Source organism: Cupressus sempervirens, chromosome 8 (genome assembly GCF_028749045.1).
Source record: "Cupressus sempervirens isolate cs-2001-9-10 chromosome 8, ASM2874904v1, whole genome shotgun sequence".
In the NCBI taxonomy this organism is placed as follows: Eukaryota; Viridiplantae; Streptophyta; class Pinopsida; order Cupressales; family Cupressaceae; genus Cupressus; species Cupressus sempervirens.
The window spans coordinates 649,281,525-649,353,613 of NC_143125.1; positions in this window are offsets into that span (position 1 = coordinate 649,281,525).

Genomic DNA, 72,089 nt, shown 5'->3' on the forward strand with positions numbered 1-72,089 from the left:
TATAGGATTTGCAACTTGGAAACCACTTGTGGCTTTACAATACCATGTGAAAAACCTCCTTGACATGTGTTGAACATGCATGAATTGTGTTTCCCAAGATGGGCATAAAGAAGGTTAGAAATAGTCATTTACATCCAAAATATTATCACCTATTTTTTATCCTTACATTTGTCATAAAATATGTCTTATATACTCTAAAAATATCCCTCTAATATTATACTATGGAGAGGGAATCTTCTCACAACTCATTTTATCTTTTCCAAGGCATTGACACATAGAAAACATCCCAGCTACTTTTATAACTATCTAGAAAATTATAAGGTTGGGACACATGTTTTCTCATTAGGTTCGTATATATTAATATAGCATGTTAGGTTTTTTCTTAAAAAAAATTTATGTCCTTTAATATTTGATCTCTATGAATGTTGAAAAATAAAAAGAGAATGTACCATGAGTATATTTATCTTGAAAATTTAAATAAAATACAAAATAAGAACATGCTAAATTTCTACATGATCAAAACAATAGAAAATGACCAAAGCTATAAATGTTTTACTTTTTGAAAAAGAAGAAAAAATTCTCTACTACTTTGTAGCCATGCAAGCTCATTTTAATGCACAAAATTTGATATACTTGATTGTTATAATGTGATAATTTTTTTTCCTAATTATGTGGAAGGACTCTATAACACTATTATGATTTGAAATTCAATCATAGGAAAGTTTTGATAATGTATGGCCCCTTCAATTGGTTGCATCAATAAGATGAAAGAAATTTAAGGAAAGAGATTTAGCTATGCATTGATTGAACAAAAAAAATTCATTCAAAATTGATTATGGGATTCAATTATGTATTTAATAACCAAGAGAAACTCCTATAACTCCAAGGTATGTATCATTGAATCATTTTGAAGATCAAATCATTGTTGATGCAAAAAAAAGAGTGTAATGACATGAACTAAGATGAGAAGTAAATAATGCTTGATTTCAAAAGTAGAGCATAAGACTACTGACGAAGCTTGTAAAGATGAATCTTGGATTAAGCAAATGTAAGAAAAATCATATCAAATTGAGAAGAATAACACTTGGGAATTGGTTCCTATTGACACGAAAGTTTGCACCCCTGCCTTAAGTTTTTACCTAAAGGAAACCTCGTGTAACATGGAAACAATCTTGAAAGTGTGAGACTTTGCAATTAGCGATTGAGACTCTAAGAAGGCCAACTTCCTTACCATCAAGATGTACCTAACTATTTCTTGAGAGGAAAAGGAAGAAGAAATGCATAAAAGAAAACTACCTATTCTAATCTAAAGGGGGGTGATACACCAAATAGTATTGTTCATTCTTATCCTTGTCCAGGGAAGAACAATTCATTAATATAACCCTTAAATATATAGATTCTATCTTAGCTTTGACTCAACAATAAAGCACATATCAGAAATCAATAAAATCATATAAGGAAACAACTTCACTCTATATCATTTAGAGATAAATGGACACAACATATAACTAAAGAATGAAAGCAATACATCAATATAAGGCAAGAAGATGTTGCATGATATATTAATGAAAGAAGGAGATACAATTGAGAATCATATTCATTCATAAGCAAAGGGGGATTATAGTAGCATAGTATAGAAGGAAATTGCAATAGAATCAAAGAAAACATCGACCCTTGAAAGGATTACAAAATTTTCTTTTATAGTTCTAGCATAATTGAGAAACTTTTGCCTTAAGCCAAAGTTCAACTATAGTCCTTAAATTCTTAGAAAACAATCAGTACTGATCCAAGGAAGATTTGATCAAGTGTGTGCCCCTATGCATAAAATTATATCTTTCATACCAATTCTAACCTTGATGAGACAAAAATGATGGTCATAACTACATAGATAAATAAAATAGCTAACTCAGAGTGGCAATGGAATGTCCTTTGTATCAATAGGCATGAAGATCATCAAAAAAAGTAGTTATAGATGATTAAGGAATTGGTCTACCATTAAGGAGCTACCTCTAATAGTGTTTTGATGTTCCAAATTAGATATATCATCAATTCAACCATCAAACTCACTATGTGGCCCAATATTGTTGAAGCATTCTGCCACCTTGCTAAAAATTCAATTGTTATGTTGACCCGTGCTCATCTTTGTGATTTATAGCTTCATGACCTATTTTATTTATTAATTTTCTAACCCTATGATGGAGTGGCCTTCCTTATTTAATTCTTATCAATGCTTCATAGCTTGTTTTCACCTTGACTCCCTAATAGTTGCAACCTTGCGCCTAACAAGAAATTGTCTTCTCGTACCCTTACAATAGTCTAGGACTCAACATCTTCATTACCTGCGATGTTGTGAAAGCCTGTATCTTTAACTAAATCACTCCTTTATAACCTCTAGCCATGAAGACTATTTGAAACATGGGATGTTGCATTCACTATTTGATGACTACTAACTCTAACTTTGCAACATCATGACTTGAAGTTTGAAGCCTTTCGATTGAGAGCATTGATTGAATCGATCTATCCTCATTTGATGAGATATTATTGGCTCTTGAAACAATGAGATGAAGAGATCATATGCACCTAGCCCACCATGACACATGTCAGTTCATCACATGCTCACAACCCTAACTCTAATGTTAGCTTTTAATCTTATGAACATGCACTAAGAAGCTTTTCATGACCTCTCTACTCTAACCCTAGGTTGCCCTTGGTTGCACACGAAGATGCAAACAAGACTTTTTAACAGCATCACCACCTTGATTCATGGTTAAGCCTAACTCCTTGCAAGGATGCAAAACACATAGATTTGACTGCTATGGTTAACTTCACATGGTTGCAACTTGGTTCTATTTAAGCTTGTCATTTCTAGTGATCATATGATTTAAGGTCAACCTCTCCTTCACAACATGAAATTGAGTGCTAGCCTTCTAACCTATGAAATTGTGCTGACTGTTTCTGATGAGTGCTTTGTGCCTTCATGACCCCTTTGGTAGTTAAGCCTCAACAATGTGTGATTGTGTGAACAAGGATGAAATCACATCATCACAACTTGAATTTTCTCAAGGATATAATGTGCAACTATAAGTGCTTCATAAGACTTAGGGATAACAAAGAAAAGTCCAAGTTTTTGTATCCCTACTAGTTTTCATGGCAAATTCAATTGAAGAGTCAAATTTAAACATGGCCATGACTGTCACCCTGAAATTTCAATTTTTTTGGAAGGAGGGGCAAAAGTGGTGAATAGTTCCCATAACTAAGAATAAAAATGTTAAATGAATTAAATGGGTAATTAGGAATAAGATGAATGAACAAAGTGAAGTTGTAACAAATAAAGCAAGATTAGTTTGTAAAGTGTATTCACAATAAGAAGGTATTGTTTTTGACGAAACTTTTTCTACCATGACTACTCTTGAAGTAGTTAATTTTTTTTGGCTTATGTAGCTCATATGGATATCAATGCTTATCAAATGGATGTTAAATTTATATTCTAAATAAAAAAATTGAAGAGGAATTTTAGATAGAACAACCTTATGGATTTCCATTGAATGAACAAGACATGGTATGAAAATGTAAGAAATCTTTGAATGACATGAAGCAAGCACTATGGTCTTGATATACTAGATTTCATATGTATCTTTTACAAATTAGTTTCAAGAAAGGAAGTTGAGACAATAATTTGTACTTGGGGACTAAATTTAATGGTATCATGATAATTGAAGTATTTTTGGATGATATTAAATTTTCTGGAAATGATGCAATGATTTACAAGTTTGTTGATGAGATAAAAAATGAATTTGAAATGTCAATGAAATATTTCCTAGGATTGTAAATCACTTAGAGTAAAGATGGACCTTTCATATCTTAAACTAAGTATCTTAAGGATTTTTTGATTGTTTTTGGAATGGAGAGTTGTAAACCAATATGAACACCTATGATTTCAATTTGTAAGATATCTTCTATTGATGATTCACTAGATACATTCTAGACAAGGTATATATTAATAATTGGTGGATTGTAAAATTTAACCCACTCAAGACTAGATATATCTATTGCAATTAGAATTATTTCAAGATTTGAAGCATAACCTAAGGAGATTCATTTGGGATATTTGAAGAGAATATTTAGACATTTGAAAAGAACATTGTATAATGGTTTGTTGTATGATAGATGTAATGATTTCACTTTACATCCTTTTACTGATGCAAATTTAGTATGTAGTATGGATGAGAGTAGAAGTACAAGTGGAGGAGCCTTCTTTATTTGGAGGAGACTTGTTTCTTAGTTAAGCAAGAAACAAGATTGCATATCTTAGTGTACAAATGAATCAGAGATGTTGGTAGTACAAATAATTGTACTCAATTAGTTTGGATGAAAAAAATGTTGAAGGATATTGGGATTATTATTAATGATCCTATTGTTAATCACCATGATAACACAAGTAGAGTTTACATGTTAAAGAATATAGTATTTCAATTAAAAACAAAAAATATATCAATCAAGTATCACTTTTGAAGAGAGAAAGTTGTAGAGAAATAAGTAAAATTGGAATATTTAGGTACAAAGAAATAAACAACATATATTTTCACAAATCCATTTTCCTAAAGAAACCTTTGAGTATCTCAAAGGTATGGTTGGGGTGATGGTCCCACATTTCAAGAAATAAATGATGCACGAATGTGTCAATCTATTAATTATCAAAGAATTATCATACATGTGGTCTTGATGCTTAGTGCTACTCTTAATGGGGAGTAGTTTATGTAGAGAAAGCTAAGATTAAGAGATATTTTGATTAGTTCAAGGTAAGAATATTTGGTGAATAGAGCACCATGAATTTTATGTAGTACTTGATTTGCCTTTGGATAGTAGATGTAGCTTAGATTAGAGGAATTAATAATCTACGTAAAGAGGAGAAAAAGCCATTCAAGAGATTGACATTTTTTGCATGCTTTTCCATTGATGTCAAAGGGGGAGAGAATATGCATAAAAATTAATCTGAGGTTATTATTTCCTAATGGAGGATATCTATGTCTAATGGGTAAAATTATTGAGGATATTCATAAATTTTTTAAAGATGCTGCTTTTAAATTGACTATTTTTCACACATATGTTTGTACTTCAATTCCAACAGGGGAAATCATTGAATATTGTGGACATTATAAGATTATAGGTTGGAATTTTTATTGTATGAGATCTTGACATTCATATTTAGTCACTAATTTAAACATATGTTCATATGTTTTAGTGACATGTTCAAAAAATATAATTATTTAAATTTTAAATGTAGTTAAATAGAGTAGTACAAATAATGTACGATGTTCCTCAATATGCGAGATTAGATATATGTTTTAGAGTGAGTTTAAATATTTTGTGTATGATAATATAACTTTACGTGTTAATCTTTGATAGTTGCATGTTTTAGTGAAGAATCATTATAGGCCAATGATAGGGAATTATTTTTGAAAATATTTGGTTAATTGTATATTATCTTTGATGTTACACAAAATATCATATCTTTACTAGTCAGTGTATCTCAAGCTCACTCGAGTGATGAAGATAGTTTCCTGTGTCTGTCGAGCATTCCAATATTTTCCAAGTTTAGAAGATAGTGTATGTCGAGTTCACTCAGGCATCGAAGAGAAGTTAGCAGAAGTTGAGTGTTAACTGAGCTCACTTAGTTAACAAAGGAAAGTTGGATGGAACTAGTGCTAATCGAGCTCACTCAGTTACCAAAGGAAGTTTGTGAAGATGTAACATTAATCGAGTTCACTTGGTTAACATAGGAAAATTATGTCTAAGTTAATTTCTACCAATTAGGGTTGGCCAATGAAGGATTTTTTTATTTTGTGACACAAGGAAGGATAGGGAAAACTAGGGCCAATAGCACACCTAGCTCTCCAAAGCACTCTGCAAGAGTTAACACAATGGAAGAAAACACAAAGAACATCAACCAAAGGAGGAAGAAGAGCAAAATACTTTTATTGACTCATCAAAATATATTCATACATGCCTAGATGTAAATCCTTTCAGATTACAACCAAATACAAATACATTCACATTCAAAGATCCAACAAAAAATTCACACTTTCTAGTTCTGCTCTACAATCCTCTTCAAAACTGCCTAAAAACTCTTCCCTCTTCACTGCCCTAGCTCCTATAGAAGTTGATGAAAGACAACTTCACAACTCACCAAGATCACCTGCATGAAAATAACCCATCGAAGAGAAACCAAAGAATGAAGAGGTGGATCTTGGAAAAGCACTAAACAAACTGAGAGAGAAGATTGCAAACAATGAAAATGTATTGCCATACAATATGCCTTGAAAATGAGTTATGAGTTCTAAAATACAATGAGAGGGCCTGAATATAAAGGCCTTAAGGAAGCTTGTAGAATAAGCTAGAAATTACTAGAAGTTAAGGTTGACAACTAAGCATACATACATAAAAGGTGGGATATCCTCGAACAAGGTGAGAGGATAAGTATGATTTATCTAGGAACAAACTCCCATGTTGTCAACAACTCATCAACTACAACTAATAAATAAATGAATTAACCTAATTAAACTTAAGTAAAAGAATAAATAATTAATAAATAATTATTTACTCTAACACCCCCCCTTAGGTGCAACTTAGGGGAATGCCTTAAGCTCACAAAAACTAAGAGGAAATGCAGAATGGGTCTCAACAACAAGGCCATATTAGATACCCATGTACAATGCAAAGAAATAAAACCTCTAAAAATGGGGAAAGAGGGAAAACCTCATGGGAAAAACCCTCCCACAAAAAGAGGTAAGAAAACCTAGTGAAGGACTGAAGAAGCCTCCAACTAGAGGAATGTCTCATAAAATAGGAACAAAATGTGATCATGAAGAGCACCATTGAAGCATAAAGAAGCCAAAAACTTTGTCAAAAAGAAACTATTGATCTGAAGAACCTCCATGGAAGAAGAAGGCATGAATTGAGCATGTCTATATAGTAGATGATCCATCTCATTGAGATGCATAGGTACCCAGCCACTGCAATCACCTAGTATATACCGTCAAATATTGAATACATAGCTCACACTATCGAACCAAGGAAGAATTAGACCAATAGAAGAAGCCCCCTCTTAATGGAGATAGGGTGAGGCGACATACAACTAAGAAAGTGGGCCAAAATCCTCTACATAAAGAACCAATAATGACGAGAGAGTTGAAGAGGTAAAAACACCTATAAAGACATGGTCACTGACTCTGCATGGGGCTAATGTCATGGAAGGGACAATAATTTGACAAAGCAAGAGGGCACAAAAATGGAAACAACTATCCCCCCATGTTGCTTTATAAAAATAGTGCAAGTACAACTATCTCAAAACAAGGTTCATGAACCCAACATGCAAGAGTGGCACATTATCTCAGTGCATTTGCATAAAGATGATTGCAAATGATAGATACAATAATTAGAAAGAGAAAAAATCTATTACAAAGATAGTACAACCCAAAACAAAAGTTTCCATGTCATGAAAATGATCCTCAGACTTGGAACACCCAAGATATCCACCATAGAGCAAAAATGCCAAAAATATGATAGAAAGAGCATGGGTGAAAATCTAAAGGAAAGGATAGCATTTTTGAAAAGATGACAACACCAGCTTTCCAAAAATATAACATTTTCAGAAAATGGAGATGGGATGCAAAAGAAAAGCTTTCCAGAGTGAAAAATAGAACTTTGGACTTTGACTACAAAAATAGGCAACAAAATTGCATCAAAACCTAAAAATACCTACACAAATATCTCCATCTCAGAACTTGCTTTCTAGCACTTCTTTCAGATTGGAAAAATACCTCCTTATGCTCAAGATATGGCCAAAAAATTGTAAGTAGGTCAAAAAGGACCCTGGAGAGGTACTGATGCAATGTTGACGTCATGCTGATGTCAAAAAATCATGACCTTAAAATTGATGGCCTTGGGGCCATCGCAAAAAAAAAGAGAGGCCATGTGGCATGCTATGTAGCAGTGCCATGTGGATGCCACATGGCAAGATGTTGAGTTGGTGGGTGATGTGGCCCTAATGTGGCAGGGGCCACATTATAGATGCCAAAATGGCACCTATGAAACTTGCCAACTATGCAGAAAATGGGACACATGTTAGCAGAAAGAGTCTCCACATGGGCAAGAACCTTTGGTGGCTATAAGGGTGACAAAAATCAGTGGAGGCAGTGGCAGAGCCACAAAATTGGGCAGAGGGCCAACAGAAGTGGCATCGAGGAGTGGAGAAGATTGGGGGCACCACTGGGAGGGTGGCGGGCCAACCAAGCAGCAGTGGTCACAAAGTGGCGGTTACACAGTGGCTGCCCTATGACTGCACTATTGGTGGGGGCAGTGCACTAGTGGTGTGGTGGTGGCCCCATGGTGGTGTGGCGATGACCCTATATTTTTTTTTAAAAATCACAATAAATGTAGGAAAAATGTGTCTGTATAGCCTCCCAGGTAATTTTTTTTGCCTCCCAGAGTAAATTTCTCGAAAATCAATTTTTTTTATATGGATCCTAACTATAACAGGCCTTCTAAACTCAATGGCAGTGTGTGTTTAGGCCCAAAGTGTTTCAAAAAATGCTCTTACCCTAGGTCAAATAAAAATGCACAAAAAAACTAGGGTTTGTGTCTTCGAATCGTGGCTTCAAAAATCCTTCAGCTTGGAAGCAGTAGGGAGGCTCTAATACCATGTAGAAGTTGATGAAAGCCAACTTCATAGCTTGCCAAGATCACCTGCATGCAAATAAATTTTTGAAGGGAAACTAAAGAAGGAAGAGGTGGAGCTTGGATAAACACTAAACATACTAAGAGAGAATATTGCAAACAATGAAAATGTATTGCTATACAATATGCCTTGAAAATGAGTTATGAGTTTTGAAATACAATGAAAGAGCCTAAATATAAAGGCCTTAAGGAAGCTTGTAGAACAAGCTTGAAAGTGCTAGAAGATAAGGTTGAAAACTAAGCATACATCCACACAAGGTGGGATATCCTCGAACAAGGTGAGAGGATAGGTATGACTTAGATAGGAACAAACTCCCATGTTGTCAAGAACTCATCAACTATAACTAATGAATAAATGCATTAATCTACGTAAACTTAAGTAAAAGAATAAATAATTAATACATAATTATTTACTCTAATAGCTCCTAGCCTAAACACTCTATTTATACTAGCCAAAATGGTTTATAGATCATTCTAGAACATGGAGAAGCCACAAGTTGGATCTCAACAAATATTAAATGAAAATAAACCTAACATTTAATGCACAAGTTGGTCTGCATTAGTAATTAACTATTCTAAAATTGATGTTTGACAAAAATTATGATATCTCTTAGCTCTGATTGAGTTAGAACTCACACTTCAAAATTTTGGTAGATATCTACGTCCTCTACAACCCCTTAAGTGTGCAATGACTGATTCATCAAGGAAACATGCACATCTATTCCAAAAGTTGAGCATAAAAATTGTCGCTCAGAACTGCCAAAAAATTGATGTTCTAGGAGAATTTCCATATTACCCAACTCATAAGGAGTTAGAACTTGTGCCTTGGATCATAGATATTAATATAGACCTTCTTCAATCCCTAAAGTGTGTATCCCTTCATTCATTATGGAATTTTTTTTACATGGTTTGCAATAGGCACCCAAAAACCATAAAATGCAGTTTCAGTAGAACCCAATTTCAACAGTAAGGTAAAAACTGAAAACATGCAAGATAGTAGTGCAACCTAGGATGCTCTTACATCAGACAACCAAGGTTTTAAGAAATGATTCTCTTGAATCATTAAGATGTTGCAAACTGAGTTGAATCCAACTCAGATTGAGAGATCCATGAAGCATCTTCTATAGGTCTATTCTTCCACTTCACCAGATATTCATAAAAATCTTTTCCCCTTTTTCTCTTACCAATTCTCTGATCCAATACCTATTCAACTTCTTCAATTTTCTTCTTAGGATAGTCCTCTGATATAGTAACTTCATCATCTTATTCATGATACTTCTATAAATCAGCAACTTAAAATATAGGAGATATATCCATGTCATCATGTAACTCAACTTCATAACATTTCCACTATCAAATTTCTTCAAGATCTTGCAAGGTCTAAACTTCTTCATCTTATACTTACTATATGTTCTAATAGGAAATCTTCCTTTCTTCAAATGAACCATTACCTTATCACCAACTTGAAAATCATGATGTCTCCTAGACTGATCAACATTCTCCTTATACTTCTGATTACTTTGTTCTATTCTCAACTTCACTTCCTTATGCAAAGACTCTATATAATCAGCAAATTCTTCTTTTGTATCACTTGTCTTGTCTTCACCAACAATATCCCTCAAATTTGATACTCCTCTAGGCTTCATTCTAGTAACAACCTCAAAAGGTGTCTTCCCTGTATACCTATTCACAAAATTATTGTATGCAAATTTAGCTTGTGCCAATACAATCTCCCAATTACATGGCTTATTCCCAACTAAATAGCTTAGAAAATTACCCAAGCTTCTATTTAAAACCTTTATTTGTGGGTGAAATGGAGAACTAGACTTCAACTTAGTACCCATCTTCTTCCACAAAGTCTTACAAAAATAACCAACAAACTTACTATCTCTATTAGAAATAATACTTCTTGGTAATCCATGCAATCTCACAATCTCTTTAAAGAAAATTTTAGCAACATGCTCAACATCTGATGTCTTCTTACATGGTATGAAATGAGCCATCTTAGAAAATCTACCCACAAAAAATATATGGAATCATACCCTTTCACTCTTAGGTAATTGAAGAACAAAATCCATACTGATATCACTCCAAGGTTTCTCAAGAACAGTAATAGGTGTATACAATCCAATATTTTGACTGACTCCTTTTGCAATTTGACAAACTCCACAACTCTTTACAAAATTTCTATACATCATTATACATTTATGGCCAATAATACTTCTCTTTTAGCAAACTCAATGTCTTATCAATTCCAAAATGTTCAACTAATCCACCACTATGCTTTTCCTCAATCTAATTTAGCCTCGTAGAACTTCTATGAATATACAACTAAATAGTTTTGAACAATGTACATTCTTGAATCAAATACTCATCATACTTATGTGATCTGTTAGATTTGGTGGTGCTCTGCACTCTCTCCATGCCTTAGAAAAATCAAGATCAACATCATACAACTCTTTCATTTCATCAAAACCAAGAACTTCAACCTTCATTTTTGTCGACAAAGAATGTCTTCTACTCAATGCATCAACAAATTTGTTAGTAACTCCACTCTTGTTCTTAGTGACAAATGTAAAATTCTACAAGTACTTAACCAACTTTATATGTCTCTGATTCAATTTATGTTGACTTCCCAAGTATTGCAAAGCTTTATGATTAGTATACAACACAAAATCTTTAAGAATCAAATAATGTCTCCACTTCTTCAATACTTGAACAATAGCATAAAACTCTTGATCATACAAAGAATACTTCCTTTTAGCATCATTCAACTTTTCACTAAAGAAAGAAATAGGCTTACCTTCTTGACTTAATATAGCTCCAATTGCATTACCACTTGCATCACATTCAACTTGAAATACTTTATTGAAATCAGGCAAAGCCAATATAGGTACTTCAACCACCTTTTGTTTCAAAGTCTCAAAACTCTTATCAGCTCCATGTGTCCACTTGAATTCCTTTTTATCTCCCCTAATTGTCTCAATCATATCATTACAAACAAAACTGAAATTCATTATAAACTTTTGATTAAAACTAGCCAAACCATGAAATGATCTTACCTCACCCACATTCTCAGGTGTACGCCACTCCAAAATTTCTTTAACCTTTCCAGGATCCATCTTCAATCCATCAGTTGAAAACAAAAATCCCAAGTACACAATCTCCTCTTGCATAAAGAACACTTTTGAGATTAATCAACAACTTTTCCTCTTTCAAGCTTTGCAATACTTGTCTAATGTGCTCAAGATGTTCTTCCTTAGTCTTACTAAATATCAAAATATTATCCAAATAAACAATCACAAACTTACCCAAAAATATTTTTAGAACTTCATTCATCAACCTCATGAAAGTACTAGGTGCATTAGTCAAACCAAAAGTCATAACCAACCATTCATAAAAACCATCTTTTGTCTTGAAATTGGTCTTCCATTCATCACCTTCTCTAATTTTGATCTGATGATAGCCACTCTTCAAATCAATCTTGGTAAAATACTTTGCTCCACTCAAACAATGCATTATGTCATCTATTCTTGGCATAAGAAACCTATATTTCACTGTGATCTTGTTAATAGCTCTGGAATTAGTACACATTCTCCATTCTCCATTCTTTTTAGGTGCTAATACAACAAGTACAACACATGGACTTAAGCTTTCTCTAATAAAAAATTTCTACAACAACTCATGCACTTTTCTATTAAGTTCTTCATTCTCTATAGGTGTTAATCTATATGGTGTTTTGTCTAGCAAACTAGCTCTAGGAATTAGATCCATATAATGACTTATACTTCTCATTGGAGGCAAACCATCAAGTATATCCTCTACAACAATCTCTTTATACTCATTCAACAATTTTTCAATTTCTGTTGTCATATCAATTTTTGTTGCTTGGTCATTACTACCAACACTTAGTCCTCTAGGAACTATAGCAAAACAAACTTGATTCTTCTTTACTTCCTTTTCAAATTACTTTTCATTAACTATGCAAATTTTTATAGTAGTACAATTAACCTCGTTTTGACTTTCAATTAAAGGCAACAATATTTATTTCTTCCCATTCACCAAAGAGTATATTGATTCAATCTTCCATCATGCATAACATATCTATCATATTGCCAAGGTCTACCCAACAGAATATGACAACAATCCATAGGCATAATATCACACAAAACTTCATCAAAGTAATGTCCCATCTTGAGCTTCACAAGGCATTGCTCACTTACCAATATCTTATGCTCATCTTTGATCCATAAAACATGATAGGGTTTAAGATGCTTCAACCTTTGCAATTGCAACTTTGAAACTATCTCTTCTAATGCCAAATTTTTAGAACTTCCACTATCAATGATCACTTTGTAGTATTTTCTAGCCATCTTACATCTTGTCTTGAAAAGAATTCTCCTTAAAATAGGTTCCTCATCACTTCCCTTATTACTAAGGTTCTTCTCACCATTAGATTTTCTCTAGCCTTAGGTCCACTTGGTGAACCCTCATCATCTCTTTGTATCACAATATTTTTGTTACCTTGCCCACTTTCAGAGAATCTACATTCAAAAGATCTATGTCCCTCTTTACCAAATCTGAAACAATTATGATGAAATCCACCTCTAGAATAAGAATTACCTCTATCTCATTAAGAATTAGTACCTCCTCTGTAGGAATTACCACTTTTCCATTCGATCTTGCCTTTTTCATCATTCTTCCATTCAATTTTTTCTTTATCCTACACAAAACTTTTAGATCTATCACCTTCACCATAAGATCTACCTCTGCCTCTTTGGAATCTATCACCTCTACCTCTTTTTCTTTGTTCATGCTTCTTTGCTAAGATCTCCTCAGCTTTCAAGGCATATTGATATGCTTGTTCAACACTTTCCAACTTCACAAAACTTATTTCATCTTGAATTCCAGATCTTAATCCATTTATGTACCTTGCAATTTTCTCAACATCATCATCCACATGTTTAGATCTGGTGTCTAACCTATATAATTCCTCAGTATAGTCTTTCACAATCATGTCCTTTTGTTTCAAAATTTGCATCTTTCTCAAAAAGCTAACTTGGTAATTAGTAGGAAAGGATTTGTTCTTTACCTTGTTCACCATCTTTGGCTAGGTTTTGATCTTCTCTTTTCCTCTCCTTTGTCTATCAGTTTGCAAGTGCTCCCACCATAGTGATGCATGACCTTTCAACCTAGTGACTACAATCTTCACCTTTCTGTCATCAAGAGTGTTTTCATACTCAAAGAAATTTTTCATATCGGAGATCCAATCTAACATAGCATTGGTATCCAATTTTCCATAATAAGAAATAACTTCTACAATAGGCTTTGAATTTTCCCTAGACAACACTCTCAATAGTCTTTGCTCATTTTGATCTTCTTCAAGTTCTAGATTATGGTTTGGTGCTACTGCTTCATCATCACTTACATCATCAAGATACACTCCTCTACTCTAGGCTATCTCCACAACATCTAATATGGCTACAATTTGTCTTAATTGATCTAATATAGCATTATCAAGATTATCACTTACATCATCAAGATACACTCCTCTACTCTAGGCTATCTCCACAGCATCTAATATGGCTACAATTTGTCTTAATTGATCTAATATAGCATTATCAACATTATTTCCTCTACCACAAAACATCTTTACAAATCAGGTTCCTCCAAGATTATAACCCTTTGCAAGTTATAGGTCAAATCCATAGATCTACAACCCTATAACCAAATCTAAAATAGGATTCTACATGATCCAATCTCCACATGGAAAAACCTCAAGCTCTGATACCACTTGACACAAGGAAGGATAGGGAAAACTAGGGCCAATGGCACACCCAGCTCTCCAAACCACCTTGCAAGAGTTAACACAATGGAAGCAAACACAAAGAACAATAACCAAAGGAGGAAGAAGAGTGAAATACTTTTATTAATTCATCAAAATATCTTCATACATGCCCAGCTATAAGACCTTCTAGGTTACAACCAAATAAAAATACATTCAAATTCAAAGACCCGACCGCAAATTCACACTTTCTAGTTCTACTCTACAATCCTCTTCAAAATTGCCTAAAAAGTCTTCCCTCTTCACTACCCTAGCTCCTTGCCTAAACACTCTATTTATAGTAGCCAAAATGGCTTACATATCATTCTAGAACATGGGGAAGCCACAAGTTTTCTCTCAACAAATATTAAATGAAAATAAACCTAACATTAAATGCACAAGTTGGCCTCCATTAGCAATTAACTATCCTGAAATTGATGTTCGAGAAAAATTGTGATATCTCCTAGCTCTGATTGAGTTAGAACTCATGTTTCAAATTGTGGGTATATATCTAGGTCCTCTAAAACCCCTTAAGTGTGATAAGATTGATTCATCAAGGAAAAGTGCACATCCATTTTTAAAGTTGAGCACAAAAATTGTCATGGAGAACTACCAAAAAATTGATGTTCTGGGAGAATCACCATATCTCCAAATTCATAAGGAGTTAGAACTTGTGCCTTAGATCATAGATAGCACATTAGGACCTCTCCAATATTTGAAGTGTGTAGCCCTTCATTCATTATGAAAAATTAGTGACATCTATAACAGGCACCTAGAAAGCAAAAAATGCAGTTTCAGCAGTAAGGTACAAATTGAAAACATGCATGATAGCAGTGCAACCCAGGATGCTCCTGCATCATTCTGGCATATAGAGTGTAATAATTTTTTTTTTGGTTATAGCCAACTCAGGAGATGAATATTAAGTATTCTAAGATGTATTTAAGCCAACTTGATAATGTTTATGAAATAAGTATAAGGCCAATTTAAAGATTGAAAGTGTGTAAGTGGATGAAAGAATAGAAGATGTTAAGAGGAAGTGAATTAGAAGGATAAGTAGAATATACTTGAGGAGCTGAAAAGATAAATTTGATTAGGAAGGATCAAGGATTCAAGCCAGAATTGAGATCTAAAATCAGCAATACAATTGCATAAGAAATAGGTCATATCATTGTTTCTCTCTAACCATTGTAGTAGTGAACTAAATTTCTTAACAAAGTTTGCTTAAAAACTACTTATAAATCCTCTAACAAGGTGGCATTTATAGATTGAAGTGTTTAAATACCTCTAACAAGGCCACCCCTAATAGGGTGATTAAATCCTCTAATAGGGTCACACCTAACAATGTGTTTTATAACTTTTAATAGGGTTAGATCCTAATAGGGATCACTTCAAAAGAGTGGAAATTAGTAACTAGTTGCAATTGGTGGTTTTTCCCAAATTGAGTTTCCAAGTTAAATCTTGGTGTCACTTGTGTTATTGCTATTTATTTCATGTCTATACAACCAATTTAATTAAGATTAATCATCAATAATATCTTATGTTCTTCATGTTCAATATTTTCTAGGTAACGGTTGATATTATAGTTCTTAAAGAGAACAAATTTCTTCATCTTGATGATGGATCACGTAGTGTGATTCAAAATGTTGATGGTAAAAATCTTAACACAATTGAATCCAAAAACATATTACAATATTATAGTTCTTGTCGAGTCATAACATATTGTTGTGTTAACTGAGTGCCTATGTGTTAACCAAGTAACAACAATTTCATCAGAGTTTATGCTTTGTAGTGATATCTAAGGGATATGGGATTTATTTTTGTTTTAATTTATTCACCCCTCCCCTCTCAGTTACTCCTTTTATGTTTCCAACAATTGGTATTAGAGCTTTTAGTCCTTGTAGAGAAGGTTTCAAGGACCTAAGCTAAAGATCAAGATGTCTTATAGAAAGGAGATTCCCAAGTTGAATACAGATAAATTCAATGCATGGGAGGAACTTATGAAGTTACATTTGGAAATAATTAGTAATTTAGTTCTAAAATATTTAAATGCTAAGTATGTGACACCTATGGGAACTATGACTATTGAAGAAGAATCATAACATTATGATAATTGATATTGCTTCAACTCTCAACTATCTTGAATCTAATGAAGTTAAAGATTGTGATACTTCTTATGAGATGTGCATCAAGCTAAAAGCCATCTATGGAGGATATGACAATGTGAGGACAATTTGATCAAATAAAGATGAGAGAAGATGAGAACATTGCAAATTATAGTGACAAAATCAAAGTTAGTGTTTGTGCAATCAAAGCCTCAAGAGGAAAGATAGAAGATAAAACAATGGTAAGTAAGTTTCTTAGAACACTTCTTCCTATATATGTAATCCAAGCATCAACAATTCGAGAAATGGGATGCAATCCAAAGAATGATATAACATTGAATGCAATAGTTGAAAGATTGACAATATTTGAGCTAGATAACTATGATAATTATGTTCCTAGTTCTAGCAATCTTGAGTCTGCATTTGAAGCCAAGTTGTCACTCAAGAAGAAAGCTAAAAATTCTAAAGAAAAAAAATCCAAAAGTGAAGAGGAATATAGTACTAGCAGCGATCTTGAGGCCATTGAAGTATTACTTGCAAGAAGGTATCCCAAAGGCAAAGGAAAGTACAAAGGGAAAATTCCTTTAATCTACTTTTCTTATGAAGAAGTTGATCACATTGCTACAGGTTGTCTAAATAGAGAAGACAAAGATGAAAAAAAGAACAAAAAGTACATAGGAAAGATGGATTTAAAAAGCTACAAGGATAAAGGTAAGAAGTCTTGTTTTATGGCTAAGGATTTAGATAGTAGCAAAGATGATGAAATGGTCTATATTATTGTAAAAGATGAATCTAATGACAAAGAAGATAAAATGGTACTTATGTCTCATGTTAGAAAAAAATGGTACATGGATTATTGATAGTGGTTATTCACATCATATGATTGATGACAAAAAAAAGTTTGAACATATGGAACACTACGATGGTGGAAGTGTAAGATTTGGAAACAATGAACCATGTTGTATAAAGGGAGAAGGTTGTATCTCACTAACCAATGAACTTAGATGTGATAATGCTTATTGGGTTGAAGGATTGAAGAATAATCTACCAAGTGTGTCATAGTTGAATAACATTGGATTCATAGTAGAATTCATGAATGGGAAGACCAAGATGCTAGATGGAAAAGGAAACCTAGTTGGATCTAGTAACCAAACAAAAGGTAACTTATTCTACCTAGATCTTAGTGAAAGTTTATGTTTCATTGCTTAAGTAGAAGAAAGATAGTTATGACATAAGAGGTTGTGTCATATGAACTTTGATAACTTGATCAAAATAAGAAAAAAAAAGAGTGAGAGGTATTCCTAGTTTGAGGAAACCTGATTTGAGCCTATGCAAAAATTATCAAATTGGTAAGATGGGTAAGACAGGTTTCAAGAGCAAGAACTATCATTCTGAAGAAGTCTTGGAGCTAGTTCATATAGACCTTTGTGGAGCTATTGGTATTGAGAGATACAGTGGAGATAAGTAATTTATTCTTTTTGTTGATGATTATTCTAGAATGATGATTGTAATGTATCTGAAAGATGAGTCTAAAGCTTTTCAAAAGTTTAAGTGGCATCTGGCAAGAGTAGAAAAGGATTTATGAAAGAAGTTGAAATGTTTGAGATTAGATAGAGGTGGTGAATTAATTTCTAATGAATTCAATGAATCATGTAGTGAAAGAGGAATCAAAAGGCAATTATCAACCCCTAGTACACCTTAGCAAAATAGTATAGCTGAAAGAAGGAACATATCAATCATGGACCATGCAAGAAACTTGAGATAGAAAAGAATGTTACAATCAAATACTAGAAGGAAGCAATTAGTACAATAGTGCATACCTTGAACATAGTACAACTAAAGAAAGACTCAAATCAAAATCCTTATGAACTATATTGCTACAAACCTAAAGTAAGTTAATTGAAAGTATTTGGCAACAAATGTTATATTCTGAAAGAGACTAGGAAAGGTAAATCTAATGTAAAAGGTGATGAAGGCATATTCCTAGGATACTCCAAAAGAAGTAAAGAACATAGAAATGTTTGAATTTGACAACTCATAAGATCATAGAAAGTATGTACACATGTGAGGATTAATGAGTTTGTATAAATGAGTGAAGAAGAGAGCAACAAAGAACCTAAAGATTACAAAAAGTTTATTTACTTTGAACCTGATACATTGCCAAATCCAATTGGAAGTCAGCAGACTTCACCTCTAGAGTCCCCAAAATCTCTAGAAGTTATCAAGTTGCAACAAGTGCAACCTGAGTCATATTTTGAAGAACCTGAGTCATAGTTAGAGGCTTTCGAGTTGCAACCAGTGCAATCTAAATCTAAAGGGCCTAAGTCCTAGATAGTAGGACCTAAGCATGATACAAAAGAACATGGTGAGGCAAGTGAAAAAAAATTCTAAATCCAAAGTACCTATGTTAGCAAGATATGTCAAAAGGCACCATGCACCTAATTAGATCATTGGAATCAAGTTAGATTCTATAATGACAAGAAACAAATTGAAAGGTACATGTTTTCTTACTACATTTGAACCTAGATCAATTAAAGATGCTTTGGATAATGAAAGTTGAATTGAAGCAATGAATGAAGAGACATAATAGATAGAAAGGAAAATGACCCAAACTCTTGTTCCTAGACCCAAGGATAATAATGTAATTGGCACAAAGTGGGTTTTTGAAAATAAACTAAATGAAGGTGGAGAAGTTTCAAGAAAAAAAGTAAGGCTAGTATGTAAAGGCCATTCTCAAGAGGAAGGTATTGATTATGGTGAAACTTTTGCTCGTATTGCAAGACTAGAAGATGTTAGGACTTTAATTTATTATGCTACACATAAAGGATTTAAAGTTTATTAGATGGATGTGAAATTTGAATTCTTGAACATGAAGTCTACATAGAGCAACCTGAAGGTATTGTGGATCTGAGCAAAAAGGATATGGTTTGCAAATTGCACAAAGCATTGTATGGTCTCAAGCAAGCTCCTAGAGCTTGATATGAAAGACTTCATAATTATATTATGAAAATTTATTTTCAAAGGACAAATAATAACAACATCCTAAACATTAAAGAAGGACCAAACAAGAAGATTATTTTTGCATAGGTCTTTGTGGATGACACATTGTTTACTAGAAATGATGACTTGTACAACTTTTTAGACTAAATGAGTAAGGAATTTGAGATGTCCATGTTTGGAGATAGAAAATTCTTTGTTGGATTGCATATTCAATAGAAGAAAGATGGTATCTACATTACTCAATCTAAGTATATCAAGGAGATACTAAAAAAATTTAGAATAGAGGATTCAAGACCAGTTGGAACACCTATGTTTGTTGGACATAATCTTTCCAAAAATGATGATTCCAAGGAGGTAGATTAGACCACATATAGATCAATGATTGGAAAAATACAATATTTAGTGCATACAAGGCTTGATATTGCATTATTAGTTGGTGTGGTGGCACGATTCTTAGAAAATCCAAAAGAAAATCATATGATGCCAATCAAGAGAATCATGAGGTACTATGGATTATGGTACAAGAAAGGAGCAAATTTGGATTTGAAAGCTTTCACAGATGCTGAATGAGAAGGAAGTGTTGATGATAGGAAGAGAACCAATGGTGGAGCATTCTTTCTTGGTAAGAGACTAGTGTCTTAGACAAGTAAAAAGAAAAAATGCATTTCTAAGTCTACAACAAAGGCAAAGTGTATTGCAGTAGCAGTTAATTGTTCCAATGTAGTTTTGTTCAAGCAACCACTAGCAAGTATGAAGGTAGAGATCAAGGATGTAGTGGGTATCTTCTATGATAATACTAGTGCAATTAATATATCAAAGAATCTTGTGATACATACCAAAATCAAGCACATTGAAATAAAATATCATTTTCTAAGAGAATTGGTGCAAGACAAAGAGGTAAGATTGGAATATGTGAATACTAAAGAAATTTTTTTAGACATATTCACTAAACCATTACCTAAGGATGCATTTCTATATCTAAGAGGTAAGTTAGGGGTCATTCCCCTATTTGAAGCTCACTAAATGAAGTTTAGTGATGCATCAACTAGAATATGTTGAAGATTAGTAAAGTTAATGTAGTATTGAAAGGGAAGATTGCATATGAATTACTACATGAGGTACATTAATATTCACTGATTACTATCTTTGGTATAAGATGTCAAAGAGGGAGAGTTCAGTCATATATCATAGAAATTTCCTAAAGAGGGAGAGTTTACTGTCATAAGTCACATTAGAGAAATTTTGTTTGATGATGTCAAAGTAGAAGAACTTGGTTTGATATCAAAGAGGGAGAGTTTTCTATTAGAAGAAGATGCCAAAGATAGAGTTTGTTGACAAAGGGAGAAACCAAAGTCAAAAGGAGTTCATACTGATAGAGGGAGTTCTCATGGATGAGAATCAGAATGAAACTAAGGATATTTTCCTTATTTTATTTTTCTCTAAAAAATTCATTGTATTATGACATTTTATGTTTTCATCAATGCCAAAGAGGGAGATTTTTGAAAATAATTGGTTAATTGTATATTGTGTTTGATGTTACACAAAAAGTTATATCTTTACTAGTTAATGTATGCCAAGCTCACTTAGGTGATGAAGATAGTTTCCCGTGTCTTTTGAGCATTCCAATGTTTTCCAAGTTTAGAAGATAGTGTATGCTGAGTTCACTCGAGTGTCAAAGATAAGTTAGCATAAGTTGAGTGTTAATTGAGCTCACTCGGTTAACATAGGAAAATTGAATGGAACCAGTGCTAACCAAGTTCACTCGGTTACCAAAGGAAGTTTGTGAAGATGTAGTGTTAACTGAGTTCACTTGGTTAACATAGGAAAATAATTTTCGAGTTAGTGTCTACTGAGCAAGGTTGACTAACAAAATAATTTCTTTTTTTAGCATATTGAGTGTAATAAATTTGTTTGTTGCTAATAGCCGACTCAGGAGATGAATATTAATTATTCTAAGATGTATTTAAGCTGACTTGAAAATGTTTATAATATAAGCATAAGGTCAAGTTGATGATTGAAAGTGTGTAAGTGGATGAAAGAATATAAGATGTCAAGAGGAAGTGAATTGGAAGGATCACTAGAATATCCTTGAGGAGTTGGAAAGATACATTCTATTAAGAAGGATCAAGTATTTGAGATAGAATTGAGATCTAAAATCAGAAATATAGTTGCATTAGAAATTAGGTCATATCATTGTTACTCTCTAACCATTATAGCAATGAACTAAATCTATAAACAAAGTTGGCTTAGCAACTATTTTTAAATCCTCTAACAAGGTGGCATTTCAAGATTGAAGTTTCTAAAGACCTCTAACAAAGCCACTCCTAATAGGCTGATTAAATCCTCTAATAAGGTCACACCTAATAGTGTGTTTTGTAACCTTTAATAGGGTTGGCTCCTAATAGGGTTCACTTTAGAAGAGTTAAAAGTAGTAACTAGTTGCAATTGGTGGTTTTTTCCAAATTGGGTTTCCACATTAAATCTTGTGTCACTTGTGCTCATGCTATTTATTTCATGTGTATGAAACTAGGTTAATTAAGATTAATCCCAAATAATATCTTAAGTTCTGCATGTTCAATATTTTTTGAGTAATAATTGATATTATAGTGCTTTGCAAGTTACAACATATTGTTAGTGTTAACCGAGTAACAACAATTTCATTAGAGTTTATGTTTTATGGTGACATCTAAGGGATCTGGATTTTATTTTGTGGTAACTGATTCAACTCTCCCCTCTTAGTTACTCCTGTTATATTTCCAACAATTATACAAAAGATGGTTATTGTACTTTGAGAATAAGTTGTTTTTAAGCTAGAGTCTTGGTATGTGAGAATAATACATGGTATAAGACTTGGATCAGAGAATTTTATAGGATTGGAGAATCACTTAAGTCATGTTGAGTTTTTTGGTTTTATGTGGCATTTGGATAGTTTCTTTTGGGATCCAATCAAATGGTGTAGCATGTGTCAAGGATTGGCTAGCATTGATTATGGATCATAACATATATTTTGATGTTTTTAATTATTATACACTTGTAATAGGTTCCTTGTGTACCTTAGGATCGGTTGATGCAATTATTTATGCATTTGGGAAGTCCTAAGACACTGACATGCTTGTTTGTTATAACTTACATAAAGGAAATTAATTCCTTTGTTGTAATGTATGTTATGTGGATAATAAAGATATGAGCATTGATACTAGATATTAGAAAAGAGATTAAGGCATGGTTGGATGCTTTATTAGAGACATGATTGTAATTTATGATTATTCCTTTTGTACTTCAATGGAACTACAAAGGAAATTGATTTGTCATCAGACAATTCATTAAAGGTGGATTTGACCTTCTCTTTTTGAATAGTGATTCATCTTGAAGGTGGCTTTTATCCTTCCCCCATTGAAAAGTGTGATTAGGTAGTAAGCCTTTTGTTCTCATCAACTCCTAATAGGGCAGTTGACCTTTTGACATGGGATCTATCCTTTAATAATTAATGATGTAATAGATGCATTATCTCAACTCCTAACATGGTCAGGTCTCCTAACATGGACATTATTATACTAGTACATGATTTTGTGGGTATCATCCCCACTATGGTTTTTTCCCTTTATAGGGTTTTCTTCAAGAATAATTTTTTGTCCTATTGTATTGGCTTATATCTTGTTCATCTTTTTATGCACTACTATATCCTTCATTGGTGATTTGGGTCAAAAAGAAAAAAGTATATAAATACAAAATACAACAAATTTACTGACACAGGGTAGATTGATAACTAGGACGAAAGGATCATTGAGTTACCAAGAAACCTCACTAATATAACACAACATAAATGAAATAACCAAGAGACAACACTAGAAAGAGAGAAAACAACAAATCTACATTGATTCAACAATTTTCTTAAAACATGCTTGGCTCCAAAATTCCTAGTCAACCCCCCAAAGATCCTACCTAAATCTAAGACTTTAATTCCTATTTATAATTTTCAAATTGGCTTAAAAAAGATTCTAGATTTTCAATAGATGAAGTGATGACCAAAATAGGTCCAAACACTTCCCAATGACCAACACCATACATTAAATTTGGATAAAAAATTAAATGCACAAGTCAACTCTCCAAGAAAAACTAAACATACAAATTGGTGAAAAAAGAACAAAGCATCACTGGAAAAAATTAGACAGGTCACCAAACACGCTTTGTGAATGATGTAAAGGACCACTTGGTGAAAATGCACACTAATCCAAATCAAGCCAACTCATTGAAATAAAATAGAATGAATCCATCAATCCAACTATAACAAGAACTACAAGATAGGTTCAAGGAAGTAACAAAGCAAATCCATTCTAAACTATTAAGGATAGCCAAAAAACTTAGAATGCTCCAAAGGGATTCCTCCCCTAGAATTCTTGGAAACATACACCCAGGGTAGAAAGAATGTTTCTTTAGATCATGAAGATATTACAACCTTAGCTGAATCCAATCCAAATTGAGAAATCTACATAACATGCTCAATATGTCTATTCTCCCACTTGATCAAATAATCTATGTTCTTTTCCTCTCATACTCTTGCCAACTCTCTAGTTCAAAATTTATTCAATCTCTTCCATCTACTTCTTAGGATAATCATCTAGTACAATAATTTCTTCATCACATTCATGATAATCGTAAAAATTAGAAGCCTTGAATTTGGGTAATATATCCATGTCATTAGGTAACTGAACTATATAAGCATCACCACTATCAAATCTTCTCAAGATCTTACAAGGACCAAACTTCTTCATCTTCAACTTTCTATATGTGCCAATAGGAAATATACTTTTCTTCAAATGAAACATCACCTCGTCACCAACTTCAACATTATTTAATCTCCTTGATCTATTTACATTATCCTTGTATTTATGATTACTTTGTTCCAAATTATGTATCACTTCCTCATGCAAAGACTTCACAACTTAAGAAAACTCTCCTCCTTCAACACTCCTATTCTCTTTTGCAACAATTTTCTCAAATTTTATATAACTGTTGGTTTCATTCCTATAATAATCTAAAAATTTGTCTTTCTAGTACTCCTATTTACAAAATTCTTATATGAAAACTTTCCTTGTATCAACACTAGATCACAGTTACTCAATTTATATCCAAGAATCTCAACAAATTACCTAAAATTCTATTTACAACTTCTATATTCCCATCAATCTATAGATGAAATGTAGAACTAAACTTCAACTCAATATTTAGCCTCTTCCACAAAGTCTTCCAAAAATATGCAACAAACTCACTATCTTGGACAAAGGTGATGTTCCTCGGTTATCCATGCAATTTGACAACCTCTCTAAAGAAAATGCCAAAAATATGCACAACATCGGATGTTTTCCTACATGGTATGAAATGTGCCATCTTAGAAAATTGATCTATAAAAAAAATATAGAATCATTACCTCTTTTTATCCTCAATAAGCCAAGAATAAAATCCATGCTGGTATCACTCCAAGGTTTCTTAGAAACTGAAATAGGCATATATAATCAAGTATTTCAACTTATTCCTTTTGAAACTTGATAAGCACCACAACTCCTTAAAAACTTCTAAAAACCTATATACAATTGAGGCCAATAATTCTTCTTCCTAAGAAAACTAAATGTATTATCACTACCAAAATGTCCAACCAAGCCAGTGCTATGTTTTTCTTTCATAAAATCACTTCACATTAATCCCACTGGCATACAAAATTGAATTCATTTGAATAAAATATCTTCTTGAATGAAATAATATTCATACTTACTCAGTTGATTTAAAAATTTAATGCTTTTTAGCTTTCCATGACTCAGAAAAATTAGGATCAAATTTATACAAAGCTTTCATCTTTTCAAAACCAAGAATTTCAATTTTCATCTCAGTCAACATAGATCTCCTTCTACTATTGCATCTATAACCTAGTTAGTGACTCTACTTTTATGCTTGACCACAAATCTCAAATTTTGCAAATACTCAACCCACTTCACATACCTCGGATCCAATTTATGTTAACTTCTATAATACTGTAACACCTTATGACTAGTATACAACACAACCTCCTTAGATACCAAATAATGTCTCCACGTCTTCAAAGCTTGAACAATAACATAGTATTCTTGATCATACACAAAACACTTCTTCTTAGCATCATTCAACTTCTCACTAAAGAAAGAAATACATTTACATTCATGACTCAATATAGCTCCAATTGCACTACCACTTGCATCATGATCCACTTGAAACACCTTATTAAAATTAGACAAATTGAAAAAAAAGGTATTTCATTAACCTTCTATTTCAAAGTCTCAAAACTCTTATTAGCTCCATGTGTCCACTTGAATTCCTTTTTATCTCCTCACATTGTCTCAGTCATAGCACTATAAATTGAACTAAAATATCTGATAAACTTTTGGTAAAAAATAGTCAAACCATGAAATGATCTCACTTCACCCATATTCTCAAGTGTAGGCCACTCAATAATTTCTTTAAAATTCTTAGGGTCCATCTTCAAACTAGTAGTAGAAATCAAAAATCCCAAATACACAATCTCCTATTGCATGAATGAACATTTTTTCAAATTAATCAACAACCTTTCCTCTTTCAATCTCTCCAACACTTGTCTAATATGAAATAAAATTTGTTCTCTAATCTTACTAAATATCAAAATATCATCAAGGTATATGATCACACACTTACCCAAGATTTTTTTTAGAACCTCATTCATCAACCTCATTAAAGTGCTCGATGCATGAGTTAAACTGAAAGGAAAAACCAACCACTCCAACAAACCTTATTTTTTTAAAAACACAATCTTTTATTCATCACCTTCTTTGATTCTAATATGATAACATTCCCTCTTCAAATCAATCTTGGTAGGATATCCTGCACCACTCAAACAATCTATTATATCATCTATCCTTGACATAGGAAACATATAAATCACAATTATTTTATTACTTGCTCTAGAATTAGTGTACATTCTCCACTCTTCATTTTTAAGATTCCAACACAACAGATACTAGATACAAAATCAAAAGTTATTTTATCAAACTTTTTCTGCAACAATTCATGCACTTTGTTATCGAGTTCTTCATTCTTGGTTGGTGTTAATCTATAGGGTGCTTTGTTTGGAAAACTAGCTCTAGGAATCAGGTCCATACAATGACTTATACTTCTTATTGGTGGTAAACCATTAGATACATTCTCTAAAATGATCTCCTTATACTTGATGAGTAATTTTTTAACTTCTATTGGAACTTAGTCAATATTGTCACTACTCAGTTTATTAGAAATTACAACAAAGAAAAAATATGCTTCATCATAGCTTTGACAAACTAATTTCCATTCACTAGGAAAACCCTAATTGTGGTACAATGATCCTCATCTAGGCTCTCTATTAGGGGTAATAAACTTGTCTCTTTTCATTATCCCAAATGGTATATTGATTCAATCTTCCATTACACAATGCTTGTCTATCATATTATGAAGGTTTACCTAAAAGAATATGACAACAGTCCATAGACATGATATCATACAAGATCTCATCTTAATATCTCCTAATCTTGAATTTCACAAGGCATTGTTCACTTACCAATAAATTATTCTCATTGCTAATCCAAGCACTATGGTATGGTTTGGAGTGTCTCAACCTCTGCAATTATAACTTATTAACCAACTCCTCTGATGCTAAGTTATTAGAACTACATCTGTCAATGATTACCTTGTAACATTTTCCTACAATCTCACATATGGTCTTGAAAATAATTCTTCTTAAGATAGGTTCCCCACCATCTTTCTATTTCCACAAGATTCTCCCCATCATCAAGCTTCTTTCATTTTATAGTTTTATTAGATGGACTCAAAGATTCTTCTTAAGCCAAGGCATTTCTACCACCACTTCTCATCTTCTTTTAAGAGTGAGTACATTCAAAAGCTTTATGACCTTCTTCAAACTTAAAATAAGTTCCATAAAATCCTTCTCTTCCATAACCACCTTGATAAGAACTTCCTCTTCCTTGGTATGAACTACCACCCTTCCATTTGGTCATGCCTTTATCTTACACTGTACTATCATATCTTCTATTTTTTCTATAAGATCTACCTCCACCTCTCTAAAATATTCCTCTTCATTTTTGTCATTTTTTATGCCTCTTTATTAAAATATCTTCCACTTTCAAGGTATATTGGTATGCTTCTTCAATACTATCCATCTTTACATAATTGATCTAATCTTGAATTAAATTCCTCAACCCATTCAAGTATCTAGAAACTTTCTCAACTTTATCATCCACATGTCTAGATCTGATATCTAATTTATAGAACTGCTTAGTATAACCCTTCACAGTCATGTCTTTTTGCCACAAGTCTTGTATTCTCCTCAATAAATTAGCCTAGTAATTTTTGGGGAGGAATTTCTTCTTCACTTTACCTATCATCTTCCCCCAAGTTTTGATATTCTCTTTTCGTTTCCTCTTCTATCTATTCACAAATGTTCCCACCAAAGTGAAGCATGAGACTTTAACTTGGTGACTGCTATTTTACTTTCCTATTATCAGGGTGTAGACACTTAAAATGGTCCCAGATGCTATGTTAATTTATTTAATATTTCCTATGACATTATAATTGATTATTTATTAAGTAATTATGTTTGTTATATGCATCTACCTATCTAATTAAGTTTATTTAATTAAGTATGCTCATTTCCCTAAGGTATTCAAATTTAATTCAAATATGCCCCTCTAATGTTTAAAATTTATTTAATACAAAGTGCTCCATAAATCCCCCTTTTAAAATAAATCTTATTTATTTTTATCCCTCCACATGACTCAATTTCTAAACCCACTATCAAATTAAATCTTATTTAATTTAATCCTAAATCCTACCTAATGCCTAGTCTACCACTCATCATTCTCATCCTTGTAAGCCTAACCACTAATTTATCCCACTTATTTAGGCTAAGTACCCTTTTTATCCCCTAAGTGGTTTCTCACACATGTGCTAGAAACTCAATTCTAAGGAGCCTCTCTTTCATTAACTTCACCAAAAGACACTCTTACTCCTTTGTCCCCCACTTCTTTCCCCAAGGTTGCTCACACATGTGTGAACACACCTTGAGCCACTCAAAACTTAAAGGATCTTTTTGACTTTTGCATGACTTGTTCTTTAGCCCATTTATCTCCCTTGTGGCACCTATGTGGATGCCACATAGATGCCACCTCATCAAGGTCTCTCTCAATCCTATAAATAGAGCCCTTATCTCAAGAATTTTTCATCTCCCCCATATGCATTCTTATCATGTAAGTTTATTATTAGAGATTTTAGAGATTATTATGTTTAGAGAAAATATTTGGTAGTTATTTGCAATGAAGTCTTAGATATTTCATTTTCTTGGTAGTTTGAATTGTTATATTTTCTTATTTTACATCCATATTCACCTCCTTTGAGTGCTCTCAAGTATGGTTGCTTCCATAGCCATCTCTTGAAGCATTCTTGATCATTTTTAGAATAGGTTCTCATATCATTGCATTTTAAAGTTGTGGGATTCAATAGTTGTGTTTAGGGAGAGAACATCCACATATACAACTTTGATCACACCAACAAGCCATTTGGGTGCACTTGTTGAGTTTCTCTTGAGGTTATGTAGGGACTTAATTTTTTGGTCATTTTGTATTGTAAAACCCAAGCTAGTTGTTATTTAATTTGTTGAATCTAGATATACATGTGAAACTAATTTTTTCTTGTTTACACATTCTCTCAACATATTAGTTAACATTACATTTTGGTATGCCCAATGATTTCCACACCCCTTTTCCCCTCAAAAATTTAAAATCAAACTTGACTTTTCCTAAAAAAATAGTGTACTATCATCTACATCCTACACAATATCACTTGCACAGATGTACTATTGTCTGTGCATTTTGGCATCTATTCCTTTTAGCTGCATGAGAAAATTTTTCTTAAGACTTTAATGTCTTTTGTCATTTATGAAGTAAATATCATTTTCGCTCTGTCATCTTTGTTTTTTTATTATCTACGATTGTGACAAAAAAAAACTAAGGGGTTTTCCATTTTAATAGATTTTCTACCATTTTTGATAACACATGCTTTCAAATTTTCAGTAGTCATTTGATATTTGTAGAGTTAAACCTAATTTTTTTTTAACTTATCAAATTTATTCATTGATTAAGGTTTGTAATTAACTATGTCATATGTGTAGTTTCTGGATTAGCATCTGCAAGTTTTGGTATCTCCATGTTTTGGTGTCTATGAATCAATTATATTGTCTACACTCTGATAGGTTAAGTATCAAGTATTGCCTTTTAATTTTGTACTTTTGTTGTGTTTGATTTTTCACATTTTGTCATCTCTAAGTCTTGGCATCTAGTAATGTATTTTTTCGTTTGCATAGTTTCTTCAAAATTCATTAATTTTAGCACATTTTTAATTACTCTATCTAGTTGGTTACTTTATTCATAAAGATTAATAATTAGGTTTATTGCAAGTAGAAGATTTGGAGAACCTTGGACTTAGGAAATAGAATGAACTTGAATTCTTAAACACTTGTCTTGGAATGAAAGTTGCAATTAAATTGATCAATCAATCACACTCTTGAATGCCTAAGGTCTAAACAATCAAAATTCAATCTTGATTTACTTGAAGAAATTGACAAACATTTCATTGGAATGAATGCTTAAAAATAAGACACAGTCTTGAATTCTTAAGGATCAAAGTACAATGCTATGAAACACACTTCAATTTGGGTTTAAAATAGTTTCATCGAATCTTGAGTGCTTAAGGGACAAAGAATATTGCAAATGAATATTTGGATTTGGTGCTTAAAATGAATACAATCATTATTGACTACTTAAAGGAATTGGTTTTTATTCCCTCCTATTTATAAAGCTTTCATGATTAATTTTCAGGCATGTATGCATTGGCAAGTTTGAAAGAAGCTTACATGTTAAACACAAGTGTCTTCAAGAGTAATTCATGAACTTAAAGCTTCAATTTGAAATTAACAAGTTTCTTGTGTGTTTGAAGGAGTGTTTCTCTACACTACCTCTAGTCATTTTCTTTCTTGCAATCTGATTTAATTATGTGACGTGAGAACAAAATTGGCCATTTGTTGAGTATCCTCTCCAATCACCTTCATGGATCATGTGTGTAAGAGAAATATATAGTCAGTTTTGGGTTCACTTCTAGAGAATTCTATCATGTTAGAAATGTGTGTCTCATTAGGAGAACAACTCAAACTGGTAAATCCCTCTAGCTAATATATAAATTAGAAATAAGGTAAATAAATTATCATCTTTCCAAGCTTAGGAAAGGTTTCTAAATGGTATCCTGAGGTAGGAAAAATTTGCTATGACTTTGGAATTATTTACTAGGCTCTTGAATAAGTCACACATGTATAAACTGATTGGGGAGATTCCATAGATCTTATTAGGAACCAACTAGTAGCAACCCCTTATCCTTGATATGCTATTTCAATAAGTGTTCTTGCTCATGTTACATTAGTTTAAATAGTGCAAGGGAAAAAACATCCCATGGAGTTACTCACCATTGTGCTTCCTTGGTAGAGGCATAAGGCTACTTGGACTTCATCCCTTAAGTCATTATCCCCTCAGAAGGGGGACTTCTATTTGGCATGCCTTAAAGGATCACTAACATGTAAGTTTATAATTAACTCTTGTATTGAATTGACTCTTAGATTGAGAGGGAACTATTACACTAGAACCAAGAGTCACAAAGTTGTGGGCCTATGAATAACATATTGTAACCAATTGGCCTAGGATATGAGTGTCTAACTTTTTTCTCACTTGCACTAAAAATAACTATCACTTACCTCACATTCTCCATCCAGGTTACTTTTCCCTTGGTAGGATTGTTCTTGACTATTATCTATATCATGTTTTCAAAATTAAACATTAAACAAGTCAAAATGTGTGAAATGATGAGTTGAATAGTAGTGAGAAAAACTAGTTTGTGAGTGAGTCCTTTATCTTCAAGCATTTTCTAGAGCCCTCGTGCTTAGTCCAACATTTAAAGTTTTTTTTTCTTTCCATGTCCAAAGTGATCAAACCTTAGCAGGTGAAATTGTTGGAAGCATGAATGATGATGATATTCCTATGGGGGAGTATTGTAGAATCATCATCATGATGATATGTTACATTCATGACTATATTGTCATTGATGTCACCATAATAGTTTTCTATGGTAGCTAATTGAAGAACAACGGATAAGATCAAGTTGGTACGAAAAGATTGTTGAGTATGTTCACTAGTGAGGTTAAACGGAGATACTACTAAGTGTCTAGTATATGCAATCAACCTCAGAACCATAAGATATTAAGTTTGGAAGAAGTTATGCAAGTTTTGGTGAAAACTGTTCTGAGATAGAGTTTACAAAAGCATATTTTGGTAAACTTGTTATATCTCTTAGCAGAGTTGTCATTCTGAAATGCAAAGGTTAAAGGCATGCAGAAGACATGTTGATGATGATGTGGATAAGCTCACTCATCATAATATTATATGTACAAAAAATTATTTAAGTTACAAGGAGACTGATTGATGTTATCACTAAGTATAACATGTTCTTAATGAGGTCCTATAATAATTAATTGAGAAGGTGTAATAGTTGACACAAGGAATTGTTTTATGGATTGGGTATAAAGGAAGTAAATTTTCCTTTGTTATTTATGAATTGTATGAACAATTTCATGAAGCATGAAGAGTGAAATAGAAGAGAAACAAGTTGATGTGCATGAGTAATTAGAGTAGAGCGAAGTTGGAGAGAACTTCATTGCCAAGGTTTTATTTTGAGATTCAAGGTTTGATATTTGGATTTGAGGTTCATAAACTAGTCTACAAGGTTTGATAGTGATTGGTCTAGTTGATATCATAGAGGAAAGAGGTTAAAGCATAGTACAAACAATTATTCTGCAAGGAATAGTTGAGAGATTAGTTGGACAATGAAGTTCAGTTGTCTTGCCCCAAAAGCTATTTGGATAGTGGGTCCTTCTACCTTCTACAACTCCTAAATAGGGTTGGAATCTCTTAATGGGGATTCAAAGTCTCCTAATAGGGAATCTTATGTACTAAATGTGTTTATAGACTCCTAATAGGGTCTATCCTCTAACAAGGAATATATATATATATATATATATATATATATATATATATATATATATATATATATATATATATATATATATATATATATATATATATATATATATATATATATATATATATATATATATATATATATATATATATATATATATATATATATATATATATATATATATATATGAGTATACCTTTGTGGGCATCATTCCCACTAGGGTTCTCCCTCTAATTAAGAGTTTTCCTAGTTAATAAATCTGGTGTAATTGTGTATGTGCATCTTGTTATGGTTTTTGTTTACTTTGGTTTCATGGTTAAGATTAATTATAGTTGATAAATGTTTCAATTGGATAATTAATTCACCCCCACCCCCTCTCAGTTATCTTGGTGGACTATTATTTCTAACAACTAGTATTAGAGCATCAGGTCCTTGAAGATAAAGTTTAACAATTTTGGGAGATCCATGGTGAACATATTAAAAAGGGATAGTTTGAAGTTTGATGGAATAAATTATGATAAGTGAAAGGAATAGATGAATGCAAATCTACTGCGTATGGGTCCAAGATATTGGATCTTGAAAAAAGTAGAAAAGAAAATTATTTCTAAAAGTGAGTTGGAAACTTGTACCAAGGATGAGAGATAAAATTTCATGTTCGACATGAGAGCTAGACAAGCACTATTGTTTGCACTTCTTGAACTTGAATACAACTAGGTAAAAACACTTGATACTTCTCATAAGATTTGGAAAACTTTGGAAAATAGTTTTGAAGGTGATAAAAATTCTAAGAATTTGAGGCTACAAACTTGGATTTATGCATTTCAAGATGCTAAAATGATGGAAGATGAATCTATAAGAACATATGTAGGAAGAATATCAGAAATTACTACAGGTATCAGATCTCAAAAAGGAAACAACAAAGATGATGAGGTGATCTAGAAGATATTGAAGAGTTTAATGCCTCCATTTAAGCAACCAATTAAATGATACAATTGTCGATATTATGTATCAAATATTTCACCAATGAAACATTACTTGGGAGACTTGAAGTAGTTGAAAATGATCTTAGATAGTCCAAAGAATTGTCTAGAATAGAGACAACTTTCAGTGCCCTAAACATTCAATCTAATCTATCAAGAAGCACAAGTACTAGAGGAGATTTTTCTAGTAGTAGTAGATTTGATGAGGACAAAAAGATAGAAGAAGGAGTAGCCCTTCTAGTAAGAAGAGAAAAAGATGTTAAGAAAATCTTTAAATGTTGGACTTGTAAAGAGTTTGGCAATTATGCATCCAAGTGTCCTAAAAGAGACAAAAAGTATAAAGGAAAGTTCAAACCTAGAAGAGATAAAGATTGTTTGTATGCCAATGAAGAAGATAATTATGATGAAAAAGAAATAAGTTCTAATGATGATGAAATAGGATTTGTAGCTATTAAAGAAGAAAGTTAAGAGAAAATGGCTTTGGTATCACAGGTTGAAAAGAAACCTTATTGGATAATTGAAAATGGTTGCTCACATCATATAATTGGTGATATGAATAGGTTTGTTGGCTTCAAAAGTTATGATGGAGGCATTATCAGAGTTGGAAATAATGTAGCTTGCCATGTTAAAAGTATTGGATCTATAACTCTTGATGGTAAGACTAACACTGAGGATGTATATTTTGTTGATGGTTTGAAACACAAGCTTTTGAGTGTTGGACAACTAGTGGATAAGGGTTATTAATTATAGTTCACAAAGAAGACACACATGAGCAGAGACAAATATGAAAAGGTAATTAGAACAAGAACTAGATCTAGCAGTAATGAATTTTAGCTAAATCCCACTAAAATGACATGTTTGGTTGCAAAGGTAGATGAAAATTGGTTATGGCATAAGAGATTTTATCATATAAATTTTGACAACATTGAGAAAACTAGTAATATGTTTGTAGTTAGAAATTTGCCTAAGATTGTAAAGCCTACTAACACAATTTGCAAGAAGTGTGTATTGGCAAAGCATAATAGAGTTTCTTTTCCCAACAAGAAGTTCACTACTACAAAAAAGTTTGAGATTGTACACACAAATATTAGTGGTCCTACAAAGACTAAAGGATTCTGTGGAAAAAGATACTTCATGGTTATTATTGCTAACTTTTCTAGAATGATGTGTGTTGCATTTCTTAAAGAAAAATTTGAGGCATTTGACAAGTTCAAGATATTCAAGAATAGAGTTGAGAATGAATCAGGTATGAAGATTAAATGTTTAATATCAGATAGAGGAAGAGAGTTTACTTTAAATGAGTTTAATATATTTTGTGAAGCTAATGGAATCAAAAGACAATTTTTAGATCCTAAAATCCCTGAACAAAATGACATTATAGAAAGAAGAAACATGTCAAAAATAGAAACAATAAGAGCTATATTAGTTGAGAATGATGTATCAAAGATGTTTTGGAGAGAAGCTATGAATACAATAGTCAATACTATGAACAAAGTGCAAGTCAAGAAAGACACAAAAAAGACCCCTTATGAACTATGGTTTGGTCACTAACCTATAGTTAAGTATTTTTGAATTTTTGGCAACAAATGTTATATCAAAAGAGATGACGATGTTGGTAAATTTGATACTAGAAGTGACGAAGGTATGTTTCTTGGTTATTCATTGAAAAACAAAGCTTATAGATGTTATAATCTAAGAACTAAGACTATTGTTGAAAGTGAAAATGTAAGAGTTGATGAGAAATTTAGGATACAAGAAAGAATAAATGATGAAGTATTCTTTGAGGCTAAAATTGATTTGTAGAATGAAGGAGAGCTAAGGTAGGAAAAAAGATCAGAACCTAGAATATAGCTAAGAGTTGAGATAACAACTTCTAATTCTAGTAAGAATATGACAAAGAATCATCCACTAGATTAGATCATCAACAATAAAGATAAAGGTGTGATGACAAAAAGCATAATCAATGATGAACTTTGTCTGATATCTCAAGTAGAACCAAAGAATGTAGATGAGGCATGTAAAGATAACTATTGGAAGTAAGCTATCAAAGAAGAATTGGATCCGATAGTGAAGAATAAGACATGTGAATTGGTCCCTAGACTAGTAAACAAGAATGTGATAGGAACAAAATGGGTATTTAGGAACAAGATGAATGAAAAAGGTGAAGTTGTAAGGAACAAAGCAATATTGGTATGTAAAGGTTACTCATAGCAAGAAGGAATAGACTATGATGAAATCTATGCTCATATGGCAAGAATAGAAGTAATAAGGTTATTCTTATCCTATGCAGCAAATAAGAAATTCAAAGTGTGTTAGATGGATGTCAAGTCAACATTTTTGAATGGAGAACTTGAAGAAGAGATATACATATAACTACCTAAATAATTTCCCTTAATATATGACAAGGAAATGGTATGTAGATTGAAGAAAGCATTGTATGGCTTAAAAAAAGCACCCAAAAGTTGGTACACAAGGTTGGACAAGCATTTGAAAAAACTTGGATTTAGCAAAGGTATGCCAGATAGTAATATATAGTGGAAAGAAATAGATGATGGATTGATGATTTTGGTAATATTTTTTGGTGACATCATATTTAGAGGAGATGATGATGAAAGTGAAAAGTTTTCAAAATAAATGAAGAAGGAATTTGAAATGAGTATAATAGTAGAGATGAAATACTTCCTAGGATTATAGATTATGTAGGATAAAGAAGGAATCTTTATTCTTAGACTAAGTATTTGAAAGATCTATTGAAAAGGTTTGGTTTGGAAACATGTAAACTAGTTGGAACACCTATGATAACTGGAAACAAGTTATCTACAAAGGATGCAACACCTATTGTTGAGAAAAAGAAGTATAGATCTATGATTGGAGGATTGTAAGATATAGAAAATGTAGTTGGAATTGTTGCAAGATTTCAAGTTGATCCTAGAGAAGCACATTATGTAGCAATTAAAAGGATATTTAGATATCTAAAGGGAACACTAGAGTTTAGATTGGGGTATGATAGATGTAATGATTTCACTTGATATGCTTATAGTGACGTTGATTGGGAAAGTAGTATGGATAATAGAAAGAGCACTAGTAGTGGAACTTTCTTTCTTGGAGGAAGATTGGTTTCTTGGTTAAGCAAGAAGCATGACTATACCTCACAGAGTACAATAGAGGCATAATATGTTTTAGCAGTAAAAAATTGTAATCAAGTTGTTTGGATGAAGAAAATGCTGAAGAATATAAGGATAGAATTCAATGAACCTATTCTCATACATTGTGATAACACAAGCACAGTAAATACAACTAAGAATCTAGTGTTGCATTATAAGACTAAGAACATTTCTATCAAATATCACATGTTGAGAGAGAAAGTTATAGAAAAGGAAATCAGATTGGTATATGTAAGGACCAAAGAGAATATTGAAAATATTTTCACCAAGCCTCTTCCCAAAGAGACTTTTGAATATTTGCCAGGTATGCTAGGGGTTATGCCCCTACCTACATCAGATTAGATGATACAAGTGTGCATCATTCTAGTGATACAAAGCACTATTGTTTGTTTGGATTGAATGTTGATGCTTCTTCTATGGGGGAGTTTTCATGATGGATAGAGTCATCTAGGACTCTTGATGGATGTTGTTTTGAATAGTGTCTTTGGACACTTGAGCAAGTCAGAGACAATTGTTGCAGAGATAGATGGTTTCTGAAACCTTTGACATTGATGTCAATGGGGGAGAGATTAAAACATGAAAAATAGTATGATATAGAGTACATTGAGGTATATCAATGGGGGAGAATGATTGATGAAGAGGATTGAAAAGATAATAGTCTTTAATAGTTGGTATTCTTGGAACTAGATGTTTTTCATCTATGTTGCCATCAATGCCAAAGGGGGAGATTATTGGAAGCATGAATGATAATGATACTCCTATGGGGGAGTATTTTAGAATCATATCATGATAATATGCTACATTCATGACTATGTTTGTCATTGATATCAACATAGTAGTTTTCTATGGTATTTGACAGAAGAACATCGATAAAGATCAAGTTGGTACAGATAGATCGTTGAGTATTTTCACTAGAAAGGTTAAAGGGAGATACTACTTGTTTAGTATATGCATCTAACCTTGAAAGCAGAAGATATTAAGTCTTGAAGAATTTATGCAAGTTTTGGTGAAGAGTATTCTGAGATAGAGTTTACAAAAGCATGTTCTGGCAAACTTGTTATTCTCTTAGTAGAGTTGTTATTCTAAGAAGTAAGGTTAAAGGTGTGTAGAAGACATGTTGGTGATGACATGGCTATGATCACTCATCATAATTTTATATTTATGAAAATTTATTCAAGTTACAAGGTGACTAATTAATGTTATCACTAAGTATAATGTGTTCTTAATGAGGTCATATAATAATTAATTGATAAGGTGTAATAGTCGACTTAGAGAATTATTTTATGGATTTAGTATAAAGAAAGGAAAATTTTCTTTGTTATATGTGAATGTATAAATAATTGCATGAAGCAAAAAGAGTGGAATAAAAGAGAAATAAGTTCATATGTGAGGATAAGTAGAGCAGAGCAAAGTTGGAGAGAACTTTGTTGCCAAGGTTTCATTTTGAGATTTGAGTTTTGATATTTGGATCCAAGGTTTGTGACCTAGTCTACAAGGTCTAATAGTGATTGGTCCAATTGATGGGACAGAGGAAAGAGGTTAAAGCATAGTAAAAATAATTATTCTCCAAGGAATAGTTTAGAGATTAGTTGGATAGTGAATTTTAGTGGTCTTGCCTTGGAAGTTTCTTGGACAATGGGTCCTTCTACCTTCTACAACTCCTAATAGGGTTGACACAACTCCCAATAGTGTTGGAATCTCCTAAAAGGGATTCAAAGTCTCCTAATAGGGACTCTTGTGTACTAAATTTGTTTATAGACTCCTAATAGCATCCATCCTCTAACAAAGAATATATATCAATATATCTTTGTGGGCATCATTCCCACTGGGGTTTTCCCTCTAATCAAGGGTTTACCTAGTTAACAAATTTGGTGTAATTGTGTATGTGCATCTTTTATGGTTTTTGTTTACTTTGGTTGCATGGTTAAGATTAATTAAGGTTGATAAATGTTTTAATTAGATAACTGATTCACCCCCTCCCCCTTCTCAATTATCTTGGTGGACTATTATTTCAAATAGAAACTATCAGAACCATTTTCCTACAAGGGAAAAAAGAATCTAGCACATAATGATAAACAATTTTGATACACCATTAAGAATATCAAAGCTAAAGAAAATAGATAAGAATGTCATGAAAAAATTGAGTATAATTCCAAACTCCTACAATGTTCTTATGTCCTAGGAGTAAAATGAAGATTTCTATTCCTAGAGATAGTTGATTACACACCTACATAGTGAGCATACCATTCACATTCTCAAAATAGTCTATTTCCATCACATCTTTTTCAAACCTTCTAGTCTTCCATTTTCTAACTTTTCTCTAGAGAGAATTATGATTTGAACCTTAATCCTTAAGGAAAATATCTTCTTGATCACAATCCTCTATCTATTAAAAATCATCAAAAATCAACATTTTAAAATCTACTCATCAGTAGAAAGACTTTTGAACTTAAAACATTATACCTTCATCAATAGAAAAATTATCATAGTTGCGCTCACTCATTTGGGATCACAAGTTCATCTCCAAATATTGAGTCCTCTATTTGATGTCTTATCTTTCTTAAGATCATCTATGCATCATTAGTAGGAAAAATATACTATTATCCTATATCCATTTGGTTTGCAAGTCCACAAGATCTCTTGTTCACACGTAGGTTGTCTTATGCCTTCAACATTTCTTATCTTCATATCCAATCAATAATTCAATCAAGCCTTTGATCATCAATCCAAATCAATAAAACCTTGAGGTGGTTTCCCTCATTTCAACATAGGTTCATTTTCTCTCTCATACTTTCCCCTTCCTCCATAATCTTTCATCCATCACTTGGTCACACTTGTATGGTACACATGTGATCCAATATATTCACATTTAATCCCATGTCTCAATTATTGGAATCACAAAGACAATAGGAGTTGGAGAACTCATTTTCTCCAAGATCAACACCATTAGGGAACTCATTCCCTTATAGTCAAAACATCAACATGCGTAGATCTAAACCAATGAGGGAACTTGAGAATCCATTTTGTATTACCACTATAGGCATTGATAAACCAAATTAGGAAGAACCTTATCAAGATGAAGAGCCCGCTATAGATGCTAACTCTCTTGATGAAGTTCAATAGTTTCTTATAGATCCATTTAACTTGGATATGTTGGAAAAATCCATTAGGAAAAAAGACTAAGATCTTCCTAAACCTTATCAGAGATGGTGTTAATGTCCCTACAAAACTTGATGAGAGCACCTTGTTTAGACAAATCACCAAAAAGGGCACTTTAGTGTTGCCAAATCCCATTGAGGCACAAATGTGTAGCACTGGAAAGGAACCTATAGTGGAAAAAAATATTGCACTTACATCAGATCTAGAGACTTTCTAATTAAGTGCAAAATACATTCTACAAATCATTAGTGCTATGGAAAACACAACTACACATGATAGTATTCCACATTCCACCTCAATGGATCCAAACATGGGATGCTTCAACATTGGGAAAGTACTTATCCAAAAAATGGCAATCATGACTCAACTAGTGTATTCCTCATATCTACACATACCAAGAAGTATGTTGAAAAAATCCTTTCCAATTTCCACATTAGTATACTAATACATTGGACACATCGAAGCACCACTGCCTCCTCTTTACAATCTATTTAGAAACTCATACACATTTGGAAGAGGGTTTAATATTAATCCACAATCACCATAGACATAAAAAAAAGGATTTATCCCAACAGTTACATGAACTTAGGAATTATGTCCATAACATGAGAAACAAAGGGATGAAGGATTTTTGTTTTGAGGGAATTTTCTCCTTTACCTTTGATAGATCTATCAACACGATACCATTTCCACCATACTTTGAGATCCCAAAATTTGACAAATATATAGGTGGAACATGTCCTAGCACACATCTCAAAGAGTTTTATGTCCTATGTGAAGAAGTCACCTATAGTGAAGATTACTTTAAGAGACTTTTAAAAAAAAAATCTTGGAGGTCCCACACTTGAATGATTGATGAAATTACCATGAGGATCTGATACATCTTTTAAAATATTGAAAATAAAATTTGTTATACATCACTCATACAACATTGAACATCATACATCCTTGAGTGACTTGTGTAACAATAAAAAAATAAATTGTGAGACATTTTCTCATTTCCTATAGAGGTGGCAATACATTGGGAACCACATGTCATATAAAATTGAAGACTCACATCTAGTAGACATATTCATTAAAAAAATGATCCCTAAGATGTCTTTATAGATGAAAATGGCTACTCTTGAAGATTTTACAGACTTGGCAAATAAAGGAAAGAACATTGAGAATGGACTCTTAGAAAATAATTCCATTAAACATTACAACTCTTCATCATCAAATAGTGAATCCAATAATGATGAACAACCTAAGTTTTGGTCCCAAAAATAGGCCGTCACATATGATAGTGTCACTGATGTTAAGAGTGTAAAAAATCTCCAAGGTAGTAACAATAACAATAACTATCACAATTAGAACAACGATAATTAGAACTACAAACATCAGAATAAGAATCAAAACAATCAACTAACACATAATGAATCATATTTCTTTCCTTTCAATAAAAGAATACAATCATGACAATGATAAAAAAAATCCACTAGGTTTCAAGTTCCTTTAGACATCATATTCAAGAAGCTAGTATATCACAACTTGATGGTCTTTCCAAAAATGAGACCCTATGAGGAAAACCAACCTAAACCACCATGGTATAAAGACAATGAATATTTTTATTATCATTGTGTTGAAGGACATGACACTAAGAAATGTATCAAGCTCAACATTTATATTCTAAAACTTGTTAATGATGGAGAAATTGATCTTGAAGGAGGACCATCTTCTAGAAATGCTAAACTAAAGTTTTTTTAGAAGCTATTCCACTATCACAACAATGATAACAACAATGGAAACAAAAAAAAAAACAATGTAAACAAAGATTCTACATCTAATGAGCTACACTATGACTATTCTACTAACAACATATCATAATTTGACTCCTTGTGTGGAAAAATAGAATAAAATGATATGTACAGTTTTAACTCCATGTGTGGCTACATTGAAGAAGTTGACACCCATCTAGACATTCTCACATTACAAAACACTAATTGTGGTATAACTACATGACAAAGAAGAGTTACTTTACAATCTTTCACTTCCAATCCCACTAATCCATTAGTTCCAAATGCACTTGCTACAACATCCACTTCATAGAGACCTGCTTCCTAGTGTGATGTCCTTTAATAGTTAGGGAATGCTCCTACACATATGTATATTCTCAAGCTTCTCACTACATCAACCATACCCAAAGATATCATTGAGACTACTCTCTTAGTATCTTATGTTCCTAAAAACATTAATACATACCAATTCACTGCTATGATCATAAATATTGCTGCACAATAGCACCTTGTTTTTAGAGATAAAGATTTTTGAGGTCCTGACCACCACCAAAATTTATTGCTCCACATTGAAGTCCTTATAAAATGAAACAAAATAAAATAATTCCTTATAGATAATGAATCTAGTTTAAAACAATGTACATTGAAGATGATTCATTTCTTGGGACTTCAAGATGATCTCATTGATATCACCAAAAGGATAGCCATAAAGGTATATAATTAGTGAGAGAGATAATCAAAGGGAGTTATCATGCTATGACTATAGGTAGGATCCACTATAACCAATATAGAATGCCATGTCCTTAACTTTGAATTACCATGAAATATCTTTCTTAGTAGACGCTAGATACAAACATTGAAAGCTGTCCCATGTACTTATCATCAATGCTTGAAGTTTCCCCATTAGGGAGGAGAGGTCACAATTCTAGAAGATCCTTTTCCTTTTTCCTTTTGAAAGAGGTTAGAAAGTGCCAAATTTGTATTTTTCCCAATTAGTGAATTTGTGAAGGTTATACCTAAACCTCTCACCATAATAGAAACACCTTTCATAATAACTACATAAATACCTAACACCAAATTAAGTTCCAAAAAAGGAAAAGATAATGTTGAAACAATCAACATTAGAACTACAGAGAAGATGGTCACCTTTGTCAATCAAGGAATGAGAGAGTATAAGATCTTGAATGCCTTTGACATTAGACAAATGACAGTCTCTCCTTGATCCTTTGGTAAACCTTACCAAATGCTTCTTCCTATAGGTAAGGAAACCATGCATGTAAATAAAAAAACCTTTGAACATTGGGGTTCCCTTAGTGATGATTACATGGAGTCTAATATCCTGATTGGCTCTGTTATGATGGTAAATATGATGTTGTTAAAAATAAGGGCTATCATGACACATGCCTTGGACCTAATGAATATGGAATCATAAAACCCCTTTAGGTTACTAGCTATCCTAAAGGATGAGGATTAGGCTCCCCCAAACCAAATGTATTCTTTACTAATAACTATTGTATGATTGAGCCTAATTCTAAGAATGGAGAGGAGGAATTCTTTAAAGTACCCTTGCAATACATTGAAGATGACCTAGATAACCATGTCTATTCCATCACTATAGATGGACTTGCTGGAAATATAAGAGGAGTAAATAAGAGGGGAGGGGTGAATCAATTACCACGCAAGCAATTCCAAATCCCTTAGATGTCAATACAAACTTCCTTTAAAATCACCACTCTTTTAGAACTAGATATTCAAAGTAATTTTGTTAACAAAGAAATATGATAGATTAATGTGTATCAACCTTTAGTAACTTAGTTGCAGAAAGATAAAGTAGTAAGAAAACAACATGAACACATGAGACACCAAGATTTAATGTGGAAACCCAATTTGGGAAAAACACCAATGCAACTAGTTACAACTTTTCACTCTTCTAAAGTGAGCTCTATTAGGAGCCAACTTTGTTAAAGGTTACAAAACACACTATTAGGTGTGACCCTATTAAATGATTTAAATCACCCTATTAGAAGTGCCCTTTTTAGAGGTCTTAAGAAACTTTAATCTAGAAATGCTACCTGGTTACAAGATTTACAAAATGTCTGTTAAGAGATTTCTTTACTTCTATAATCGTTAGTGTAACAATGATTGACCCGATTAATGAAGTAACTAGATTGCAGATTCAGATCACTATTCTAGCTTATCCTCTAGATCCTCCCTGATCAAAATATTCTTTTTTAGCTCCTTGGATACTCTTCTCTTAATCATTTATCCTTCTCTATTCACATCTTATTTTCTTCTCCACTTTCTCATTTTTCAATTCACAACTTGACCTTTCATATATATGAAACCCAATGTCAAGTTGACATGAATACCCTTTTAAATAAATAAATAACATCAATTTTTTTGGCTTGCACAAACCAACTAATAGATAAGACTAACTGTTGAAGGTCAAGTAAAATAGGGTCACTCAGTTACCACTGAGTTCCTTGGTAGTTGACCTGACTCATTTTACACTAAGCTCCTTTGGTAACCAATCTAACTCGGTTTATATAGGAATCAGTTAATTTCTCTTCTTCTAAACTTATGCTCGACATATATTGGAGTCTTTTGAAATCAATTCCAATTGGTAATGCTCGATTAGAGTATAACATTTGCATAACATCAATGACAATATTCAATTGAATAATTTTTATCAACGATCTCCCTCTTTGGCATTGATGGTAGCACAACATGTCATTAATAAAAGAAAACTTGGAGAAATAAAATGATTTTAAAGATTTTATAATATCCTTAGTTTCATTCTTATTCTCTATCCATCCATGAGAAATCCCTATGAGATTCTTCCTTGGCCATTTTATCTTTAGACTCCATCAGATCAAGTTCTCCCTCTTGTAGATTACCACCTCTGATTCTTCTTTGATTGCACCAATCTCTCTTAATGAATATATGACATGATTATCTTCCCCTTTGACATCAAATCCTAAAGACTTGACATATTGATTTTACAATGTATCTGATGTATTGATTCATATGCAATGAGCTTTGACTTCATTGCATCAACTTGATAGATCTTCAAAGTAGTTTGGTTGATGCATCACTAATATATACTCTAGTGAGCATCAAATAGGGGAATGACCCCTAGCTTACCTCTTAGATACAAAAATGCATCCTTTGGTAATGGTTTGGTAAATATGTCAGCAACCTGCTCATTTATGTTAACATATTCCAATCTAACCTCTTTATCTTGAACTAAATCTCTCAAAAAATGATAGTTGATTGCAATGTGTTTTTTCTTGGTGTCCATCATTGGATTTTTAACCACTAGATCCTTGATTTCTTCCTTCATTCTTGATAACAGTTTCTTGAACCACATTATGTTGGAACAATTAGCTACTGCAACAACATTTTCTACCTCTTCTATAGACTAAGAGATGCAATTATGCTTCTTACTTGTCTAAGATACTAACCTCTTTCCAAGAAAGAATTCTCTTCCACTGGTGCTCTTCCTAACATGAATTCTTCTAGCCCAATCAACATTAGTAAAGGATTCAACTCAAAGTTCCCTCCTTTCTTGTACCATAGACCATAGTCTTGTGTTCCTTTTAGATATCTCATAATTCTTTTGATTCCCATCATATGATTGTTTCTAGGATTTTCAGAGAATTTTGCGACTATACTAACTACTAATGCAATATCAAGTCTTTTATGGACAACATACTAAAGTTTTCCAATCATAGATATCTCGGTAGTCTGATTTACCTCTTTTGAATCATCATTCTTGGATAACTTATGTCCAGTAGACATTGATATTCCAACTAGTTTGGAGTCTTCCATTCTAAAGGTCTTCAACATCTTCTTTACATATTTTGACTAAGTAATATAAATGTCATCCTTCATTATATGAACTTGTAAAGAAACAAAGAATTTTATTTCTCCAAATATTGACATTTCAAACTCTTTCCTCATTTCTTTAGAAAATGACTTGCATAAGTCATCATGACTTGTAAATAGGATATCATCCACAAATATTTCTTCTAATGAAATCTTGTTCGGTGGTCCATCTTTAATATATAAACTACTATTATCATTGGTTCTTTGAAAACCAATCATTACCAGATATCCATGAACTCTCTCATACCATGCTCTAGGAGCTTGCTTTGGACCATATAAAGTTGTGTAACTTACATACCATGGCTCTTTTGTTTGGGTCAATGAAACCTTCAGGCTAATCAATGTAGACTTCTTCTAGAATTCCATTCAAGAAAGCTAATTTTACAGCCATTAGATACACTTTAAATCCTTTAAATGCAACATATGCAAGCAGTGTTCTGACTCCTTCAAGTCTAGCAAAAAGAGAAAATGTTTCTCCATAGTCTATGCCTTCTTCTTGAGCATATCCTTTGCATACTAGCCTAGCCTTATTCCTTGGTACTTCACCATTTTCACTCAATTTGTTTCTAAATACCAACTTTTTACCAATTAAATTTTTATACTTGGGTCTAAGAACAAGAATCCTTGTATTGTTCCTTTCAATTTTCTCAATCTCTTTATTCATTGCCTCTATCCAACTTTTATTTTTCAATGCATCATTAATAGTTATAGGATCAAATTCATTAAGAAAACATGTACCTTTTAGTTTGTTCCTTGTCATTGTGCCTCTTGTCTGATCTTTAATTATTTTCTTAAGTCCATGATGTCTTTTGACATATATAACAAGTACATGTATCTTACTTCTAGATTCTGGATTAGATTTACTTGGTTCAACATGCTCAAAGGTTCTATGAATTTCCAAATTTTTCTTCGTTTCTATTTTCTAAAACTTTGTTCCCATAGACTATGACTTGAGTTCCTTTGTCTAAGACTTAGTTAGAACTATCTCCAACTTAGGTTGCATTGGCTACAACTCAGTTGACACTGGATGCAACTTGGTTGACACACTAGACTTGGATCACTTAGCTAGGGTATTCTGTTGAATGTTGAGTAAGGTATCATGTTCAAAGTAAACAATTTTTTTGTAATCCTTAGGTTTCTTGCTACTTTTTTCTTCATTCTTTTCTAAAAAATCATCAATTTTTCAATGTGCACTTTCTATAACCTTGTGAGTAGCAAGATTCAAACATTTATATGCTTTGCTCTTGTTGGAGTATCTTAGGAAAATGCCTTCATCATTTTTCACATCAAACTTTCCATTCCTTGACTCTTTCAGGATATAACATTTGCTTCCAAATAGATTGAAATAATAGAAATTAGGTTTATAGCCATACCATAATTCATAAGGTGTTTAATGTGTACCTTTCTTTAGTTGAACTCTGTTTAAGGTATGAACTTTTGTATTGATTGCTTCCTTCCATAATTTGGTTGCAACATTTTTCTTTATCATCAGCGTTCTTGCACAATTCATGATGGATCTATTTCTTTTTTTTGCTATGACATTATGCTAAGGTATACCAAGTGTAGATACCTATCTTTTGATTCCCTTTTCATTGTTTAACTCATTGAATTCATTAGAGATGAATTGTCCTCTTTTTGATCTCAAGCATTTTAACTTCTTATCTATTTCTTTCTCAACTCTAGTCAGATACCACTTGAATTTTTGAAAAGATTTAGATTTATCTTTCAAATATATTACTGTCATAATCCTAAAATAACCATCAATGAACAAAATGAAGAATTTGTCTCAAGTGTAGCTCTTTGTACCTATTGGTCTGTAAAGATCTGTATGAACTAGTTCCAAGATTTCTTCAGTATTGAAATTTTTACTTTTCAAGCTAGGTTTACCCATCTTTCCAATCTAACATTATTTGCATATGACCATTTTATGTTTCATTAGATTTGGAATACCTCTTACACTTGTTTTCTTTCTTATAGTAACCATATTATCAACATTTACATGACACATTCTTTTATGCTATAGCCAAATTTCTTCTACATGTGCTACGAAGCATGAACTATTAGTGAGATCAAGATAGAATAGATTACCTTTTGTCTAATTACTAGTTCCAAATAGGTTTCCTTTATCTAGAAGCTTGGCCTTCCTAGGCTACCTCACAATACTAGGTGTGTGATAATCATGCCCAAGGCCTTACTTAGTAATAGTATATTCAATCTAAGGATTACTTCCCCCACCATGAGGTGCATTTAATTTGTCAACCCAAGGATGTATACTTGAAATGGTTAGCATGGTATATGTACTAGGTTTTTTAAGGAGCCATTATGCTTATGCTCCAGGAAAGTAAACTACAAAGAAAGAATCTACACTAGTGTTGTAGGAAAGTAACACACTTAACTCTTTACTGAAATGAATGCTAGAAATACAATTAAATGCTAACTTATACTTTGACTTAGACATCCACTATAACTTCTCTTGCAGATGCTATAGGAACATTCACAAAGTAAGATGTTGTAGGAAAAACTTATAACTTCTACCTAAAATACTGGAAATGCTAGAAGTAAATCTAGACTACTCTAGTCTAATCCACCTCCCAAGTGGTCCCTCTTGGTTGGCTTCTACTAATCTACTAACATAGAATATAAACCAAGAATTACTTCATTATATTCCAATACTCCTTACATAAGAACAATACATAAAACTGTCAAACAATTCACTACAAGAGCTAACAATGTTTTTTTCATAAAAAATTATCTAACCCCCTAAAACTATTGATTCCATCCCTATAAATAGAGGATTGATACTTATTCTAAAATAGGAAAGAAAAAAAGTGATTAGAAATCTGCCAGATAAGAAGAAGAAAATATAACAATTCGTAGTACAAGCAATAAAGTCTGGAAAACTAATTCAATAGAATAGTAAATCTAGAGGGAATATAGTAACACTTCATCCCTTTATCCCTAGAACAGTAGGTCCTCCTTTGTAGGAGCTATTTCTCATAGTATTGTTATGGTTCTTCAACTGTAGTTGGGTCGTAACATTCCTTCTTGAATGCTATTGACCATAATCCAGCTTCTTCCCTAACAAATTAGTTATGATGCAGAAATATTTGCAAATAAGCATAATCAAATTAAATCCAAATATTAGAACAGATATTTTGATAGTTATATGAAATATTGCATTATATGTATAATATTGGCAAAATATGACATACTATCCACCCATGGGTTAGCGGTTCTATCTGAACTTAATCATAAGTTCACAAATGTCTTGGTAGTATTAAAATATAGTATTTAAAATTAACATAAAATGGAGGAAATAATTAACCTTATCATCTACCCCCTTGTAATTTTAATGCTTGTCCTCAAGCATTGCATCTTCTAGTCATTAATTGAAAATCTCCAACTTTAGTCCTCCCTCACTTGTTACTCTTGAAAGTGCAATAGAATCTTCATGTTCTCTCCCAAACTTCCCTTCTATGGTCCTCTTGCAACCTATCAAGTTTTTTAGAGTTGATATCATATAGGGGCCAAAGGAGCATAGGTGGCTGCATTATTAATAGGCACCAAAGTTCTGGTCTAGTCCACATTCCTAGCTGTATGTATTTTGGAGCTTGGTGAAGGACTACCTCTAAGTTGATAGGACCATGTAGCTCTAATATTTAAATTCCCTCAGGAAGTCTACCCCATCTAATTTTAACACCAGTCATGGCTCTCTAAAAGGAAAACATATTGCCTCAAAGATTTATTGTCTTATCTCCTTGTGCTTATCCCCATAGGTCAGTTTGAACCAATCCCTAAGGATTTCTTCTGGTTTACTACTCTCAACTCTTAATGGTAGGGGTTCTGTTCTTTCCTCATCTCTGTAATTATTCAATTATCAGTCATTATTAGCTTCATTGTGCATCTAGGACATCAAGGTTGTAAGGTGTATATGCCCTATGTATGGTAAATGATTCCATTGAGTTTCTATAAGGATAATGAAATTGTGGACATAAAATTCACAGAGTAATTTTTTTTGCCATGATGGAAGAGTTTGATACAAACCATAGAATTCCTAGGCTGACTTGAATTCTATATTTATGTCTTTGAGGGTCATCATGAGCTAGAATAAAAGGAATTTTTCTTTCAAACAAATAGCATAGATCCTAGGGGGTGGCTTGCTAAGTAATTATTTGATCGGCCAATTCGAGGGCATAATCCATCTTTTGCTTCTATCTTTCCAATTGTTATTTCAAGTCTATAATTTCTTCTCCTTAATCTACTATTACCTTCTCTATTTCCTTTTTCTCCTCTTTCCATAAGGCTATTGTTATCACATGTTTATTATATAACTGAAAAAGAAGAATTTGTAGGGTAATTGGGCCACTTTCCTCTTCCCAATTATTTTTCTTCCTTTTTTCCCTTCATGATTATTATAAGAAATTTTTAAACCATGTTTTCTTTTAGGGAACTAGGTCAGTTTTTGAACAGGTTAATTGATGTGTTATTGGGGATTTTTTTTCTTTATGGCCTAGAGTATCCTATTGGCTTGTTGGGGAATTATCTTGACTTTCCTTCATCTCAACCTTACATTCCTCACTAGCGTTTTGAGGAATGTCTGGAATTTTAGGTTGATTGGGGGAATCATTTGGGACAACTTGTACTAGAGATTATTCATTAGATGGTTTGGGTAAAGTGGACTAAGTTTTTATGAACACTTTAGAAGTTTGCCCTTTCATTCTAGGGCTTCTTCATATAGAGATTTCCTCAAACACCATGGCATTTTTCCTACTAAACTTTTTTGGTGTCTCTGTTGTAGGAGTGGCTACTAAAGGACCTGACTTTATTTTCTTTTTCTTTAAGACTATAGGGTTTTGTTATTCTACTGTCAGAGTTAAGGTTTCTTCTGGTAATTTCTACTTTCTCTTTGCTCGAGAAAAGGTACATACATTTCTCTTTTGAGTAGGTAAAGGTACATCTTCTTGCACATTTTCAATTTTTGCATCTTGAGTGCTTTTCTCAATATTTGCATCAATGGGACTACATTTTCTTTGCTAGGTTGTTCATTAGGGGTAGCCTGAGGTTTTAGGGTCTTATGCTTGACAAATTCTACCCATGACATGGGAGAGGCATCCCCAAGAGATCTCTCTATGATAAATTTGATTAGGGAATGGTGAGAATGTTGTCCTTCCCTTTTTGAGTTTCCTTAGCACTAATGCATAACATATTGTACAAGAAATTAGGAACATTCACTAGAAAATTATGCCTTACATAAGTAAGAAACTTTAAATGACATGCATGCAAATATGAAAATATTCCTTCACAAGTAAAATACCTGACAATATGTATGGCGAACTCATTGTATGGTGGTGGGAGAGACATTCTTTTGCATCCTTGCTTGGTGTTATCTAAAGGAGGGTCACTTGGTATGAAAAATTGGGCCCTAGCTAATCTTGCATCATGTGCATTGGTAAAGTGTTCTCCTATTGCTGTTAACTCAATTACTTCCACTATCTATTCCTCTACAGTAAAAACTATCAATCCCCATACTATTGCTTCACATTCCTCAAATGTACATAGAAATTTAGTAGCTACTTCTTTATCATACTCCGTTAGTTTCAAGAGATATCCTAACTAGCCACATGCGTTAAATATTCTTACTGCCTCTACATCAGAAAGTAAAACACTATGTTCCACTGGTTCTTGTCACTACAACTATCCCCCCATTTGTGCTTGCTAATTTCAATCTCTACTTTGTTTTCACATTTACCTTCTTCCCTTCTATGAATTCAGACTTTCTTATTGTTTTTGAAAACTAGGGACCCTTTTCACATTTCACATTCTTTTCTATGAATTTTTGTCATGATCAATATGTCTTGAAAAATAATAATGTGGTTTTAATGGACATAAATCATAAATATGTGAGAATCATCCAAAATTGTATTTGGCTCACATCGTAGTCTGACAATAAGGAATTATTTGGGAATAAGGGTACAGTGCTTGACACTTGCGTACTATGGAAATTGGGTTTTAATCAAACAAAGAGAGAGTATAGATTTGAGGATCTTTAATGATTAAATAGAAATATCATTGGGAATTAGTAACCTTCCCTACCCTATATGAAACATGGACAAGTGTCCTCACTTGTCATACTTGGCATGAGCTATGGAACTGGCATACCACTGCAATAATATATCTAATGTAGTAATAGATATAACCAACAAAATCTTTGTTCTAAAAATGAATAAAATGTGAAAAGATTATACCTACTAATTGATCATTGCATGTGCTAGTTTAAGGTGGCAAGAGTTGAAGGTCAATAGTTACAACACATGTCAGTAAACTCACTGTGTTATTGAAAGCATTATAAAATGATGATGTGGAAGATGGGTGGGTAGCATAGAAAGAAATGAGACGAGTTGAAAAAGAATAAATTAGAGAGTGAATGGAGAATTGTGAACTTTATGTGGACATAATTTTTTTTATTATGGTCATGCTCAAAGAAATTCTTATTGAAGAGTTGTAGGCAGGAGGTCAACACCTTCTGCTATAGGAAGTGTTAGCTGTTGTGCATTTGAAACCAATTGTTGAAATTGCTACAAGAAGTCTTCTTTTATTTTGGGCTATTTATACAACTTGAGTTGATGTCCATTGACTAATAACATAAAGTATATTGGATTATTTGTGGTTAATTTAACAACTCCATTGGTAAATACATGGCTTATTTCATAGGGACCCAACCATCATGTTTGTAGCTTGCCTACTATGTCTTTAAATATGCAATCATAAAGAAATGCCCAGTCACCTAGTTGAAATTGCTTACATTTCATGTAAGATTCATGCCATTGTTTCCTTTACTTTTGTATGATTTTTGTGTGTTCTAGGGAAAACTAGCACATTTCATCCAAAGAATTAAGATGTAGTAGGTGCTCTCTATGCTGCTAGAAGGTCAATGTTTAACTCTAGTGCTATTCTTAAAGTTTTGTGTTCAAACTCAATGGGTAGCATTGCTTCTTTTTCGTACAATAGTTCAAATGGTGTAAACCCTGTGGTAGTCTTCCATGTTGTTCGGTATGCCCAAACAACTTTTGGTAGTTTTTTACTCCAATCCCTGCAGTGCAAATAAACTATCTCTGTCAAGATGGCTTCTATCTCCTAATTTGTAACTTTTGCTTGTCCATTAGTTTGAGGGTGATAGGGGCTTAATTTTTGGTGTCTGATATTATACTCCTTCATGAGTTCTGTGATCAAATTGAAAGTAAATTGAGCACCTTGGTTAGTAACAAGTTCTCTAGGTATACTATATTGGGTAAAGATGTCTTCATATAGAAATTTGGCAACTATATGATCATGGGCATGCTTCATGGCTTTGACTTCAACCCATTTTTTTAGGTAGTCAGTGCATACAAGGATATATGATTTCCCATTGGATCGAGGATCTATTGGACCAATGAAATCCATGTCCCATTTGTCAAATGGTGTCAACACCATTTGTGGATTGAGAGGAATTTCATCTATTTTTGTTGGTTGGCCCATCCTCTAACATTTATCACACTTCCATGTATAGTTGGCTGCATCTTTATGAAGTGTAGGCCAATACTAACCAACTATTAAAATCTTCAAAGTTTTTCTTTTAGCTTCAAAATGCCCTCCACATGGTTCATCATGGCATGCATGTAGAATGTCATATGTCTCATCTTTTGTCACACATCTCCTCATAACTTGATCAGGTCCTGTGTAAAACAACATGTTATCAATCCAAGAGAAATGGAAGCTTTTCTCTACAAGAAACCTCTTTTCCTTATAAGAGATATGTGTTGACATTTTATTAGTTGCAATGTAGTTAGCAATGTCTATATACACGGGGTTTTGATAGTAATATGAAACAAATGCTCATTCTAGAAATGTATCATCTATCAAAGTAGCATCATCTTCATCAGGGTGTATTCTTGATAGATAATCGGCTACCACATTTTCTTTCCCAAGTTTGTCAATGATTGTAATATCAAATTCCTATAAAAGAAGTAGACATCTTGCTAGCCTTCCTATAATAGCATGTTTGTTCATGAGATACTTAATTGTTGCATGATTAGTATGAATAAATATGGGATAACCATTTATGTAATGCCAAAATTTGTTCAAAGCATAAACTACTGCTAACAGTTCTTTTTCAATCACTATATAGTTTAACTCTGGTCCATAAAGGTTCTTATTGATATAGTAGATTACATTTTCAAGATGTTGAGATTTTTTTCCTAGGACTGCACCTATAGCATAGTCAGAAGCATCGATATGTATTTGAAAGGGAAAAGTCCAATCAGGACCCCTAAGTATTGGTGCAGTTATCAACAACAACTTGAAATCCTAGAAGGAGTCATCAAGTTCCTTTGTCTAGGAAAATTTATCCTCTTTGATAAGCAAAGTATAAAGAGGACTAGCTATTTGACTAAAATTCTTGATAATCTTTCTATAATAGCCAACATGTCCTAGGAAAGATTTGACTTCTTTTTTATTTGTAGGAGTAGGGAGTGTGATAATTACCTCTACTTTTGCACAATCTACCTAGATTTCAGCTCTAGAGATAAAATGTCCTAATACCATGCCTTCCTACATCATCAGAAAGAATTTCTCACTATTGAGAGATAGGTTATGCTCTTAACATTGGATTAATATTTTCTCCAAATTCTCCAAAGCTTCCTCTAATGTAACACCAAATGTAGTGAAGTCATCCATGTATATTTTCATGAAATCATGTGATATGTCAGCAAAGATGCTAATGACAGCTCTCTGGAAAGTAGCAAGTGCATTGCATAAACAAAATAGTAATATAGAATAGGCATAGGTACCCCAAGGACATGTAAATGTGGTCTTCTCTTGATCTTCTAGAGCAATACTTATCTGATTTTATCCATTGTTTCCATCTATAAATGAGAAGTATTTCTTTCTAGCTAAAGTATCCAAGACCTAATCAATAAAGGGTATAGGAAAGTGATCATTCTTTGTGGCATTATTTAATTCTCTATAGTCTACACAAATTCACCACTCTCCTCCTTTCTTAGATACAATAACTAATGGTGATACCAATTTGCTATCAGAGATTGGATAGATCAATCCAACATCCAACAACTTCTATAACTTAGTCTTAACTATTTCACGCAATGTTGGATTTATTCTCCTCTGAGGTTGATGGAGTGGCAAGCTTTAATAATTGTTGTATATCTTATGGGTGCAGATTTTAGGACTCAGTCCTACCATATCCTTATAATCCCAAGCAAAGGATTTTTCATGTTGACTGAGGAGCTTGGTTAACAATTCCAATTGTGATATGGACTTGTTGTTTACATGGAGATCATGACTAGGAGAGAGTTCCACAATAGTTGTTACTTCTACCATTAATACTTATGGTATCAGACTTGTAGCTACTTCACTTGGCAATAACTAGTTAATTATCTTAGTGCTTGCTGGGTAGATACACTCTTCATAGGTACATAGCTATAAGATAGAGCTTTCAGTAATATCTCTGGCCACTATACACTCATTGGTAAGAATGCTCTGTACTACACCATATTCTTCTTGCATTTTTAGAAAATATTTCCTATGCAACATCATGAGCTGAGCTATAGAATTTATTTCTTCCTCTTCATCCCCTAAATCTAGCCAAATAGGTTCTCCCAAGTCTAGTTGGGGTTGGGCAGGTGGATATAGCTCTAGCTTCCTTATGGTTTGACCATTTGGAATTGTCATTCTACCTGATCTACAACTAATTTTAGCATCAATGGTGGCTAACTAGAGTCTCCCTAATATGACAGGATAGCCAACAAGTTTTACTTTAGGTGATAAAATAAAAAAATCAGCAGGATAGTCCCATGAATCTAAAGTTACTATCACATCCTGTATAAGACCATCTAGAGTGATAGTTGAACTATTAGGAAGTTGTAACACTGTGGGAGTTGTTGTTAAGCCTTCTATACATAAACTATGCATTGTATCTTTACTCATTACATCTATTGCTACTCCTAGATCAACTAAATCATTTTTCACAGCTTATCCATTTATGACTAGATAAACTACTGGACTACCAGGATCTAAATATTTTGGTATTACTACCTTCCCTAACATGATATCTTTTAAATACCCAACAATATGGACTGTTTGAGGATCTTTCTTCTTCCACCCTAGCTTCTTAAGGCACGCTTCCTTAATAACCTTTCCATAAAGAGGGACATCCTTGATAGCTTGAAATAAAGGAATTTAGATGTCCATGTTTTTCAGCTACTCAAAAATATCAAATGTATCTTCCTTTTGGGATATAGATTTCTCTTTATTTAGCCAATGTATAAAGGGAGGATTCATGGTGGTATGGTTAGTAGTCCTACTAGGTACATCAGTTGGCAGGTTGCAATATAACTTTTGGAAGGGGTATTGCAGGGGTGTCTACAACTTCCATGATAATAGGGTATTTTAGTGTAGGCAAGGTTGTACCTGATCTTAAATGGATATCAGATACCTCTAATGAATATGTATGGCACTACTAAGTATCTATAGTGTACATTTGCTATTGTTATTACTTGTTGTTTGGATTTGGCTAAGATTAAGCAGGCAATTGGGTTGGCTTAGGATTAGTATTATTTGTTGTAGGAGGTGGCATTATTGCTAGTTGTTGGACTAGAGGCCTTAGTTTTGGGTTACCATGATTTTGGTTAGGCCATTGTGGAGGCCCCCTCCATTGGTTAATTTTTTGCCAATTTCCTTATGGTGGTTGCCATTGATTCTGTTGGTTTTGCCACAAGTTGTTTGTTGGTTAGGCCACTAGTTGTTTTGCTAGTTAGGCCACTAGTTGTTTTGCTAGTTTGGCCACTAATTATTTTGTTGGTTTGGCTAGGAAGGTTGGGAGTACTAAGAAGAATTCTGATAGCTTTGATTTTTCCATTGATTATTGTAAGGATTTGAAAATTGTAGAGGATCTTGAGGCATACCTTGTCTTGAAGCCCATGGTCAACCTTGAGCAATGAAGAACACTTGATTGTTGTCCTCATCCATCCTTATTTACTCTATTGGAAAATGTTTATTCTCCAGGTTGAATACCAGTTTACATGCATAGTCTTGCTTCTATTTGTGGCAGCAAGGATAGTAATCCACCAATCGTGATTCAACTTCTATATGTTTCTTCTTTGCATTCATTGTGTTGAGATGTGTAGCAACATTATTTATGATGTCCTACTTAAAATCTAAGAGTAGATTAGATATCTCAAACTTTGAAATACCTTGACTAATCCCTTCAGCAGTTGTGGGCCAGTATCTCCTGCCTTTCTTCATAGTTGACCTTGATTGGTGAAGACAAATTTTCTTGAGGTCATCCCAAGAGGATTGGTATACATCACCACTAGCCATCAGGTGTAGTGCTTCCAAAAAATTATCGTTTACCCCTCTCAAGAAGACTAGTTTTTGTGAATCCTCTACTAGTACATGCTAGGGGTTCTTCTGTAGTGTATACAAGAAACATGAAATATAGTCTTCCAATGTTTAGTCCTCATTTTGTGATATTCTAAAGATGTAATCTCCTCTTGGATCATTCCCTTTGTAGTACTCTTTGTATTTTTCTAGGAACAAAGTTTCCATTTCATCCTAGGTACCAGCTACATTGGCTCCTCAGACCATGAACCATCATAAGGTTGATTCTTTCAAGGTTGTTGGAAATAATTTGAGCTTGTGGGCATTAGTGTTATAGTCAAAGCTATGATAGAGTATGTCAAACTCAAACAAGAAAGTATTAGGATCCTCAGTTACAAGGCCATAAAACTTTGGAAGAGTAGTTGTGGGTATATTTTTGAGATTAGCATTGGTTATGAGGCTTGGGAGAGGAAATGGAAAAGTAGATTGTGCCATTACTAGAGGTATTTGATTATGGGGTGGCTAATGAAAAGGAGCATTGGCTATGGGATTGTTAAAAATGGCTAGATTTGGACCATAACTATTAAGAAAGCTAGCCATAATTTCAAAAAAAGGCTAAAGTCTACTTGTGTCCAAGGATTCTACTCTAGAGGAAGGTCTTGCTTGAAAATTAGGGCTTGCATCCTCAAAAGGAAACTCAACTTCTGCTTCAATTTCTTCATTCAGATTAACACATTCCTGTGGAAGAAATGTACCATATTCATCACATTGTCTTCCTCTTCGATGCATACAATTGAATTCTTCAAACTTGTGAAGAAACTTTTAGGACTACAATTCTCTAAAAACTTAACTAAAAAAACTATGACCCAAAAAGACGTTCCTAGCTTGACACCATCCCCAACAACGGTGCCAAAAAATGGTCTGCCTCATAATAGGTGTGTGATATTCATGCCCAAGGCCTTACTTAGGAATAGTATATTCAATCTAAGGATTACTTCCCTCTCCATGAGATGCATTTAATTTTTGAACCCAAGGACATATACTTGAAATGGTTGGCATGGTATATGCACTAGGTTTCTTAAGGAGCCATTATGCTTATGCTGCAGGAAAGTAAAATGCAAAGAAAAAATCTACACTAGTGTTGTAGGAAAGTAACATATTTAACTCTTTACTGAAATGAATGTAGGAAATATAATTAAATGCTAACTTATATTTTTACTTAGACCATCCACTATAACTACTCTTGCAGATGCTACAAGAACATTCACAAACTAAGATGTTGTAGGAAAAATTGATAACTTCTACCTAAAATACTAGAAATGCTAGAAGTAAATCTATACTACTCTAGTCTAATCCACCTCCCAAGTGGGTCCCCTTGGTTGGCTTCTACTAATCTACTAACATAGAATGTAAAACAAGAATTACTTCATTATATTCCAAAATTCCTTACATAAGAACAATACATAAAAATGTCAAACAATTCACTACGAGAGCCAACAATGTTTTTTTCATAAAATTTTATCTAACCCCCTAAAACTATCAATTCCATCCCTATAAATAGAGGATCCATACTTATTCTAAATTAGGAAAGAAAACAAACTGACTATAAATCTACTAGATAAGAAGAATAAAATATAATAGCTCGCAGTACAAGCAATAAAGTCTGGATAACCAATTCAACACACTAGTAAATCTAGAGGTAATATAGTAACACTTCATCCATGCATTCCTAGAATAATAGCTCCTCCTTTGTAGTAGCTATGTCTCATGGTATCGTTATGGTTCTTCCATTGTAGCTAGGTCTTAACGTTCCTTCTTGAATATTGTTGACCATACTCCAGCTTCTTCCTAAGTATTTGCAAATAAGCATAATCAAATTAAATCCAAATATTAGAACAAAAATTTTGATGGTTATATGAAATACTTAATTATATGTATAATATTGGAAAAATATGACATACTATCTACCCATGGGTTAACAATTCTATTTGAACTTAATCATAAGTTTAACTAATCATAAGTTCACAAATGTCTTGGTAGTATTAAAACAAATTATTTAAAATTAACATAAAATAGAGGCAATAATTAGCCTCATCACTTCCCATTCATGAATTCTACCTTGAATCCACTATTGTTCAATTGTGCCACACTTAGAAGATTATGTCTTAGTCCTTCAACCCAGTAGGCATTATCACATTTGATACCATCAATCAATGCAATGCAACCTTTTGCCTTCACATAACATGGTTCATTGTTTCCAAATTTAACACATCCATCATCATATTACTCCCAGTGTTCAAAATTAGTTTTATCACTATTCATGTGACGTGAACAACCACTATCTATTATTCATGTGTCATTCATGCTAACTTGAGAAATAAGTGCCATCTTTTCATTATCCTCATCGTTTGATTCATCTTTAATAGAAATATATACCATTTCATCTTCATTATCACTATTAGAATCTTTAGTAATATAAAAAGATTTCTTACATTTATCTTTGTAGTCTTTGTAGCTCTTGAAATCTTTCTTTCCTTTGAACTTGCTTAATTTTTTTTCATCTTTTCTTTCCTTGTTCGGACACCTTGCAACAATGTGACCATCTTCACAAGAAAAAAAAATCAATAGAATTTTTCCTTTATATTTACCTTTAGCTTTTGGTAACCTCCTTGCAAGTAGGACTTCTATTGCTTCAAGATCATCATTAGATTCTTCTTCTTCTTCATTGTTAGACTATTTTCCTTTTGATTTTCCTCCCTTTCTACCAAGGGTTAGTTTTTATTTGGATGTAGATTCTATGTTGCAAGATCCAGGAAGATAGTTATCAAAGTTATCCAACTCAAAAGCTATTAAATTTCCCACTAGGGCATCCAAAGTTATATCACTTTTGGGACCACATCTCATTTCTTGAGTAGTTAAGCTCTAATTGCATAAATATGAAGAAGAGTTCTTAATACTTTGATGACTACGATCTGATCTTCTATTTTTCCTCCTAAGGCTCTGATTGCACTCACACTTGCATTGATTCTCTCACTATGTTTTGCAATGTTTTCATCTTCTCTCATCTTCATTTGATCAAATTGACCTCTTAATACTTTAATTCTCCTCACAATTTTACCTCCTCCATAGATATTTTGTAGCTTGTTCCACATTTCATGAGTAGTAGAACAATATTTGACTTCATCAAATTCAACATAATTGAGAGAAAAAATAATGTCAATCATCATTGTGTTGTGATTATTTTTATCTCTCATCTGATCTACAGTCAAGGGATCAGGAGGTGACACATACTAGTTCTCTAGGAACTTTAGGCTTGTATCTCCAATGGTTTCCAAATGCAACCTCATGAGTTCCTACCATGCTTTGAGGTTTTCTCTATTCAACTTGGGAATCTCTCTTTTGTAAGACATCTTGATCGTTAGCTTAGGTCATTGAAATCTTTTCTACAAGCACCAATAGCTCTAATACCAGTTGGAAATATAAGAGGAGTAATTGAGAGAGAAGGGGTGAATCCATTACCATAAAAATAATTCCAAATCCCTTAGATGTCAATACAAATGTCCTTTAAACTCACAACTCAGTTAGAACTAGATATTCACTGTAACTCAGTTAACAAAGAAATCTAATATATTAATGTGTATTAACCTCTAGTAACTTAGTTGTAGAAAGATAAAGCAGTAATAAAATAACATGAATACATGAGACACTAAGATTTAACATGGAAACCCAATTTGAGAAAACCACCTATGCAACTAGTTACAACTTTTCACTCTTCTAAAGTGAGCCCTATTAGGAGCCAACCCTGTTAAAGGTTACAAAAATATTGTTAGGTGTGACTCTATTAGGAGTGACCTTGTTAGAGGTCTTAAGACACTTCAATCTAGAAATGCCACCTGGTTAGAGAATTTACAAAATGACTATTAAGTCAACTCTATCAAGAGATTTCTTCACTACTATAATTGCTAGAGAGTAATAATGATTGACCTAATTAATTAAGCATTTGGAATGTAGATTCAAATCATTTTTCTAAATTATCCTTTGGGTCCTCCCTAATTATAATATTCTTTACAACTCCTTAGATACTCTGCTCTTAATCATATATCCTTCTCTATTCACATCTTATCTTCTTCTCCACTTTCTCATTTTTCAATCCACAATTTGACCTTTCATATATATGAAACCCAATATCAAGTTGGCATGAATACCCTTTTAAATAAATAAATAACATCCACTAAGTTGGCTTGCACAAACCAACTAATAGATAAAACTAATCTACTAAACGTCAACTAAAATTGGGTCACCCAGTTACCATTGAGTTCCTTGGTAACCCACATGACTTGATTTAAACTGAACTCATTTGGTAACCGACCTGACTCAGTTTACATAAGAATCCCTAAAATTCTCTTCTTTTGAACTTATGCTGAACATATACTAGAGACTTTTGAACTTGGTTCCAACAAACAATGCTGAGTTAGAGTATAAAATTTGTGTAACATCAATGACAATATACAATTGAATAATTGTTATCAACATGAATTTCACCTCTAAACCTTCCCCTCACTAACCCTAACATGAAATACTGGAACCTTCAAGACAAACCTCCAACTCGTGATATATGTAACTCTAACAAAGCAACGATGGCCCTTTTTGGCCTCAATATTACCCAAGACTATGAGCATGAGACTGAATACAATGATGGAGATTACTTTGGTAGCGAAGTCAAAAATATTAGTTGCAAAAGTGAAAAAGAAAATCAAAATAAAAAAATATTGAAGAAATGTCCTCTAGTGAAAACCCTTTTGGGGTACTTTTGGATGAAGAAAAAGATAAAATAATGGACACATCTTTTGGTGAAAACTTCCTTGAGGTGCCAATAAGAGGAAGAAGTTGACATGCCATTCAAAACTCCACCACTAGCAAATATATCTATACTGATTGAAGAAAACATTCCAATTAACCTAGGTATTTCAAAATATTCACAAATCACCTACATTGTTATTACCCTAAGTTCGGAAGAACAAGAAATGATGACCCAATTCCTTTGGAAAGGAAAAATAAAATTTTCATGGACTTATAAGGACATAGCTAGCTTTGACATAGAATGGGTCATACATCACTTAGTAATTGATCCAAAGGCTAGACCTATTAAATAAAAGTTAGACAAGACGCATCCCAAAGTGACAATCTTGGTCAAAGAAAATTTGTAAAAGATGTTAGAGGAAAAGTACATCCAACCTATTTATTATACTAAATGTTCATATTTTTGAGATCTTAATCTTGCGTATCCTAAGGATAACTTTTTGCTACCCAACATAGACATTATAGTGGACTTGATTTCCATACATTAAATGTTATCTTTGATGGATGGTTTCTCGAGTTACAACCAAATTAGAATTGTAGAAGAAGATCAACACAAAATGACATTTACTACCCCTTGGGGAACTTTCTATTATCAAGTCATGGCTTTTAGATCGAAGAAATTTGGCATAATGACCATAATTTTTCATTATCTTCTACATGTGATTATGGAGGACTATGTTGATAACATCCTAGGGAAATCAAAGACACTTGATTGACACATTACTATTCTTACCAAGATCTTTGAAAGGTTGGAGAAATATAAAGTATGACTCAATATTATGAAGTGTGTCTTTGGTGTAAAATCTAGAAAGTTGTTGAGTTACGTTGTCTCATGAAAAGGAATTGAGGTGAATCTTGTGAAAGTGAAAGCTATCATGGAAATTCCTCCACCAACTACATTGAAACAACTCTATAGTTGTTAAGGCAAAATAAAATCTATCAGGAAATTTGTCTCCTAGTTAGAAAATAAAGTCCATTCACTCCAACATTTTCTTAGAAAGTAAAACAAATAATATGGGATTGTCTTTATTAGAAATAATTTGATCAAGTCAAGGTATATCTAGTTAATCCATCAGTGCTAGTTCCTCTAGTTGTATGCCACCCATTAATTCTTTACATCTCTTCTACTACAGTGTCATTGGGCACTCTCTTAGCACAATTGGATGACAATAGAGATGAACATGTTATTTACTATCTCAGTCAAACATTAGTTTTTTATGAGCTAAACTACACTACCATTAAGAGAGCTTTTTTGGCCATAGTTTTTGACATGCAAAAATTTCACCATTATATGCTTAATCATACTACATAATTCATTACCAAGGTGGATCCTCTCAAATATTTGCTATCAAGAGTTGCACTGCAAAATGGGTCCTAATTCTTAGTGAATTTGACATTGTCTATGTTGACTACAAGGCTATAAAGGACAAGCCACCATGACCAACTTGGTAAGGCTCCTCTTCAAGGAGACCATCCTATCATAGCTAATTTTCTATAGGAACTGATTATGACTATCACCCATAGTATGTAGTGGATGCTCTATTTTGATTGCTCTTTCACACAAAAAGGATTGGGGATAGGAATCTTGTTTGTTGCACTACAATAAAACCTCATTCTGAATTCTTAAAAAAATTCATTTCCTTCACACAAAAAACATATATGAATATGAAGTGTTGGTAATGGGAATTTGTCAAGCTATATATTGGAGTATCAAGAGTTTACTCATCTTTAGTGGCTCCTAATTGGTCATCAGACAAGTTACCAATGAATATCAAATGAAGGATGAAAATATATTACCATATCATAGAATTGTAGAGCATCTTAAGAAGCACTTTACTAAGATAATCTTCCAGTAGATATCAAGGAAAAATAACAAAGAAGAAGATACAATGGCTACCATAGCCTCCATGATCATCATGCTAGAGTACAGTCTTAGGTGTGAGTTTCTTGTCAATAATCTTTTTCTTCCTACTTATGAGAAACCTAAATCAAAGATGGTGTGTAAATTTATTGGCCATGAGTCTCCATGGTACTATGACATTTTTTCCTACCTCTATCACAAAAAAAATCCCCAAAGACCTTTCCATAAACCAAAGCAAAACCTTCATCCGTTGCACTGCCTAATATACTATCTTATGTGACACACTTTTCTGGAAGCATCTCGATGGAACCCTCCTCTGATATCTCAATTTAGATGAATCCATAATAGAATTAGAAGAGATACAACAAGGAATTTGTGGAGCCCATTCTAGTAGACTTACTTTGGCAAAGAAGCTTCTCAAAATGAATTATTATTGGCCTACTATGTAGGCTGATGCATATCATTTTGTGAAATACTATGTTCCTTGTTAGTAGTATGGTGATTTGATACACACTCCCATCGAAGACCTCACCCCATGGCCCTTCTCCCATTGGGATTTTGATCTTGTTGGTCAAATATATCAAAACTCAAAAAATGATCACAAGTATATTATTGCTACCACTAAGTACTTCACAAAGTGGGTTGAGGCTATTCCATTACCCTACACTATGAGAAAATAGGTTTTGAATTTCATCTTGAACTACATTATCTATCACTTTGGCATTCCCCAGGACATCATGACTACTAATGGGACTCCTTTCAAGAAACAAGAGGTCACTAAACTATGTAGGAAAGTTAGAATCACCCAATATTTTTTTACCAAGTACTTCCCATAGGGCAATGGTCAAGTAGAAGCTACTAATAAAACCAATCTAAAAACCATCAAGAAAACTATTGATGCAGCTGCCATGACTATAATCTCAAAATTTATTCTACCCTTTGGGCCTACCACACCTCCATTTGCACTCCCACAAGAGCCACTCCATTTTCCCTTGTTTATGGTTGGTTGTCTTACCCACTAAAATTGAGCTCCCTTCCCTCAAATTATCTCTCAAGAATCTAATGTCTAAAGAAGAATACTGAGTTTCTCACTTGCAAAGTTGCAACTCCTTGATGAGAGATACCTCACTTCCTTAAACCACCTTTAGGTGTATCAACATCACCTTCAACTCTAGTTTCATAAGAAGGTCAAAGATTGGGAGTTTGAAGTTGGTGACCTAGTAGTGTGGCATAACATGAGAAATATCTAGAACTAAGAAAATAAATGAAAGTTTGAAGCTAATTGGTTTAAACCATTTATCATCATAACACAGTATGTTTTTGGGGCATATCAAGTTGAAACTTTAGAGGGAGATTTGCTCCTTGAGCTTGTAAATATTCAACATCTCAAGCAGTTCTATGCTTAAGTTCAATAGTGCCTATATAGTGTAAATTAGTTCTACAAAAATCCTAAAAATTCAAATAATCAAATGTAAAATCCAAAAACAATAGAAAATATCAAAATTCAAAAACATTTGCAAAAAGATCCTAAAGAAAATACTAAAAAGCAACAAAAAGTTCCTAAAAAAATTATTTCTATGGTGAAAACCTAGTCAATAGATGCCTTAGTGATACCAAAATCATTCAAAAGAAAAACAATAAAAAAGAGAAAAAGAGAAAGAAAAAAATAATTCATTCAACAGTGAAAATTTGGTAATTTAAGTCCTCTAGATAAGTACCATGGTGAACCTATTTTAGGTTTCGTGTGTAGTAAATTGGATCCATTATTTATTAGACTCACCTCAATTCCAAAATTTTCCTCCATTCATTCCATGTTTATGCAAGAGTCCTAACTGATCCACACTTTTTCATGCATCCAATAAAATACCTCTAGTCTGTGAGGCATTTGTTTACTTTTAAATTGTCAAATAACTCTAGTTTTCAAGGCAATTTCCTATTACATGATCACAATAAGGATCCACTTTGATCCCATTAAACCGAGATTTTCCCAAATAGTGACCGCAACAGAACCTACACAAATTGACACTGAGACTAAATAATAGGATAAACTTATTCTTTCTATTACAATTTTATTTGATTATCCACACTAAACAAACATGAAAAACTTACCAAAAAATGCCTTACATGATGACTCCCTCCTACAACAACACAACAAATTTCACCATTAGAATTTGATGCAGAGCCACACCTTGGAAAGCTCAGGAGGAATAATCACTCAACTGAGTTACTTCAAGGGGCACGTTCATCACCCAAGATCGAACTGCTGCCAAACTCAATAATCGATTATCTATATCCTTTCTAATAATTTGATTGCATGAATTGATAGATACAGGATTTAACACTAGACATTCATAAAAAATGGTTCTTCAAGAAACGCCATGTTGACACCAGGATATATATAAAAATTTGAATCTTCGTATTCTCTGCTGCAAAACATAGAAGAACACCACAAGAAAACTGAAATTTGTTTCCAATGAAAATCCGTACCAACCCTCAAACCACTAAAAATTGCACAATAAAACCAAAACGCATTCTTTTCTCTCCAAAGTCGAATCTTCCAAAATTGAAAAAACACACTAAAACTGCAACTTTCTATCTTACTCAAATTCGAATGCCCCTCTTACATAGCCAACCGACTTATTTAAAACTGACTCTCCTTTTCTAATAAAAGGATGAGAAACATTTTTTTCGTCTTCTATCCAAGAAAATGATAAGAATTCGAAACTGCCTACTACCTATTATTGGAATCTGACAATCATGCAGTAGGCCACATTTTAAATATCCACATTTTTTTTCGTCTTCTATCCAAGAAAAGGATAAGAATCTGAAACTGCCTACTACCTATTATTGGAATCTGACAATCATTATCTACGAATTAAAACTATTCTAATTTAAAAAACCTATACCTGGTCCTAGGTGGCTATATCTGGAGAGCTCATCGAACTGCTACTCTAGGTATGCCACCACATGTAGGACGTTTATTGAAAACATTAAATTTAAATATTGAAAACATAAAACATTTCTTATTTTATTTCCCACTCTGCTACTGCAGCATACTCCCCTGTAGAAAGAATCTCAAGTCCACTTGAGATGAGATTGTGTACTGATGAACCATGTTTGCTAATTTGTTGCTCATCGATCCAAATAGCCTCTGTCACTGGTTTGTTCTTCCATTTGACTAGATACTGAGTGTATTGTCCTCTACAAGTTTTCTTTATTTTTGTATCTAGGATTTTCTCCGACTGAGGTGGTGTTGGTTTAGGTAGTTGTTGTAGATCTTCTGTTACTGAATCTTCATGTACAACTTGTGTTTCAAAACCTCTGTATTGTGTGAGATCACAAACATTGAATATGGGTGAAATACCGATGTTTGTAGGTAACTAAATTTTGTAAGCATTATGTCCATATTTTTCCAGAATTTGACAAGGGCCAACTTTCTTAGGTAGTAACTTTGTATTCTTCCTTTGAGGTAACTTCTCTTTCTTCAGATACGCCCATACTAAATCACCAAATTTGAATTGTACTTCTCTTCTTTTCTGATCAGCAAGTTCTTTGTACTTTTGATTTGAATTCTATAGCCGCAACTTGACTTGATGTTGGACCTCTTTAATAGCTTCAGCAAATTCTTCAGCATGTGAACTACTTGGAAAAGTATTTGGAAGTTCCCTCAGCTCGAGAATTCCTCTTGGATGTGTACCATACACAATCTGAAATGGAGATTTCCCTGTACTTCTATTCACTATATCATTGTATGAGAATTCAGCTTGAGCAAGTATGGAATCCCACTTTTCTCCATGTTTTTTTGTAAGGCATCTTAATAGATTTCCCAATGATCTGTTGACAACTTCTATTTGACCATCGGTCTGTGGATGATATGCAAATGAAAATGATAAATTTGTGCCTAGTTTCTTCCAAAGAGTCCTCCAAAAATGACCCACAAATATGCCATCTCTGTCTGAAACAATATTTAGTGGTAGTCCATGAATTCGCAATATCTCCTTGAAAAATAAATCTGCAATGTATGATGCATCTTTGGTGGATTTACATGGTAAGAAATGTGACATTTTACTGAATCTATCCACAACAACAAAAATGCTATCATACCCCTTCTGAGTTCTTGGTAATCCCATAACAAAATCCATACTAATACTTTCCCATGGTCGTGAAGGAATAGGTAAGGGCTGATACAATCCTGCATTGGTACTTTTACCTTTACCTTTTTGACAAATGGTGCATTCTTCCACAAACTTTCGCACATCCTTTTGTAACTTTGGCCAAAAATAGTGTCTACGAACCAGCTCTAAAGTCTTATCCAGTCCAAAATGACCAGATAATGCCCCACTATGTTTCTCCTGTATGATATTATCTCTCATTGAACACTTTGGGATGCAAAGTTTTCCTCCTTTGAACAATAATCCTTCTTGAACCAGAAAATTAGAATATTCCTTATTGTACCTTTCATCCAGATTAATACATGCTTGATAAATGTCTTTGAAATCAGCATCATCAACATACATACCTTTCAGATTTGAAATGCCTGTAGTTTTCAACTGGATTTGTGACGTAGTCAAAGTTCTTCTGCTTAATGCATCAACAACCTTATTTGTTACTCCCTTCTTGTGCTTGATAGAAAATGTGAATGCTTGTAATATCTCCACCCATTTCATGTGGTTATGATTCAATTTCTCTTGACTGTTTATGAAACTAAGTGCCTGGTTATCTGTGTATACAATGAATTCCCTGTGTAGCAAATAGTGTCTCCATTTCTTCAGGGATTGAACAAGTGCATACATTTCCAAATCGTATGATGAATATCTTTGTTTGGCTTCATTGAGCTTCTCGCTGAAAAAGGCTACTGGTTTGTCCTCTTGACTAAGAACACCTCCTATGGCTATGTTGCTTGCATCACATTCTATCTGAAAGACTTTATTGAAATCAGGAAATGCTAGGACTGGTTGTCGGGCCACTTTTTGCTTAAGAAGTTCAAAGGCTTTATTGGCTTCTTCTGTCCAAACAAATTTACACTTTTGGCCTCCTTTTATGGTGTTCAAAATAGGTGCACAAATCAAGCTGAAATTTCTGATAAAATTTCTGTAGAAAGTGGCTAAACCATGAAAACTTCTAACTGCTACAATAGTTTTGTGAGTTGGCCAAGAAAGAATTGCACTTACCTTATCTTGATCCATCTTGAGTGTTCCCTTTGAGATCACAAAGCCAAGGTATGTCAGTTCCTCTCGCATAAAACTACATTTCTCCATATTGATCATTAACTTTTCCTCTTGTAACCTTCTCAACACCAAATCTATGTGTTTCAGATGCTCCTCTTTTATTTCGCTGAAAACCAAAATGTCATCTAGATATACGATCACAAACTTCCCTATAAAATACTTCAAAACTTCATTCATAAGCCTCATAAACATACTAGGAGTGTTAGACAATCCAAATGGCATTACCTTCCATTCATACAATCCCTCATTTGCCTTAAATGCTGTTTTCCATTCATCTCCTGGCCTAATTCTTATTTGATGATACCCGCTTTTCAAATCAATCTTTGAAAAATATCTTGCTTTCTTTAAACAATCCAGTAAATCTTCTATTCTAGGCATTGGAAATCTGTACCTTATAGTGATCTTGTTCAATGCTCTTGAATCTGTGCATAATCTCCATGTTCCTTCTTTCTTTGGTGCTAGGACTGCGGGTACTGCGCATGGGCTTAGACTTTTACCAATCAAACCAGTCTCGAGCAATTCTCCAATTTGTCTTGTCATTTCTTCATTTTGTTGTGGTGTTAGTTTATATGCCACCTTGTTGGGTAATGTTACTCCTGGTATGAGATCAATACAATGACTGATTTCTCTTACTGGTGGGAGACTTTTTGGTATTCCATCAGCTATAATTTCTTTGTACTTGTCCAGAATTGGTTCCACTTCGTCAGGTACCTTTTCCTTGTTCTTTTCTATCACTTCCACCTTCAAGTTTGAAGACTCCAACTCTGAATTTTCTTCCTCAGTCTGATTTTCAGCATCATTCTGCAATTTTTCCTTGAGTACAGGAATCAGTGCAAAGAGTGGGCTCTTCTTTCCTTTCACTTCTTTCAAGAATTCTTTCTTACCCATCACCATAACTTTGGCTTCTACGGCTTTTGCTTCTTCTTGACTTGGCTCAACTAAAGGTATCAGTTCAATGACCTTTCCATTCTTTGTAATGGTATATGTATTCTTCACTCCATCATGATGTGCCTTGAGATCATATTGCCAGGGTCTGCCGAAAAGTAAATGGCATGCATCCATGTTAACAATATCAAACAATAATCTATCCTTATAGGCTCCAATATGAAATTCCACCCAAGCTTGTTCTTCCACTATATTATGCTGCCCTTTATTCAACCAAGATATTTTGTAAGGGTACGGGTGTTGTATTCTTGGTAGCTTTAACTTTTCCACCATTTCAAGAGACACAAAATTTTCTATAGAACCCGAGTCTACTAGTACCTTACAAACTTTTCCTCCAGATTTATAGGTAGTTCTGAAAATGGACTTCCTTTGTGGTGGTTCTTCTCTGATAGGCCTTTTCAACAGTGTTCTTCTCATCATAAGTGCTTCCCCTTTTTCCGGATAACCATGATTGTCTGAATCTTCTTGTAAATCCGCTTCTTGTGTCAGATGTATTCTTCTTTCGCCATGAGTACTAGAGCTTGCTTTTGTTGGACATATGTGTGCCATATGACCTTCCTGATTACAGTTGTAACATCTTATTGGTCCATTCGTCCTTCCTGGTGATCTTCCTCTGAAATTTGGCCTTCTACCTCTGAAACTTCCTTTGAAATTATCAAACTTATTAACTTCATTATGCATCTCCGTTTGTGGCTGAAAATTTGGACTCCTTCCTGCAAATGTACCTCTTCCTCTGAATGGTTGTCTTCCTCTGCCTCTGTTATTATTTTCTTGTCTCCTTTTGATTTTCTCTTCTACCTTCAAAGCCAACTGATAGCATTTAGCTACCGTGTTAGGACTTAGCAACTGCAACTCTTCTTGTATGTTCATCCTCAAACCATTTAGGTATCTTGCTACCTTGATACTCTTAAGTTCTGCAAATTTTGACCTTAGACTTAACTTCTAAAACTCTTCTGTATAAGTACAGACATCCATGTCCCTTTGTTTGAGATTCTACCTCTTCTGATGCAAATGTACCTCATAGTCTTCAGGGAGATACGTCTCTCTTATCATTGACACCATATTCTTCCACAAACAGATCTTCCTCTTATCTTCCTTTACCCTTTCTTCTTGCACGAAATTCCACCATGTAAGGGCTGCTCCCTTCATTCTAGATTTGGCCAATTTAACTTGCTGCAATTCTGAAACTTTCTCACATTCAAAATGATTCTCTAAGGCTTCAATCCATTCCAACACTAATTCAGCGTCCATCTTTCCTGTGAACATAGGTAAATCAACGGGTTTTCCTCCCAAAGCCTTTAAAGCTTTAAAAAATGGCCTCTCATTCTTAGATATTCTATCTTCTTCACTGTCGGGTACATCTTCCTCTTCTTCCATTTCTTCTTTCATTTCTTTCTTCTCAACTACACTCTGCATATATTCCAAGTTACTAGCTAGTTCTGCCACTATCCCCTTCAACTCTCTATTCTCGTTCTGGAGAAGTTCTTCTTGCTCCTCGACCTTCTTCACTAACTCTGCATTGGTCACCATCTTGCTTGACCCTACTGAAGAATCTTGATTAGGGGCGTTCAACATATAACTTCACAACCTGCAACTCTCAAGCTCTGATACCAAAAATGATGCAGAGTCACACCTTGGAAAGCTCAGGAGGAATAATCACTCAACTGAGTTACTTCAAGGGGCACGTACATCACCCAAGATCAAACTGCTGCCAAACTCAATAGTCGATTATCTATATCCTTTCTAATAATTTGATTGCATGAATTGATAGATATAGGATTTAACACTAGACATTCATAAAAAATGGTTCTTCAAGAAACGCCATGTTGACACCAGTATATATATAAAAATTTGAATCTTCGTATTCTCTGCTGCAAAACACAGAAGAACACCACAAGAAAATTGAAATTTGTTTCCAATGAAAATCCGTACCAACCCTCAAACCACTGAAACTTGCACAATAAAACCAAAATGCATTCTTTTCTCTCCAAAGTCGAATCTTCCAAAATTGAAAAAACACACTAAAACTGCAACTTTCTATCTTACTCAAATTCGAATGCCCCTCTTAC